The 72,089-nt window shown below is 36.9% G+C and overlaps 1 protein-coding gene across 2 annotated transcripts; it reads left to right on the top strand.

Moving 5' to 3' along the window:
* Nucleotides 1-25,193: 25,193 nt before the first annotated feature.
* Nucleotides 25,194-67,251, top strand: CYSLTR1 (cysteinyl leukotriene receptor 1). 2 transcript variants are annotated; one of them, XM_057495717.1, is made up of 4 exons: nucleotides 25,194-25,406; nucleotides 33,388-33,588; nucleotides 60,826-60,911; nucleotides 64,644-67,251. In XM_057495717.1, exon 4 carries the CDS (start codon nucleotides 64,671-64,673, stop codon nucleotides 65,688-65,690), a length of 1,020 nt encoding a protein of 339 aa, XP_057351700.1. In that variant the 5' UTR covers nucleotides 25,194-25,406; nucleotides 33,388-33,588; nucleotides 60,826-60,911; nucleotides 64,644-64,670; the 3' UTR covers nucleotides 65,691-67,251. The 2 variants fall into 2 exon arrangements, with proteins under 2 accessions (XP_057351700.1, XP_036785044.1); XM_036929149.2 differs by lacking the exon at nucleotides 33,388-33,588.
* Nucleotides 67,252-72,089: the final 4,838 nt, after the last annotated feature.

Genomic DNA, 72,089 nt, shown 5'->3' with positions numbered 1-72,089 from the left:
CAGCAATATTCACAATAGCCAAGATATGGAAACAACCTAAGTGTCCATCAGTAGATGAATAGATAAAGAAAATGTGGTACATATACATAATGGAATACTTTGCAACAAAATAGATGGAGCTAGACACTATTAGCCTCCGTGAAATAAGCCAGGAAGAGAAAGACAAATACCAAATGATTTCCCTCATTTGTGGAGAATAGCGATGAAGCAAAACTGAAGGAACAAAATAGCAGCAGACTCACAGACTCCAAGAAGTGACTAGCAGTTACCAAAGGGGAGGGGAGCGGTGAGGGAGAGTGGATGTGGAAGGAGGGAGAAGGGGATTGAGGGGTATTATGATTAGTGCACATGGTGTGGGAGGGATTATGGGGAAAACAGTTTAGCACAATAAAGACAAGTAGTGACTCTGTGGCATCTTATTACACTGATGGACGGTGACTTCAGTGGGGTATGAAGGTGACTTGATAATATGGGTGTATGCATTAACCACAGTGTTTTTCATCTGAAACCTTCATAAGAGTGTATGTCAATGATACCTTAATTTAAAAATTATTTAAAAAATAAACTATCTATAAAACAATGAAACCAGACCCATATCTTACACCACTCACAAAAATTAACTCAAAATGGATTAATGACTTAAATGTAAATTGGAAACATTAAAGTCCTGGAGGATAACATAGGAAAAAATCTTGACATGAGTCAGCAATGAATTTTTGGATATGACACTTAAAGCACAAGCAACAAAATAAAAAATAAACATGGTACATGAAAGCAAAAGGCTTTTGCAAGCAAAGGCAATGATCAACAAAATGAAGACAATCTATGGAATGGGAAAAATATTCGCAAATCACCTGATAAGGGTTTAATATCCAAGATATACTGGGAACTCATACAGCTTAACAAAAAACAAATAACCTAATTAAAAAATGGACAAAGGACCTGAATAGATATTTTTCCAAAGATATATGAATGGCCAACAGGTGCATAGAAAGGTGCTCAACATCATTAGTCATTAGGAAAATGCAAATCTAAACCACAATGAGATATTACCCCATGTCTGTTAGAATGGCCAGCATGAAGAAGACAAGAGACAATAAATGCTGTTGAGGATGTGGAGAAAAATCCCTGTGCACTGTTGGGATCATAAATTGGTACAGCCACTATGGAAAATTAAATGGAGGTTTCTCAAATGATTAAAAATAGAACTACTATATAATCCAGCAATTCCACGTGTGGTAATATATATCTGGGGGAACAAAAACATCATGTGAGAGAGATACCTCCACCCTCATGTTCATAGCAGCATTATTTACAATAGCCAAGACATAGAAACAACCTAAATGTTTGTTTAAACATCATCCATTGATGGATGAATGGTTAAAGAAGTTGTGAGACACACACACACAAGTGTGTGCACGTGCCTGCACACATACACGTGCAAACACACACACACACTGGAGTATTATTCAGCCATAAAAAGAAGGAAATACTGCTATTTGTGACAACATGGGTGGACTTTGGGGGCATTATGCTAAGTGAAATATGTCAGAGAAAGATAAATACTGTATGATTTCACTTATATATGGAATCTGAAATAAAACAAGCTCAAAGAAAAAGAGACCGGTTTTGTGGTTACCAGATGTGGGAGGTGGTGGGATAAAGAATTGGCTGAAGATGGTCAAAAGACACAGATTTCTAATTATAAGATAAATGAGTACTGGGATGTAATGTTCAATATGAGGACAATAGTTCACACTGCTGTGTGACATACTCAAAAAGTTTTAAGGGAATAAATCCTAAGCATTCTCATTACAAGGAAATATTTTCCTTTACCTTTTTCCTGGTATATGTATAAGAGATGGATTTTAAATACACTTAATGTGCTTATCATTTCACAATATATGAAACTGAAGTCATTATTTTGTACACCTTAAAGTTATATACTGCTGTGTGTCAATCATATCTCAATAAAACTGGAAAAAAGACAATAAAAAAGTTTTACTATTTTTCTATTATACTCTCAGTGAATTCTAAAGGCTTCTCTTCTGTTGCCTTGAGATGGCTGAGGGACTAATGCTGAAAGAGGTGAGTTTGGGCCATTTCATGTGCAAGCCTTTCTAGATGACCTAGCACTTCCTTACATATTGCATTGTTTTTGACATTGGGGCTTCTTAAACTGACACAACAGAAAAAGTCATATTTAGCATCTTGGTACACTAATACTTAGTAATTATTTTTCCAAGCAGTAATGCTAAGTGGCTTGCATGTATTAATTCAATCTCCAAAACAAACTAAATGGAAAGTATGTTCATTATCCTTATTTACAGTTGAAGAAACTGAAGCATGGAGAGGCTGAGTAACTTGCTTAAGTTTACACAGTGAGTTAATGATATAGTAGGATTTGAACCCAGACACCCTGCTTCTAGAGCTTGCAACAAATATGCCATACATACCTGTATAGAATTATATTTTTTCTGATAGGCCAAATAAAGTGGATTTATGTTGGTTACAAATTATTGGCATTAAAATGCAACCTGACTCCTGGGCTGCTGTGGTCATGAAAAGTAGTGAATCAATATATTAAGAAAATAAGTAAAACTGAAAGGGTGTTTGATGAAAAGCAAAAGTCTCTTCTCATTCCAGCCCTGATTTTAAAAGATTGTGAATCATTCCAGAAATAGTCTATGCATATGCAAGCATATGTAAACATGTGTGTGTGTAAGAAATGGGACTACACTTCAGACAGTCTGCACCTTGTTTTTTTTTTCACTTATATTTTGACCATCTTTTCATATCTGATGTAAAGAACTATAAAACTTCTTGAACTCATAATCATTTCAAATTTTGTCTTCTGGATTTTGACAATATATCTTAGTTAGAAACCAGTTATGTTAGTGCCTGCTAGATTCATCCTGTGTCTTACACTTTTGAGACTCTTGTGACAAACTAGAAGAGTCTTCCTGGAACTTTGCAAAACAGAAGAAAGTAAAATTTGCTTCTTTGGTCTGTGGCTTTCATTTCATGGAGGCTCCACTTCTCTGTGACACTTGCTCCATCTGAAATTTTTCCTTCATGTGCACATTTTTCTCCCTGTCCAGATCTGTTTTCTACCTTTCTTTTCTTTTGGTATCATTAATACACAATTGCATGAGCAACATTGTGGTTACTAGATTCACCCATTATCAAGTCACTACCACATACCCAATTCAGTCACTGTCCATCACCATAGTAAGATGCTATATAGTCACTACTTGTCTTCTCTGTGCTATACTGCCTTTTCCATGCCCCACCTCCACAGTATGTATGCGAATTGTAATGCCCCTTATCCCCATTTTATTTGCTTTTGCACTATTGAGGCATGTGACTCCTTTATATATTTTGGAGGTTAACCCCTTGTCAGATATGTCATTTACAAATATATTCTCCCATACTGTAGGATGCCTTTTTGTTCTATTGGTGGTGTCCTTTGCTGTACAGAAGCTTTTCAGCTTGATATAGTCCCACTTGTTCATTTTTGCTTTTGTTTCCCTTGCTCAAGGATATGCATTCAGGAAGAAGTTGCTCATGCATATATTCAGGAGATTTTTGCCAATGTTGTCTTCTAAGAGTTTTATGGTTTCATGACTTACATTCAGGTCTTTAAACCATTTCAAGTTTACTTTTGTGTATGGGGTTAAACAATAATCCAGTTTCATTCTCTTGCATGTAGCTGTCCAGTTTTGCCAACACCAGTTGTTGAAGAGGCTGTCATTTCCCCATTGTATGTTCATGGCTCCTTTATTATATATTAATTGACCATATATGGTTGGGTTTATATCAGGGCTCTCTAGTCTGTTCCATTGGTCTATAGTTCTGTTCTTGTACCAGTACCAAATTGTCTTGATTACTGTGGCTTTGTAGTAGAGCTTGAAGTTGGGGAGCATAATTCCCCCAGCTTTATTCTTTCTTCTCAGGATTGCTTTGGCTATTCATGCTCTGATCTTTATTATGTTCTTCCTTCAGCCTCATTTGTTCTTTTTCTAGTTTCATTAATTGTGAGTTTAGACTGTTAATTTGGGATTGTTCTTATTTCTTGAGGTAAGCCTGTATTGCAATATGCTTTCCTCTGAGAACTGCCTTTGCTGCATCCCACAGGTTTTGGGCTGTTGTTCTCTTTAATCTCCATATATTGCTTGGTTTCTGTTTTTATTTGGTCATTGATCAATTGGTTATTTAGGAGCATGTTTTTAAGCCTCCATGTGTTTGTGTGCTTTTTAGGTTTCTTTGCATAATTTATTTCTCATTTCATACCTTTGTGGTCTGAGAAGCTGGTTGGTAAAATTTTAATCCTTCAGAATTTACTGAGGACATATATGCCTATGTGTCCTTACTTATTTTCTGTCTGGTTGTTTTGTCCTTTGGAGTGAGTGGTATGTTGGTATCTCCCAAAATAAATGCATTGCATTTGATTTCCCACTTTAATTCTGTTAGTATTTTTTTCACATATGTATGTGCTCCTGTGTTGTGTGCATACATATTTATAATGGTTATATCCTCTTGTTGGACTCTCCCCTTTAACATTATGTAATGTCCTTCTTTGTCTCTTCTTACTCTCTGTTTTCAAGTCTATTTTGTTTGATACAAGTACTGCCACACCTGCTTTTTCATCCCTATTATTTGCATGAAATATCTTTTTCCATCCCTCCACTTTTAATCTGTGAATGTCTTTGATATGAAGTGAGTCTCTTGTAGACAGTACGTAGATGGGTCTTGTTTTCTTATCCATTCAGTGACTCTATGTCTTTCGATTGGTGTCTTCAGACCATTTACATTTAGGGTGATTATCGATAGGTATGTACTTATTACCCTTGCAGGCTCTAGATGTGTGGTTACCAGAGATTCAAGGGTAACTTCCTTACAATCTAACAGTCTAATTTAACTCACTTAGTATGCTATTACAAACACAATCTAAAGGTTCTATTTTTTCTTCCTCCTTTTTCTTCCTCCTGCATTCTTTATATATTAAGTATCATATTCTGTACTCTTTGTCTATCCCTTCACTATGCAGGTAGATTATTTGATTTTGCATCTGCTTAGTAATTAATTGTTCTACTTTCTTTACTGTGGTTTTTTTCCTCTGGTGGCAGCTATTTAGCCTTCAGAACACTTTCCATTTATAGCAGTCCCTCCAAAATACACTGTATATATGGCTGTGGGAGGAAATTCTCTCAGCTTTTGCTTATCTGGAAATTGTTTAATCCCTCCTGCAAATTTTAATGATAATCTTGCCAGGTAGAGTATTCTTGGTTTGAAGGCCTTCTGCTTCATTGCATTAATATATCATGCCACTCCCTTCTTTCCTGTAAGGCTTCCTTTGTGAAGTCTTATGACAGCCTGATGGATTTTCCTTTGTATGTGATCTTTTTTCTCTCTCTGGCTGCTTTTAATATTCTGTCCTTATCCTTAATTTTTGACATTTTAATTGTTATAGTCTTGGTGTTGTCTTCCTTGTGTCCATTGTGTTGGAAAATCTGTGCACCTCCATGGCCTGAGAGACTATTTCCTCCCCCAGCTTGGGGAAGCTTTCAGCAATTACCTCCTCAAAGACACTTTCTATCTCTTTTTCTTTCTCTTACTCTTCTGGTACCCCTATTATGTGAATATTCTTCCATTTGTATTGGTCACACATTTCTCTCAACATTCTTTCATTCCTAGAAATCTTTTTCTCTCTCTGTGCCTCAGTATCTTTGAATTCTTATTTTCTAATTTCTATTCCATTTACCCTCTCCTCTACTTCATCTAATCTGCTTTTAAATCCCTCCACTGTATGTTTCATTTCAGATACTGTATTCTTTAATGGTGGAAATCTCATTTCTGAATTCTTCACTGAGTTCTTCATTATTTTTCTGTACCTCCAGGAGCATGTTTATGATTTTTATTTTGAAATCTCCTTCAGGAAGATTGATGAGTTCAGTTTCACTTTGCCCTATTTCTTGTGTTTGTGGGATTTTGGTTTGAATCAGGTTCCTTTGACATTTCATATTTGTGTGTGGTGCCCTCTAGTGCCCAGAAGCTCTACTCTCCAGAGCTGCTCAGTCCCTAGAGTGATGGCAGGGTTTGCAGGGAAGTGGTGCTGCTACCTGTTAAGAGGAAAAAGCTGTTTCCTGCTTCCCAGCTGCAGTTCCTGTCTCCACTGCCAGGGTCAGTGGGCCAAGAGTGTAGGTAAAGGCCTTTAAGCTTTGTGGTAGTAGCTGCCACAGGCAAAGCCTCCCTCTGGCTGGCCTGGTGCAAGAGCAGTGGCAGCTGGTTTGCAAGCCAGTTCCAGCCAGGAGCAAGGCACAGCAGGTTATCATAGTGGGGGCCTCAGAGCTGTTTAGCCAGACTGGGGGATAGAGTGCCTGAAGCTCTTGAAAGTTCTGCTGGGCAGAGTGCTCCTAGACAATTTTGTCCACCTGTCCTTTCTCCTGAGCAGCAAGCTCTGTGCAATCCTTGCCCCTTTAGCAGACCTCTCGCTGTTAGGAAGTTTCTCAGACTTCCTGCCTTTATTGGGTCCTAGAGCAGCCAGACATGGATCCCTTTTTTCCACAAGTGGCTGGAATCTCAGTCTTTCCAAGTATTCTTCCTGTCTTAGCTTTCCAATCCCACTAATCTTCAGAGCACCATGTAATGTAGGTTCGTGCTCCCAGAGCAGATCTTCAGGGCTGAGTGTTCAGCAGTTCTAGGCCTCCACCCCATCCCTGTTCCATTTCTTTTCCTCTCACCAGTGGGCTGGGATGGGGGAAGGGCTTGGGTTCTGCCAGATCACAGCTTTGGTATGTTACCCTGTTCCATGACGTCTGTTCTTTTCTCCAGGTTTATGCAGTCTGGCACAGCCTTCTTTCCTGTTTCTCTTTCAGGATTAATTGTATTAACTATATTTTCATATTATATGTGGTTTTCGGAGTTTTCTGTCTCACCTCTCACACTGCCATCTTCTTTTTCTGTTCTATGTATAGTTTTAAATGTGAATATCCCATTTTTATAGCACCATTGATTGACAAGACTGCCTTTTTTCCATTAAGTGTCATTGGCACCCTTGTCAAATATTATTTGACACTGCATATACAAGGGTTTATTTCTGGGTTCTCAATTCTATTCCATTGGTCTATGTGTCTGTTTAAAACAAAACCATACTGTTGTGATTACTAAATATTTATAATATAGCTTAGTTAGAAGTGTGGTGCTTCTTGGTTTGCTCTTTCTCAGGATTTTTTTTGGCTATTCAGGGTCTTTTTTGTTCCATGTAAATTTAGGGCTGCTTTTTTCAACTTTGGAAATGCCATAAGAATGTTGATGGGGATTGTACTAAATCTCTAGATGGCTTGAGTGTGTGCATGTGTGTGCATATGCATGTGTGTGTGCATGTGTGTGTGTGTGTGTGTGTGTGTAATTCTTCCAATCCATGGGCAGGGGATACCTTTCCATTTACTTATATCCTCTTTTAATTCTTTAATTAACATCTTATAATTTTCAGTTTTGTGATTTTTCACTTTCTTGGTTAAATATATTCTCAAGTATTTCATTGGTTTTGATGCTATTATAAATGGAACCAATTTATTTCTTTTTCAGGTAATTTGTTGTTGGTGTATAGAAATGTTACTGGGTTTTGTCTGTCAATTTTGTATCCTTCAATGGTTTATTGATTATATCTAATAGGTTTGGGTTAGAATCTTTAGGATTTTCTCTATAGAAAATCATGTCACCTGAAGAGACAAGTTATTTCTTCCTTTCTGATTCTGATAACTTTATTACTTTTTCTTGCCTAATTTATCAGGCTAGAGATTCCAGGACTATGTTAATAAGGAACGGTGTGAGTGGGCATACTTGTCCCCAGCTCCTGATCTTAGAGAAAAAGCTTTCAATCCTTCACCCCTGAGTGTGATATTAGCTAGGGCTTGTCATGTATGGCCATTATTATATTGAGATACATTCCTTCTTACCTAATTTGTTGAGTATTTATCATGAATCATAGCTGAATTTTATGAAAAGCTTTTTATGCATCCTTTGAGATGATCATATGATTTTTTATTTCATTCTCTTAATGGGATATACCACCTTTTTATTTGTGTATGTTGAGAAATCCTGGTATTCAAGGAATAAATTCGACCTGATCATGGTGAATAATTATTTTAATGTTGTGCTGAACTTGGTTTCCTAGTATATTATTGAGAATTTTTACATCTATATTCATCAGGGATGCTGGCCTCTAGTTTTCTTTTCATGTAGTGTTCTTTCCTGGCTTTGGTATCAAAGTAATGCTGGCCTCATAAAATGAATTTGGGAATTTTTTGAAGAGCTTGACAAGGATTGGCATTAATTCTTCTCTAAGTGTTTGGTAAAATTCACTAGTGAGACCAACTTTTCTTTGATATAAGATTCTTGATTACTGGTTTAACCTTTTTGCTATTAATTAATCTGTTCAGCAGGCTGTATGTTTCCAATAATTTTTTCCATTTCTTCTAGATTACCCAGTGTGTTGGTGTATAGTTGTTCATAGTAGCTTCTTATGATCTTTTGTATTTTTGTGATACTCTTCAGTAATGTGTCCTCTTTCATTCATACTTTTGTTAATGTGAATCATCTCTCTTTTGTCCTTGGTTAGTCTAAAGTTTTGTCAATTTTGTTTACCTTTTCAAGGAATGAATTCTTAGTTTTTTAATCATTTCCATTGTTTCTCTGTTCTCTATTTCACTTATTTCTGCTCTAATCTATAATGTTTCCTTCCTTATGATAACTTTGGGCTCATTTCATTTTTTTCTAGTTCTTTGAGGTATTGAGTTAGGTTGAAATATTTCATGTTTCTTAACATAGATCTTTATTGCTATGAACTTCTCTTCTAGAATGGCTTTTGCTTCATCCCTAAGTTTTGGTATTTTGTGTCTCCATTTTCATTTGTCTCAAGATACTTGTCATTTCCCATTAATTTTTTCTTTGCTTCATTGGTTGTTTAACTTTCATGCATTCATGAGTTTTCCACTTATCTTCCTCTTACTGATTTCTAATTTCATAACAGTATAATCAGAAGATACTTGGTATTATTTCAATCTTCTTGAATATGCTGACTCATTTTGTAGTCTAACATGTGGTCTATCTTAGAAAATGTTCCATGTGTGCTTGGGAGGAACATGTATTCTGCTGGTTATATTTAAGATGTTTATTTTTTAAATTTTAAACCAGAGTCATAAGTGACATGTATCACCATTACCATATTCAAACTATAACTTTGATTTATATATATCCTATTACCCATGAGTATATATCCATTACCCATGAGTTTTACATTACCCTCTTGGTTTTTTTTATGTTTATCAGCATCCTTTTGTTTCCACTCAAAGAACTCCCTTTAGCATATCTTTTAAGGCAGGTCTAGCGGTCATGAACTTCCTCAGTTTTTGTTTGTTTGGGAAAGTCTTTATCTCTCCATTTCTGAAGGAAAGCTTTGCCAGATATAAAATTCTTGGTTGGTGGGATTTCTTTCTTTAAATATTTTGAATATATCATTCCATTATTTCCTGTTCTCAAAAGTTTCTGTATTAAATCTGCAAACATTCTTATGGAGATGCTTGTGTACATAACTTGTTTCTTTTCTCTTGATTTCAAATTCTTTCTTTGTCTTTGACATTTCATAATACAACTATAATGTGTCTCAGTGTAGCCCTATTTAATTCAACTATTTAGAATCCTTTGGGCCTCATGGATCTGATATCCATTTTTCTCTCCATGTTTGGGAAGTTTTCAGTAATTACTCCTTTAAATGTGCTCTGCCCCTTTCTCTTTTTTATTCTCCTTCTGGAACACTCATAATGTTGATATTGTTTCTTTTGATTGTGTCCCATAATGCCTATAGGTTTTCTTCACTCTTTAGCATTTTTTCTCTTTGCTCCTCTGACTAGATAATTTCAATTGTCCTGTGTTCTAAGTCATTGATTCTTTTGCATAGTCAAGTCTGTTGTTAAAGCTCTCTTTTTAATTCTTTAGTTCAGTCATTGTATTTTCAGGTCCAGGACTGATGGGGATTTTTAAGACTTGTATTTCTTTGTTGAACTTCTCATTTTGTTCCTGCATTGAGTTCTTAATTTCACATAATTGTCTGTGTGTTCTTGTACTTTACTAAACTACTTTAAGAGGATTATTCTGACTTCATTGTATGATAGTGCATGAGTTTCCATTTATTCAGAGCCACTTATTGGAGCTTTATTAGTTTCCTTTGGTGGTGTCATGTTTACCTGATTTGTTATGATCCTTGATTCCTTATGTTGGTATCTTTGCATTTGAGTAAGTGGTCTTCTCATCCAGACATTACAGGATTGCTTTGGGAGAGAGAGAGATCTTCACTTTTAAGCTCAGTTTGGGTTTCTGAACACCTGTTGTTGTCATCCATGAGCAGAAGGGGCTTGTTATTATGTTCTATTTTTGGGTGAGGCCACCACCTGAGCTCTGAAATCAAGGGATAGGGAGGATGATTTTGGCTGAGAACAGTTGGATAGAACTGCTGAATTACTTCTCTTCCCAAGCAGTACCGAAGGTTGGGATCCACAGCTGCCTCCTGGGTGTTCTGGTCAGGCTTCCTAGAAGGTCAGGACCAGGTAGTACTCATAAGTAGGAAGAACTATGAAGTAGCACCCCTGCCCAGGGGAGCCATCTCCTAGTAGCCTCCCAGTAGTTCCTGGTCAGGATTTCTGGTCAGGTGGGGCTAGAAGAAATGCTCAGCCATGTGTAGGGTTATGAATTATCTACCCTGCCTGGGTGGAACTGGATTCCCCCATAGCAAGCCATTTTGTGGTGTTGACTCAAGCCTACCTCTACCCCAAGGTCCTGAATGAATAGTGCCACTGGATTTTCCCTGTGGATGATCAGCTGTCTTCTGTACTCTCCTTTTGATCATCTCTGAGCTATGCAGCTTCCATGTGTTCCAGCCAGGCTTTCTGGCTTGGTGAGATGGGGACCTACACTGAAAAGTGGGTGAGGCTGACTCAGCTCCCCTCCCTGGTTGGGGAGGCAAGGCAGACCAGCCTTCAGGACTGGCAAGGATCTTCATTTGAGGACCTGAATCAAGTATACCTATGCCCCACCAAGTTTCCTGATCAGTCTGCACTACCATACTGACTCTGCAGATAAGCAAAACTGTTAGTTGAGACTACTATTTGGCTGATGCACATAGGATCTTGGTCTGCCAAGATCTGAATGCTGGTTGTTGCAAGATCCTCCCTATACTTTTTCACAATTATATTTCCAGTGTGCAAGCTCTATGGATCCCCCAAAATCTCTATGAGACAAGACTGGAGTGGGGATTCCCACAAAATGACCCACAATGCTAGGGGAGCTAGATGTCTACCATGGGCTCTCTTTTTCCACTAAAGGAATGGTAGGCTCACGGGAGAATGGTGTGGTGCTCTACCAGCCTGGGGGATGGCAACGCAGTAAATATACAGCTGCTCTTCTTACTTCTCTAATGCATTCTGCCTCTGTCTCTGTGGCACAAAGGTATGATTCACTCTCATCCCCATGTTCTAGGATTTTCCTAGTGATGTCTTATCCATAAATAATTATTAGTTGTTGTTTTTTCTGTGAAGAAGGGCAGAGTCAGGAATGACCTATACTGCCAGCTTGGTGACATCATTCTCCAATAAAAATGTATTTACATATTATCCAATAAATATTTATCTCCAATAAAAATTTATTACAATAAAAATGTTTTGCATATTCCTCCAATCCTAAAGAGAAGTAGGGGGGTTGCTTCGCCTTTATCTCAAGTTAAGTTATGGAGGCTTCAAGGGAAGAATTTGGAAAGCTTATAAATATCCCATTGAACTTGAGGGGGCATAAGGATGGGAACCTGTCTCCTAACTGGGGGAATATAAAGATGAAGGGCTGTGGGGGCTTGAGTTTCATTTTGAAGGTACTAGAAAAGAAGACAAAATTGCTTTAAGGAATGATCTGAACTTCTAAAACTCAATGGAAAAAATTTCATGTATCTCCCATTATCTCCCTGCCTAGATGTCCACGTGGAAATGCTCTTTGTTTGTGGTCTTGACTCAAGACTACCTAACCCCAAGTTCTCTGAATGAATGATGACACTGGCTTTGCTCTGTGGATGATGTTTCCTGTAGAGTGGAAGTGACTCTGAGAAATGGATTTGGACCTGAGTTTTCTTTAGAAAGACTACACAAAGGTCTAGTTAGAGTAAAAAGGTGAACTGAATATTGGGAAGACCAGCTACTAACCAAAGGACTAAGAGAAATATTATAAGTGTCTAGCCAGAAAAGGTATTGTCTGCATCAGTGGAACTATAGATAAGAGACAGTCAATGATGAATAACTTCCCAAGAATGCACATCTGAAATCTGTTGCACCAAAGGCATAGCAAACATAATACCTACAACTGTACCACTTAAGTACGGCATTGTGTAATCATTCTATTTTTATGATTTTTATGTCATAGTTTTTAGTCAGTGGTACATTTAAAATTTTTTAATGAATACATATTTCTTACATAACAGTAATACACAATGTTTTTGTTTAAAATAATTTTTAAATTTAAAGTAAAAAGGCATAGAATAACTTTATGTGTCTTATTGTATCCATTTTATTCCTTGAGGCCCTTTTTGTCTCCAACTTTCATTCAAGTTTGCTTAGATTCCTAATCTATCTCCAGACTGTACTCAATAAACTTTCTCAGTTTTAAAGATTGAAGAATTATTTATAAGTTTAAATTTTACACACTTACCTAAGTGCATGTATTTTATAACCACAAATGTTTATATAATTTTTAACCCCATTTCTCATGAACATCTCAGCTTGACTTACCACATTTTTGGGAAAATCCTCTCCTCCAATGTGAATGATAACAACAAAAACTTCTTTCTACACCTAAGCACGTTTGCAAAGCAAAACTAGGCCATGCTTTATCCTTCTTAAAAAGGCATTGACTTTTTATAGTCATATTATGTTAAACAAATGACCTTTGGTCACAAGTAAGACTGTATTGTCTAAAGTTTTGTATACCAACTAGGGTACTGAACATTTTGGTAGATTTGTTTATTTAAGTTACACATTGAGAACTTACTCTGTGCCAAACACTGAATGAGACAGTAAGAACACAAAGATGAAGCCACAGTCCTTCCCCTGAAGTTCACAGTCTAATGGGGAAGAAAAACAATAGTACTAGTAACTAAAACATGGTGTGTTGAATGTTATAATGGATAAAGCAAAGATTCCTTAACATATCATGATGTTAATATTTCCCTCGTTGCTTCTTTTTAAAAAATTTTTATTGAAGTACCATTGATATACAATCTTATATTGGTCTCAAATACACAACACAGTAGTTCAACAGACACCCATATTATTAAATCCTCACTCCGACTAATGCAGTTACTATCTGTCATCATAGAAAATGTTACAGATCATTAACTATATTTTCCATGCTGTACTACTATCCCCATAGCCAACTTATATTACGATTGAGAATTTTGTGCCCCTTTACCTACCCCCCCACCCAACCACCCCAACCCCTCACCCATGGTAATCACTAGTCACTTCTCAGTGTCTATGAGTCTACTTCCATTTTGGTCATTCTGACTTGCTTTGCTTTTATGTTCCACAAATAAGTGAAATCTTATGGTATTTGTCGTTCTCCATCTGGCTTATTTCACTGAGCATAATACCCTCTAAATCCATCCATGTTGTTTCAAGTGGCAAGAAGTTTCATGGATGAATAATACTCCATTGTGTATATGTACACATCCTCATTGCCTCTTAATACCTTTTGGATAGAGGATAAGATGTGTTGAGATAAAATATAGATGAACACAGAAATAGCCACCAAAATGAAAGAGGGTGATTAAGAATATTGAGGAGAAGAGTTCTTCCCAGATTGGTTAATTCATTAACCAATGATTGAATATGAGCCAGGAGAAAAAAACACTCCCCATCAGAACAAGTCCACTGACTGAAATAGGCAAGAAATCATTGGTGTAAGTAAGGAGAAGATACTACCTGGAAATCTGGCCACACAGGATTGAAATCACCTACAATCCAGCCAAACAGTGAGGCAATTACCAAAAACAGTTAATGGTAACTAAACATTGAGAACATTGTCAGAGAAGCAACAAAGATCAGTCCAGGGAGATGAATGTAACGGGCCTCTATTGATAAAATAAACCAAAATTGATTTCAGACAACCAAAAATAAACACAGTCCTGCACTTACCTCATAAGTCAGCAGAACTTATAAATGATTTGCCAAAACTTTCTAACTCTTCATTTTTCCAGGAAGTAGGAGGGTTGTGTCCCTTTTATGGGACTGCTAGCTTAGTAGATAAATAATTATGGAAGAAATGGTGCCCAGATTACCATCTTGAGCCTATACCATGACTATTAAAGAAATAAGAATTGATTTTCTTGAACGCCTAGCTGGTCTTATAATTTCATTCTTTTTATTGTGCACCTGCTATGCCCTAGACAGTGGTTTCTCTCACATAGAATATTTAACAATAGAGACATACAATCTTAACATTGGTATAATTTTAGATATTCCAACAATGGAAGAATCCTTTCTATTGCATTACTGACAGATGTAGCTCTCAAACCTGTACTGACACTTTCAACTCAAGTATTAGGGCAGCCAAATCCATTATTGAATATTTATTTGTTAGGAAAACTTTTCTACTGTGAACTGAAACTGGCTCCTGTTACTTTAATCCTAGTGGCTCTAGTTCACTCCACGCAGCTACAATCATTGCTTCCACTTTGCAATAGACTCAACCTTGCTTGCTCATTTTTTTTCCCTGACAAAGTGTAGTTTTAGGCCAGGTACTATCATCAAGCACACAAAGCTCAGTTTGTACAATAAGAAGAAACACAAGGATGGAGGAAAGATGAATGAAGTAGTATGTAATCATCCATGAAAGAAATTATGAATCCATTAGAAAAAAGGTGCTTCACCAAACCAATGTAATATTAAGAGATTATTCAATCTTTAGTTTGGATCCAGGCATTGGAGAATATTACTCACAAAAGAAGCTTCCAGCGAGATCAGGCAAACTTCCTATTACTTTTCCTAATATTACTTCTCAACTCATGACTCATCTGTTAAATCATGTTCTTTTATTCAGAATTCTCCTGGTTTTGCTTTCTAGTGCATAACTCGATTTGCTTAAAATCCATCTAGACTGTTATTATTTCAATGTATATGACATTAACATCAAATGAAAGTTAAGTTTTCTCAGAAACTGTTCACACAACACTAGGTCCTAATTTTTGTTGTAAATATTGGGGCATTATGAAGAGTTTTATAGATAATCACATAAATAATGCATTTTGAATCAAATTAAAACATCTGGTTGCTTCCATAAGTAAGGAAATTTGTATCAGTTAGATTGTCCTCAGCTTCAAGTCACAGAAACCCTGACTCAAATTCATTGAAATAATAAGCAAATTTATAAAACAAGTTCAGAGGTGAGGAAGTGTTTAGGATTAGTTGACTCAGAGACTCAGTAATGTCATAAAGAAATAAGGATCATTCCATCAGTTTGGTCATCCTCAAGGTAAAGATGGCCACAGTAGGTCTGGGTAACATCAATATGTGGCTAGATTCAAAGAAAAAAGAAAGACTATTTTTTCCTAGTAGTTCTCACTAAAAAACAAAGAAACTTTTCCTCCCCAGCAAGTTCCACATTATGTCTCATTAACCAGAGTAAATTATTTTCCCATGCCTAAACCAGTTCCTAGCAAAAGAAATGTAGACAGCCTCAGAACAATCACACCCTCTTCTAAAGAAAAATGTAAGGTTAGCATTTTTTTTTTTGGTATCACTAATCTACAGTTACATAGATGACATTATGGTTACTAGACTCCCCCCATTATCAAGTCCCCACCACATACCCCATTAGAGTCACTATCCATCAGCATAGTAAGATGCTGTAGAATCACTACTTGCCTTCTCTGTGTTGCACAGCCCTCCCCATACCTCCCCCCGCCCCACATTATACATGCTAATTGTAACACTCCCTTTCTTCTTCTCCATGCCTATCCCTCCCTTCCCTCCCATTCTGCCCAGTCTCTTTCACTTTGGTAACTGTTAGTCCATTCTTGGGTTCTGTGAGTCTGCTGCTCTTTTACTCCTTCAGTTCTTGCTTTGTTCTTATGCTCCACAGATGAATGACATCATTTGGTACTTGTCTTTCTCTGCCTGGCTTTTTTCACTGAGCATAATACCCTCTACTTCCATCCACTTGTTGCAAATGGTAGGATGTGTTTTCTTCTTATGGCTGAGTAAAATTCCATTGTGGATATATACCACATCTTCTTCATACATTCATCTACTGATGGACACTTAGGTTGTTTCCATTTCTTGGCTATTGTAAACAGTGCTGCGATAAACATAGAGGTGCATATGGATTTTTCAAACTGGGCTGCTGCATTCTTAGGGTAAATTCCTAGAAGTGGAATTCCTGGGTCAAATGGTATTTCTATTTTGAGCTTTTTGAGGAAACTCCATACTGCTTTCCACAATGGTTGAACTAATTTACATTCACACCAACAGTGTAGGAGGGTTCCCCTTTCTCCAAAACCTCGTGAACATATGTGGTTCCTTGTCTTTTGGATGGTGGCAGTCCTTGCTGGTGTTAGGTGATATTTCATTGTGGTTTTAATTTGCATTTCTCTGATGACTAGTGATGTGAAGCATCTTTTCATGTGTCTATTGGCCATCTGAATTTCTTCTTTGGAGAACTGTCTGTTCAGATCCTCTGCCCATTTTTTAATTGGTTTTTTGCTTTTCTTTTTTGAGGAGCGTGAGCGCTTTATATATTTTGGATGTCAACCCTTTATCAGATATGTCATTTATGAATATATTCTCCCATACTGTAGGATGCCTTTTTATTCTACTGATGGTGTCCTTTGCTGTACAGCAGCTTTTCAGCTTGATATAGTCCCACTTGTTCATTTTTGCTTTTGTTTCCCTTGCCCAGGGAGATATGTTCATGAAGAAGTCGCTCATGTTTATGTCCAAGAGATTTATGCCTATGTTTTTTTTTTAAGAGTTTTATGGTTTCGTAGCTTACATTCAGGTCTTTGATCCATTTCAAATTTACTTTTGTGTATGGGGTTAGACAATGATCCAGTTTGATTCTCTTACATGTAGCTGTTCAGTTTTGCCAACATCAGCTGTTGAAGAGGCTATGATTTCCCCATTGTTTGTCCATGGCTCCTTTATCATATATGTTTATGTTAATGTCTGGAGACTCTATTCTGTTCCACTGGTCTGTGACTCTGTTCTTGTGCCAATACCAAATTGTCTTGATTACTGTGGCTTTGTAGTAGAGCTTGAAGTTGGGGAGTGAGATCCTCCCACCAGTTTATGCTTCATTCTCAGGATTGCTTTGGCTATTCGGGGCCTTAGGTGCTTCCACATTAATTTTTGAACTATTTGTTCCAGTTCAGTGAAGTACGCTGTTGGTAATTTGATAGGGATTGCATTGAATCTGTATATTGTTTTGTGTAGGATGGCCATTTTGACTATATTAATTTTTCCTAGCCAAGAGCATGGGATGAATTTCCATTTGGTAGTGTACTCTTTAATTTCTCTTTAGAGTGTCTTATAGTTTTCAGGGTATAGGTCTTTCACTTCCTTGGTTAAGTTTGTTGCTAGGTATTTTATTCTTTTTGATGCAATTGTGAATGGAATTGTTTGCCTGTTTTCTCTTTCTATTGGTTCATTGTTAGTATATAGGAAAGCCACAGATTTCTGTGTGTTAATTTTGTGTTCTGCAACTTTGGTGTAGTCTGATATCATTTCTAGTAGTTTTGGAGTGGAGTCTTTAGGGTTTTTTATGTACAATATCATGTCATCTGCAAATAGTGACAGTTTAACTTCTTCTTTACCAATCTGGATTCCTTGTATTCCTTTGTTTTGTCTAATTGCCGTGGCTTGGACCTGCAGTACTATGTTGAATAACAGTGGAGAGAGTGGGCATCCCTGTCTTGTTCCCGATCTCAGAGGAAAAGCTTTCAGCTTCTCACTGTTCAGTATGATGTTGTCAGTGGGTTTATCATATACGGCCTTTATTATGTTGTGGTACTTGCCCTTTATACCCATTTTATTGAGAGTTTTTATCATGAATGGATGTTGAATTTTGTTGAATGCTTTTTCAGCCTCTATGGAGATGATAATGTCGTTTTTGTCTTTCTTTTTGTTGATGTGGTGGATGATGTTGGATTTTCGAATGTTGTATCATCCTTGCATCCCTGGGATGAATCCCACTTAGTCATGGTGTATGATCATTTTGATGTATTTTTGAATTCGGTTTGCTAATATTTTGTTGATTATTTTTGTATCTATGTTCATCAGAGATATTGGTCTGTAATTTTCTTTTTGGTGGGGTCTTTGCCTGGTTTTGGTATTAGGGTGATGTTAGCTTCATAGAATGAGTTTGGGAGTATTCCCTCCTCTTCTATTTTTGGGAAACTTTAAGGAGAAAGGCTATTATATCTTCTCTGTATGTCTGATAAAATTTCGAGGTAAATCCATCTAGCCTGGGGGTTTTGTTCTTGGGAAGTTTTATGATTAGATTTTGTGTTTCTTCTTTCGTCAGTCTTGGAAGGTTGTAATTTCTAGGAAGTTGTCCATTTCTTCTAGGTTTTCCAGCTTGTTAGCATATAGGTTTTCATAGTATTCTCTAATAATTCTTTGTATTTCTGTGGGGTCTGCCGTGATTTTTCCTTTTTCATTTCTGATTCTGTTGATATGTTTTTATTCTCTTTTTCCCTTAATAAGTCTGGCTAGAGGCTTATCTATTTTGTTTATTTTCTCAAAGAACCAGCTCTTGGTTTCCTTGATTTTTTTCTATTGTTTTATTCTTCTCAATTTTATTTATTTCTTCTCTGATCTTTATTATGTCCCTCCTGCTGACTTTAGACCTCATTTGTTCTTCTTTTTCCAATTTCGATAATTGTGACTTTACTATTCATTTGGGATTGTTTTTCCTTCTTTAAATATGACTGTATTGCTGTACACTTTCCTCTTAAGACTGCTTTCCCTGCATCCCGCAGAAGTTGGGGCTTTGTGTTGTTGTTGTCGTTTGTTTCCATATGTTGCTTGATCTCTATTTTAATTTGGTCATTGATCCATTGATTCTTTAATAGCATGTTGTTAAGCCTCCATGTGTTTGTGAGCCTTTTTGCTTTCTTTGTACAATATATTTCTAGTTTTATACCTTTGTGGTCTGAAAAGTTGGTTGGTAGAATTTTAATATTTTGGTATTTACTGAGGCTCTTTTTCTGGTCTAGTATGTGTTCTATTCTGGAGAATGTTCCATGTGCACATGAGAAGAATGTCTATCCTGTTGCTTTTGGGTGTACAGTTCTATAGATGTCTATTAGGTCCATCTGTTCTAGTGTGTTGTTCAGTGCCTCTGTGTCCTTACTTATTTTCTGTTTGGTGGATCTATCCTTTAGAGTGAGTAGTGTGTTGAAGTCTCCTAAAATGAATGCATTGCTTTCTATTTCCTACTTTAATTCTGTTAGTATTTGTTTCCCATATGCTGGTGCTCCTGTTTGGGGTGCATATATGTTTATAATGGTTATATCCTCTTGTTGGACTGAGCCCTTTATCATTATGTAATGTCCTTCTTTATCTCTTGTTACTTTCCTTGTTTTGAAGTCTATTTTGTCTGATACTAGTACTGCCACACCTGCTTTTTTTCTCCCTGTTGTTTGCATGAAATATCTTTTTCCATCCCTTGACTTTTAGTCTGTGCATGTCTTTGGGTTTGAGGTGAGTCTCTTGTAAGCAGCATATAGATGGGTCTTGCTTTTTTATCCATTCTATTACTCTGTGTCTTTTGATTGGTGCATTCAGTCCTTTTACATTTAGGGTGATTATTGAAAATATGTACTTATTGCCATTGCAGTCTTTAGATTTGTGGTTACCAAAGGTTCACGGTTAACTTCTTTACTATCTTACTGTCTAACTTAACTCGCTTATTGAGCTATTATGAACACAGTCTGATGATACTTTATTTCTCTCCCTTCTTATTCCTCCTCCTCCATTCTTTATTTGTTGGGTGTTTTATTCTGTGCTCTTTTGTGTTCCCTTTGCCAGCTTTTGTGGGTAGTTGATTTTATTTTGCCTTTAGTTGGCATTTGGTTGGTCTGCTTTCTTTGCTGTGATTTTATTTTCTCTGGTGACATTTATTTAGCCTTAGGAATGCCCCCATGTAGAGTAGTCCCTCCAAAATACCCTGCAGAGGTGGTTTGTGGGAGGCAAATCCCCTCAACTTTTGCTTGTCTGGGAATTGTTTAATCCTTCCTTCATATTTAAATGATAATCATGCTGGACACAGTATCCTTGGTTCAAGCCCCTTCTGTTTCATTGCATTAAATATATCATGCTATTCTCTTCTGGCCTGTAAGGTTTCATTTGAGAAGTCTGATGATAGCCTGATGGGTTTTCCTTTGTTAGGTGACCTTTTTCGTCTCTCTATCTGCCTTTAAAACTCTGTGCTTATCCTTGATCTTTACCATTTTAATTATTATGTGTCTTGGTGTTGTCCTCCTTGGGTCCCTTGTGTTGGGAGTTCTGTGTGCTTCCATGGTCTGAGCAACTATTTCCTCCCCCAGTTTGGGGACATTTTCAGCAATTATTTCTTCAAATACACTTTGTATCCTTTTTTCTTTCTCTTCTTCTTCTGGTACTCCTATAATGTGGATATTGTTCCATTTGGATTGGTCACACATTTCTCTTAATATTGTTTCATTTCTGGAGATCCTTCTGTCTCTCTCTGCATCAGCTTCTCTGCATTCCTGTTCTCTGGTTTCTATTCCATTAACAGACTCTTGCATATCATCCTTCCAGAGATTGTTTTATTTCTGTAGTCTCCCTCCCTACTTTGTCCACTAGCTCTTGCATTTTTGTCTGCAGTTCCATCAGCGTGGTTATGACCTTTATTTTGAATTCTTTTTCAGGAAGATTGGTTAGGTCTATCTCCCCAAGCTCCTTCTCAGGGGTTGTCTCTGTTAGTCTGGTCTGGATCAAATTCTTCTGTGTTTTCATGGTGATAGAGGTAGTTGTGGGGAGTTGGCATGTGTGTCAGCTGGGAGAACGTCCCTTCTTGCTAGTTTGAGGCCTTCCTCTCCTGTGAGAGCAGCGACCCCTAGCGGCTTGTGCTGGGCATCTATGCGCAGACGGGATCTCTGATTCTTGCCCAGCCTGCTGTGGAGGAAGCTCTGCATGGCTGCTGTGGGCATGGCCATTGTCCAGCTGCTGCTCTGCTATGGTGGGGCACGCCAGAAGGGGAATGGGTGGGAGACTTTATCGCTGTGAGGGGCCTCCAAGCTGCCCTGCCACCTAGGGGGTTATGACTCCCAGAGTTCCCGGGATTCCCAGCTGCTCAGCTGAGTGCACCAGGATGCTTCTGTCCAGGCATGAGGCTCCAGTCCCTTTAAGACTTTCAAAGAGCACTCACTTTTCTTTTGTCACAGGGGCACTGGCTGCGGGGACCTGCTCACAGATTTTACTGTCCCATTTCCCTAGTAGCCAGCACACCATACACTGTGTGTCTGTGCTCCCAGTGTGGATGGCTAGGGCTGGGTATATAGCAGTCCTGTACTCCCTCTCCCTTCCCACTCTGACTCCTCTCCTCCCGCCAAGGAGCTAGGTTGAGGGGCACACTCATGTCCCACTGGGCTGTGGCTTGTATCTTACCCACTTATTGAGGCACTGGGTTCTCGCAGGTGTAAGTGTAGCCTGGCTGTTGCACTGTATCTTCTGGTCTCTTTTTTAGGAATAGTTGTATTTGTTGTATTTTCAAAAATGCATATGGTTATGGGAGGAGATTTCCGCTGCTCTACTCATGACAAAAAGCCTTTAAGACTTTTAAAAGTGCCCAGTTTTATTTTGTCCCAGGGGAGCCAGCTGTGGGGACCTGCTCCCAGTCTCCATCTCTGACCCTACTCTTCCATTTCTCTAATATCCAGCACACCATGCAATGTGTGTCTGTGCTCCCAGTGCAGATTACTAGGGCTGGTTATTTAGCAGTCCTGTGCTTCCACTCCCTCCCCACTCCACCTCCTTTCCTCCCACTGGTGAGCTGGGGTGGGGGGAGTGCTTGATCTGGCCAGGTCATGGCTTTGTATCTTACCTGCTTCATGAGATGCTGAGTTCTCGCAGATGTAGATGTAGCCTGGCTGTTGTAACTGTATCCTCTGGTCTCTCTTTTAGGAATAGTTGTATTTGTTGTGTTTTCAAAAATATATGTGGTTTGGGTAGGAGATTTCCGCTGCCCTTCTCACTCCACCATCTTGAGCCCCTCCCATAATGTTAGGGGCTGGAAGAAAAAAAGAGGACATTTTATAAAGGGCAAACAACAGTGTCTACTGCAGAAGACTGATAATTTATAGGTATTGAATGTGAGGAGTAGAAGAGAAAGAGTTGAGAAGATTTATGGGAAATTTTACATCCTGAAAACCTGAAATATGGGAGTCATCAAAACTGCCATCCCTATGTGTGTGTGCTTGTGTGTGTGTGTGTGTGTGTGTGTGTGTGTGTGTGTGTGTGTGTGTATGTGTATTTCAACTTTGCAAAGCCCACAAATCCAACTCTTGTTCCACTGGACCTATCTATCACTGGGTCATGCAACAGTTATCTGGGTATTCATTATATTCATTCATTAAACAGGTCTCTATTGAATATCTACTCTACACTAAGCCTTTTGATAGGCATGAGAATTGCACAATGAAAATGAAAGAATGGTTCCATCCTTCATGAAGCCCATAGTCTGGCTCAAGAGTGAAAATTTCTATAGTCTAAGAGATACCATAAGGCAATTAATAGTATATATCAAGGAAAATAGTTCAGTTTCAGTGGAATAGAGTTGTCATTGTGGACTGAAGTGATCATCAGTCTTGTACAATTTTCAAAGCATTTTTTACATAATATGCCCAAGCTTTCTTAATGCAATACTACTCCAAATCATAGATATCTGGAGTTAAATAAATATTAAGTTATATCATATTCTGGTATAGATATCAAGCCCTCTTTTAGCTAAATCCATAGAGTTCACCTTTCAAATGCTAACAAATTCTAAACGAGTTCTAAAGGAGATGAAACAACTAAATGGAATCTCAAATCCTCCCAAGTCCTCTTCCACAGGCTACCTGATGATTAAAATTTGAGCTTCATCTACTTACATTAACTCAAGTTATTGGATTATTTACTGTGTTCTAGGTGTTGAGCTAGAAATACAAAGACAAATGAAACCTACTCTCTCACTCAAAGGTTCCTTTATGGGAGTCACCAACAAATGAAAAATTATAGGACAGGATATTAAATGTCATGACAGGGGTAAACATAGGGATATTCCCCTCTCATCAAGAATTTAAGACAGTCATGTACACAAATCACTGTGATAGTGAGATATAATAATTTCCAAAATGATAATTAAACAAAATGAATACGGAAATTCTAAAACTAATTAGTTTCAACTTTGGGAGACAGAGGGGAGCAAGGGAAAGGTACTTAGAATCAGGAGAGATGAAATTGACATATTTGCCTCCCTCAAAATTCTGCTTTCCTAGTACCAGGAGACTATAGGGCTGTGAGCTAGATATAATTCTTAACACTTCTATGGTTTCTCTTTCTTGAACAGAAAAAAAAATTATCTGCAGTATGAATAAACTTGTAAGTGACTATCATATGCTTTCAATTGCTAGCTATATGCTCTCTGTCATTACTATATCTCTGTTACTGAGTTTTCTCATTTGTAAGAAGAGAAAGTTGAATTAAAAATATGCAAATTCCTTTCTACCACCAACATCTTATGAGTCTGTTAGTCGACTCAAAACTCACAAACATCATTATGCAAATGTTTAACAATATTCTGAGACTAATTATGGAGAAAGAATGGCACCTCTACTACTGAATTGTGGTACTCTAATATTGATAATTCAGTCTAAATTTTAGTTTTGAATTTTAAAACCATAGTGGACCCAAAACAATCATCGAGGTGACCTTTGAAATAAATTATCTTGTATTATGTTATCTTATTAAGGAAACTTAAGTATCACCAAAACCCAATACAATGTGGACTCGTTCCAACCATTCTCTGTGTGACCAAACAAAATTCACTTTTAATCCAGTAGGGGCAATGTATTATCATAGGGATTTGGGGACATCAACATCGAACCAAGACAATTATTTTTCAGGATATAAGGAACTGTTAGGAAGGAAAGGACTTGGCTTGGAGCTGCAGGGAAGTCAGATATAGTGAGACAAGAGACCAAAGTCAAGAAAGCAAACTAAGTTTTAATGTACTCTGCATAGAGTAACAGAGTGGGCCTGCCTAAGATAAGACAGGCAGGCATGGATGCTCATTCTGAGGCTTCTTTTATGTGGTTTTGGCAGGGCAGAGAGGTCCTTGATTGAGAGCAGTCAGCTCTCTAGGCTTGTTCTGATTGGTGAAATGGGGACAGGGGCTGTGCTGTGCCTGTGCCTCTGATATTTCTTATCTGGGGGGACCCTGGACATTTCCTGAGTCACTCTTGGACCCTGTAGCTTCATCTGATTAACTCTTTGAGTCATTTCTGGCTTTCTGGCTCTATTTGAACAACTCCCTGAGTCATCTTCGGGGGCCCTTTCTCCTTTCCATCCTGCTCATTTCTGTGTTTCTGCCTAACAGAACTAGAAAGGAAAAGGCTTTTTAGTGTGTAGATAGAGCCATAAGTGTCCTAAAGGAGACAGAAAAAGAGAAAGACAGAGAGAGATGTTGTTTATCTTGTCTAAGATCAAGTTCACATAATGGCAGTTATATTAGCATATACTGACTGGTAGGATTATCTTTCTCCACCTACGAATAATCTAACCACCCCCAAGTCATAAAAATCAGAGGACATTAACCTAGACAGAGTACACTTCTTCTTGTTTCCCATATCAGAGCAGCTGTGTGATTTCCTAAGGATTCTGTTCCTAGAGCTAGGGATAAAAGCTCATTTATACAGACAGCAACTGGCAAGTCTCCAGTCTCCATTCTTTCTCCCTTTTTCTATCTTCCCCTCCCCCATGTTGTAGCAGAGAAGCCAAATTTAGGCATGCTTTAAACAGTTTGAGGACTAATCTGAAAGAGGAAGAAGAATCTGTATACATTGGCTAGCGTATGTGCCCTGCCCTTTCCTCTTGAAAATAGCAGCAACTTGTCTTTTCAAAGAAGCTTGCTTTAAGAGCAGGCACCCTGTGAGTGAAGTGTGTTTAAGGACCCTCCAGGGTAGTCAGATTCACTGCACAGCTCAACAATATCCAGAGGACAAGTAAAGTGGATTTATTGAAGACCTGGAGCTTGCTTCTGAGAGTCAATGCAAAAGGATCCTAAACTGTCAATCCTGACTTTGGCAGGTAAGCAGATTCAACGTTTCAATCCTGTGGCCAGACCATTATGTAATAAAATTTTGCTCTTAGCAGATTCTAGTGAATTCCGAGGAGTTTTGAGATAACTAATCTGCCTTGCCTGCTTTAAATTAGACTGCTAGTTTGAATTCTTTCTGCTTTGTATATTGGCTAGGGCTTTGATAGTCTAATCAGTTGTTAATAAGTGCTACTCAGTGCTTCTTCTAGGGACTTGTGTTGTAAAATACAGAGGAGACAGTCCCCAAGTTTCCAGCACCTTTTCAATCTAGTTATAAGTGTATGGCATATTTTATAATTCTATTTTAAGGGCTTAATGGAGTATCTCTAATCTGTAGTAGCAGTTTCCTTCAAAATGGAAAGAAAATATATGGTGACTTCTGAAGGTAAACCAAACAGTGAAGAATAATCTCACATTTTCACAAAGTATTCTCACATTCATTATCCCACTTGAACCCCTCAACACCCTACAATCAATAAGTGTTACTCTCACTGTTTTGTAAATAAGGAAGTAGAGAGATTAAAATATTTTCTGGAAATACACCACACAGATAAAATTTGGTGAATTCTGACTAGAGACTACAAATAGAAAGCTCTCACAACTATAAATGAGTATAAGGAAATTTCATGGTCTATTTAGTAACTTTGGTATATACACAAACCAGATTTACATAGAGCCATTACTTCATACATTTTAATCAAAATCTTGTCCAGGAGTTTTCTTCTACTTAGAAGCAAAGTAGATGGTTTCAAGGATAAAGAAATGGGTGGGTGGGTAGGTGGGTGGGTTTCATCTCTAACTAAATGAAAAACAAAAAGCAAAAGACTTTGAATTTAGTGGTCTTTCAGTGCTCTGATTATTTTGAAACCTAGAGAGAGGCCATAACACCATACATTTATCAAGTGATTATTCAAAAACAAAATGTAACTAAACCTGGACTTGGGACTGTTTTGCATTTCAAATATATTAATGAAATTTGCTTCTAGATAATTTTAAGTTTACAGTATCTATTGCAACAAGATTAAGTGTATGGTATCTATTGCAATCATTTGAAAATGTTTTCTGTTGTTTTACTATTAATTGACAATTAAAACTAAAAAGTCTATATTTACATAGCAAATTAACAACCTCAAGTACTGTATTTACATCCATCCCCTTAACAAAAACTGCTCCTCAAGTCCCCATAACATTTAAATTTCTGCACTAGACAATCAGTTCCTGAAAATCCAATAAATCAGCCTGGGAGTCAGTGAACTCAAATAGAATGGTAAATTAAAGTTTTCAGGTTGAGTCCAGTCTGAATCCAGCATGTCAGTGTCTTCCTAGCCCAGAATCATCAGTTTTCTACTATCTTTCCCTCTTACTCTTAATCAAAATTTTGATGTGTTTAGGAACTACTTACCTTGGAAAAAAGCAAGATTCTTCCATGGTACAAAAAATTATAAATTTGTCTTTGCCTTATAACTGGCTGATAGTAAGGGACTAAAGGGATATCATGGATCTTTAAGGTATATATCCAACATTGTGGATTTGATGCCACAAAGGGTAATTATCACAGTCTCCCAAGTAACATAGCTCTGCTTGGATGTCTACTTTGATTCATTTTGTTTTTTTCTTATGTTCTTATTAAAATATCTGAAATCTGTTGTAATCCTCTTAAAGTGTTGATTAAGCTCAATACAGTATGTGGCACAAAGTAAGGTAAGACATAGTTACTGCCCTTGAGGAACTCCCAGTGTCGATGGGGATAGAAGACCTACAGAACATAAAAATGTGAGACAGAAAACAAATTTTGTGTTTTTAGTGGCAAAGAAATTTAGAGAAGAAAGATAGCAGTGGGCTGGGTTGAATGGAGGAGGTTTCACAGAGGAGATAAAATGAGATAGGCCTTAAAGAATATTTAGGACATGGGACCATGCTGAAAAAATTTTCTGTGCACATAGTCATTGGTCAATATATGTTGTTTGGGTTCAATTCTAGTCACAGAAATGACAGAGTAATATATACATATATATATAGTGTCAAGAGTGAGTTTGGCCCTCCTGGGGTTCACTGAGAAGCCTGATCTGACTATGGTAAAGGGATTGAGTTGAATAGTAACAGAAAATAAATTTGATGAAAATTTAAGGCCAGATTATTAAACATTGAATTCCAGGTGCTTTCTGATGGTAAATCATATCACCAAACTTTGAATGAGTACATAAAGGAAAAACATTTTGCTTAGATGAATTGGCAGTTTCATAAGCCTGAACACATTTGGAGAAAACTGTAGATGGACAGACCACTTAAAGAGTAGAAGTTAGTGAGGCTATAGGCTAGGCTAGTGGCAGTGGAAATGGAACATAGAGGGACTAAAGAGACATTTAAAAGGAATAATATATGGAAGTTGGAGAGTTATTAGATACAGGCAGCACAGGAACAGAATAAGTCAGAGCTGTCTCTGAAATTTTGAACCTGTGAGATCTGGGCAGTCCTGCTACTACTATTCAAATAGGTTATTTGGGGATGGAAGTGGGGAGTGTGTAGGACATGATGAGTTCTGTTTTTGACCTATTAAGTTTAAGGAGATGGCAAAAATTCCAAGAAGCAATGCCTGATGGATGTTTGGAAATACTGGCCCTGAATGTGAGTGATGGGTAGAAGCTGAAGTTAAATATGGGGAGTGTGATAACCAAGGCCAAAAGAATGGCTCCACTTAGAGAAAGCAAATTTAAGAAATGAGCAAGGACTAAAACTTGTGCAATGCCTATACTTTCAAACAAGAGGAAGAAGATGGTCCTGAGATATAAGAGCCACAGAAATATAATTATTATTCTCCTCAAAAGATAACAAGAATCTTGAGAGAAGGTATCAGACTATTTATTTTTTAAACCTCCCCTGACCAACAACAACTAGCCCAGCATAGTTCCTCATATATACTATGAGCACTCAATAAATATTGTTACTCTAACATAAGCAAGCATGGAGTTTTTTTTTGCTTCAATCTATCTTCCCAATAGAACTCTGTGATAATCTCTACAACCTAACAGCGGCTGCTCTGACTACCTCACTGCATGGATTTCAATGGGAAGTAAGCTGGGCCTGGATAACTGGAGTTCATCCTAGCTTTGCCTTTTAATCAGCTGTATGTTCTCTAACAAGTTAACAAACATCATTATTTCTTGGTTTCCTCAAGTATCAAATATAGCAATGAGTTCCTAGGGATATTTTTCAGATCTGCTAAAATGATGAATTTGAAAGCAACTTGAAAATACAAACCACCATTCAAAAGTGTTTTGTTGAAAGTCCATTCCAGGAGAATAAAACATGTAACAAAACTGACTATATGTGGAAGAGGTAAGGCCCATTGCTTCCTGCTCCCAACACTACACTTCTAACCAGAGGCCTCACTATAGGCATCAGCAATTTCATCTTGCTCCTAGAATCTGTTGGTAGGATCCAGACCTCTGGTTACCACTAACTCTACAATACCTGCGCAAGCCCCAGTGTGAATTCTGAAAGGAATAAAATATTTAAGAGTAGTATTTAAGAAGTATTTCTGTTTAAAAATTCCACTTTTTTTCATTAACTACGACTTCCTTTAAGTCCACTGATTCTTAGGATTAAATGCTAAGATCAAAATAAGTATTTTTACACCAAGTTCTGAATGTAACACAATATTCCACTACTCTGTCATAAAGCCACTTGTCCAACCACAGATTTGGTTATAATACAAATGATGTTCCCAGAACATATAGGTAGGTATAGGTATAGTGTCTCTTCCTAAAATACAAAGACCTAAAGTCACTTTTATCCCTCACACCAATGTTTTTTGGACTTAGGCTACATGAATATCTATATGGTATGATTTAAGAGCCAATGAGAAACTGTTTTCCCAATTCAATCAGATGTGAGCAAACTCCCAGAAGATAGGTTTATACTAATCAACCCTACAAAAGAGACTCATGAATGAGAATGTCTATTTGTTGATTTGCACTGAGAAAATATGACTGATAAAAAGTCTAATAGCCTCATAGCAAGTGGTGGTGGTATACCCTCATCTTTATAGAAAAGGCAATCAAGGAAGCCAGTTAACCTGATCAGATAAATCCAGACATCGTAGGGTCACGAATTCATGTTACAATACTGGTGCTAAAACACTGTCAACTGACAATTATTTTTGCCAACTGAGAATTCTTCATAGGTTGGTAGAGAAGACCACTGCTTAAACATAACTTTTGTACCACATAACTCTTTTATCCTGCTTCCTCATTCCATCCCATCATGATCCCTCCCTTCTTTGTGCCCCATCAATTTTTCTTCTGGATTTGGTGGGGGTAGCTCATATAAAAGAGAAGGAAAAATCTTCAAGTATTTGGGAGACGTTAGTTAGGGAGGAGCCCTGGTAGAAATGGGGGAAAGAGATAAGACAGAAGAGTAAACATAGAGTCTTGAGCGTTTAAACATAGAGCTGGGTTTCCTTTTGATGAACAAAATGTCATTTTCTTATTTAGAGTGTTCCTGGAATCAATATATGCCAGACCTTCAGCCTTCTACTTAAATATAGCTGATGGAAAAGGAAAAGGAGCTGATATCTAGACTTAGTGTCAGACCATTCAGGCTTTAATTTTTCATGAACATTTTTCCCTAAAAAGGAAAGAAAAATCCAGTTTTGAATCACATTTTGAGATCTCTAATATTGCTAAGATTTTTCATCTATTTCAGATTAACAATCTTTGTTTTTATGTAGGATTGTCTTTGTGTTGCCATGGATTCAACATGATAAATATAATTAAGCCAACAGTAATAACATTTGAACATATCTGATATATCTTATATACTTATTTCAAAGTTCCTAGGATGTTCAGGCCACAGAAGATATTAAAAACTTCTTTCCATTCCAAATTGGTTACCTGTTATGTTCAATCTGAATTTTAATTCTTATTTAAGACAACGGTCTTCAATAAAAAGCAATCCCGTAGAGAACAATTATCTTACTTCAAAGATCCAAACATCTAAATACCATGAAGTAAGAGACAGGCCTCAGAATCAGTTGTGAGAAAGGATCTCAGAACTTAGGGAGAATCCAAGTTGCTGGTGATTAGGTAGAGTTATACAGATATCCCCAGAAGAAGGCCTTCTAGTTAGTGCTTTAGAAAAAGATCAAAAGTATGTAAGCTATCTGTACCATATTTCTACTACCCTAAGTGTGAAACTGTCCTCCCACTATACACTCCTACCAATACTCATGCAGTCCTTCAGATCTCTATTGCCATTTTATGACTTGCATTTCTCTTCAGGTCTGTTTTTATGCCTGAATTTATTTTGATTGCACAGGATAAAACATTTTTATCATAGTATTGCACAAGGAGGCACACTGTGTCATCAGCTCTGAATGCCACAGTCCAAGTTCCCTTTGGGCTTGATGGTGTCCTATGTTTGGAATACAACTGCCTGATAGCAGAGTGGCCCAATTTGATGGGTATGATATTAGCCCATTAAGAATGAATAAGCTACTAGAGAATAAACATTTTAGAGCTGTCAGCAATACAATATCAATGTCCCTGTAGTTCTTAACACCAATGAGAGTGCTGCTAAGCACATCCCTTAAAGTGTCAAATAAAAAAGCTACTTATTGTAATAATAAGGCTACAGTGATGACAAGCGGGTCTTCTACTCCCCTCCCCAAGGTCTTTTATTACCATTGGGATCACTAGTACAAGCCTAGTTGCTTATAGATTAAAACCCTATGAGGATGTTTAGATTTCCTCTAGACAGTCGACAACCAATCACTCAATAAAAATTTATTGCGCATTTTTCTATGTGCTAAATATTGTGATAGACTAGGCTTTGAGTTCACAGAGCTTAAGGAAAAAAAGGCTAGACTTTATTTCTCCTGCCCTAGAGGACTCCACAATCTACCTAGGGAGACAATATTCCTATACATGAAAAGATACAATAAAAGGTAGTAGAATACTGACTGCAATTTTGTTGGTTCATACAATAAACATAATACAAGTTAAAGAAGAGAGATAAGAGTATAAGATGGGGTGGTCAAAATAAGTGTCAGGAAGTGAAACCTGAGCTAAGCCTAGTATGAGTAGGAAAAAGAAACATAAGAATTTACATTTGTATACTGTTTTACAGTTTATAAAAGATGTTTATTTTTGGATTCTCCTATTCATTCATGTATCCATTTAACAAACACCTGCTGTATAAAAAGATCAATAAAGCATTGTCCCAGTTAATTAACTCAGTGGTAGGGAGGAATCCCTTCACAATGTCTATGTGTATCAAATCATCACATTGCACACTTTAAATTCCTTAACAATTTTGTCAATTATACTTCAATAAAGCTGAGGGAAAAAACATTGTCCCTCACCTCCCTGAGTTCAGTATTACAGCATGGACAGCACGACTAACATTTTTCATTTGACAATAATAGGATATATGGAGAATAGGAAAGAGAGCACTGGGGAGTTGGCCAAATGAAAGCAGGGCCCCACTGAGCTGCACCCTCATGAAAACTGTTTCCTGCATCTTGCCACCAGTCAGCAGAAGAGGAGGAAGTATCTCTTAGAAGGCTGAAACCTGAGTCCAACCTCCCCCACTTCCTCTTCTGTTTTAGCCCTGCCCTCATCACTCCACCCTGTTGGCAGTCCTCCAACACATGTAGACCTTCCGGTGCATGCTGGTATTTACTAGAAAGATAAAGGAAGTCTTGCAGAGGTATTCAACTTGGTAGAGTAATAAAACTACATCCAAATACTGATTTAATTTTCAGTCTCTCCTATTGGCTGAATTAAAAAGACACCCATCATCAATTTTACTCAGACCTTATAGTCAAACATTTCCCTGGGTGTTTGGATTCTGATGAATCTCTGACCTAGGCCACTTTTGAATTCTCCCTCAGTCCTACCAGACCAGTTTTGCCTTTTTTGTTTTAAGCGCTTTGTCTTCTGTTCCTTCCTATATGTGTTAGCTCATCTGTCCTACCTCCTTTCCTTTCTTCTTCAGTGATTTGTAATGTTCCATTCATAAGTCATGGTCCCCATACACTTTTTAATTTTTCATCTTTCTTCTTAATAGACTTTATACTCCTAGAGGTGTCCATATTTCACTCCCACTTTACACCATTACCTAAATCCTGCATAACAGTACCTGCATTTCCACACCAAAAGCATGCTCCTCCCTCCACCCTCTAGCCACCTACCCTGGGGAGTTAAATACTCTATTACTCAAAGCACATAATATCTCAGAGTTCCTTTTCCAAAATTGCTCAATTAGGAGAGGACAAAAGCAAAAATTAATAAAGCAGACTCGCTGCCATTAATGGATTCAGCATCTAAGATGGTATGACAGACATATAAGCAAAAAGAGTAATTACAGTACTGCAACAAGATAATAGAACTATAAACAAGAAAGCGTTTTTAGAGAAATCTTCAATTAGAATCTTGAAGTATAAGCAGAAATTTGCCAGGTTCACCTCTTTGAGCATGTAAGGGTAGAAGATGCATAGTTCAAGTATCTTCAAGTAGCCAAGGCATGATGAGATAAGGATCCTGAACTAAGTTGTGGAAGAGAGTGTCAGGAGATACTGCAAAATAAGAATCAATAGAGCTTGGAGTTTACACATGAAGGATGAGGTCAGGGCGAGGTGAGGTCAAATATCTAGGTTCTGTGCCTGAATGACTGGAAAACTGTTAGTGTCAATGAGAAAACATAAGAGTCAGTTGGAGAAGTTGATATGGGAGGGAAGATGATATATTTGTTTTTAATCATGCTGAAATTGAGAAAGAGACATGTGACCCAATAAGAACAATCTAATTGGCAGTTGAAAATGAGAGACTAAAGTTCCAGTGAGTAGTTTGTAGCTATGACGGACTTGAGTCATTCACATGAAAGTGATCTTTTTAATCCATGGCAGTTGATAAATTCTGCAAGGGAAAGAAAGAAGCAAAATACTAAACACCAAATATTTGCATTTTACAGGTCTTGGCTGCACAGACAACTTCAATTGGCTATCTGAAAAACCTGTCATTGATGAAGGGAGACCAAAAGAAGAATGGATACCGGTAGAACAGTGTGGTAGCAGAAGTAGATTAATGGTTGTAATGCCTGGGTTCTAGTTCCAGCCCTAACACTCATTATCTTCTCTTGAGTAAATCATCACCACTCCACTCCCATCCCCAGGTTTGTATTTTCACATGATCCATTGGAACAGGATCTCAAAAATCACTTCTGGCTCCAAATGGTACCTATTCTTTGAATAACAAATGTTATGTTCTACTAACATAGGTCAATAATATAATTTTTTTTAAAGAATGGCACAGAATATCGCCAATCATTCATCATGTTCCTGCTGTGTATGCAAAGTACTATGATAACCACTCCAGAAGAAAAATGGGGAAATACTATAGGAAAAAGAAAATATGAACACATAATCCTGGCTTTCAAGGAACTTGCAATCAAGTTGAGCCTATTGGCCTCACTTTCAGCTGATATACAATAAATCATAATTCAGCTGTAAGACGTGTATATCACTTTAGTTGGAGGAAAAACAAACAACTTAAATTTAGTTCTCATACAATGTAGTTTTTATTAATTTTTTGCTTTGGTAAAATATTCTGAAAAAAATCCCTATTCTTGTTTTACGAGTTATGCCAAAGGCAAAATAAGAAAGTAATATAATAAATGAGCTATAGATCTAATGTGCCTGAATAAGGCAATTGTGAAATGAGTCTGATTCAACACATTTATTGGACACCAAGTGTAATGTTCCCTGCTGGGTTCTACAGAAGCTATTCATACTAATTAGATCTCTTCTTTGTCCCCCCTCAAGAAAGTCTATAATTCAGTAGTGGAGATCAGGCAAATATACAAATTACTATGTGAAAAATACTAAAGAAAAGAGGTAGAAACACAAAGTAGACACACAAAATTGAATTCTGTGTTTGAATCATAGACCTCTCCAGGTCAACTGCTCTCCAGGATTCTAACATCTTGAGAATACTGTACTTTCACCCACCAGATTCTTCCTGCCAAATCTAACCTCTCTATTAACACTCTCCTCACTGTACTCTCTGGAACCCCTTTTCCATTACAAGTATGTTTTCCTACATCTTAAACCTCTTCAGATAATTTTCCCACCACTTCCTTTCCTTAGGTGGTCCTCCCCATCAAAAGTAAGCTGCTTGTTTTTCTACATCTCATGTGCTGTGAGACTGAGAGACCCTGTTAGGTATCTCCTGGCTCCCTGGTGCCTTTAAACCATTACTCTTCTACCATAATACAGAAAAACATTTATCTATGCGACCCTCTAATCTTCCTTATTTTTTATATATTTATGTTTTTTATTATGGTATCATTAATATACAATCACATGAGCAACACTGTGGTTACTACATTCCTCCCATTTTCAAGTCCCCACCACATACCCCATTACAGTCTCTGTCCATCAGCATAGTAAGATGTTATAGAGTCACTACTTCTCATCTCTGCACTATACTGCCTTCCCTGTGCCCCCCGCCACATTATGTGTGCTAATCATAATGCCCATTAATCCCCTTCTCCCTCCCTTCCCACCCACCCTCCTCAGTCCCTTTCCCTTTGGTAACTCTTACTCCATTCTTGGTTCAGTGAGTCTGCTGCTGTTTCGTTCCTTCAGTTTTTTTCTTTGTTCTTATACTCCACAGATGAGTGAAATCATTTGGTACATGTCTTTCTCCGCCTGGCTTATTTCACTAAGCATAATGCCCTCTAGCTCCATCCATGATGTTGCAAATGGTAGGATTTGTTTCCTTCTTATGGCTGAATAATATTCCATTGTGTATATGTACCACATCTTCTTTATCATTTCATCTACTGATGGACACAGGTTGCTTCCATTTCCTGGCTATTGTAAATAGTGCTGTGATAAACATACCAGCGCTTATGTCTTTTTGAATCTGGGATCCTGCATTCTTAAGCTAAATTCCTAGGACTGGAATTCCTGGTTCAAATGGTATTTCTATTTATAATTTTCTGAGGAACCTCCATACTGCTTTCCACAATGGTTGAACTAATTTACATTCCCACCAGCAGTGTAGGAGGGTTCCCCTTTCTCCACATCCTTGTCAACATTTGCTGTTGTTTCTCTTTTGGATGTTGGCCTTCCTAACTGGTGTGAGGTGATATCTCATTGTGGTTTCAATTTGTATTTCTCTGATGACTAGCGATGTGGAGCATCTCTTCATGTGTCTGTTGGCCATCTGAATTTCTTCTTTTGAGAAGTGTCTGTTCAGATACTCTTCCCATCTTTTAATTGGATTATTTGCTTTTTGTTTGTTGAGGTGTGTGAGCTCTTTATATATTTTAGATGTCAACCCTTTATCAGATATGTCATTTATGAATATATTCTCCCATACTGTAGGATGCCTTTTTGTTCTATTGATGGTGTCCTTTGCTGTACAGAAGCTTTTCAGCTTGATATAGTCCCACTTGTTCATTTTTGCTTTTGTTTCCCTTGCCTGGGGAGATATGTTCATGAAGAAGTTGCTCGTGTTTATGTCCAAGAGATTTTTGCCTATGTTTTTTTCTAAGAGTTTTATGGTTTCATGACTTACATTCAGGTCTTTGATCCAGTTCGAGTTTACTTTTGTGTATGGGGTTAGACAATGATCCAGTTTGTCTTACATGTAACTGTCCAGTTTTGCCAACATCAGCTGTTGAAGAGGCTGTCATTTCCCCATTATATATCCATGGCTCCTTTATCGTATATTAATTGACCATATATGTTTCAGTTAATATCTAGACTCTCTATTCTGTTCCACTGGTCTATGGGTCTGTTCTTGTGCCAGTACCAAATTGTTTTGATTACTGTGGCTTTGTAGTAGAGCTTGAAGTTGGGAAGCGAGATCCTCCCTGCTTTATTCTTCCTTCTCAGGATTGCTTTGGCTATTCGGGATCTTTTGTAGTTCCATATGAATTTTAGAACTATTTTCTCCAGTTAGTTGAAGAATGCTACCTGTATTTTGATAGGAATTGCATTGAATCTGTAGATTGCTTTAGACAGGATGGCCATTTTGACAATATTAATTCTTCCTACCCAAGAACATGGGATGAATTTCTAGTTGTTAGTGTCCTCTTTAATTTCTCTCAAAGGTGTCTTGTAGTTTTTAGGGTATAGGTCTTTCAGTTCCTTGGTTAGGTTTATTCCCAGGTGTTTTATTCTTTTTGATGCAATTGTGAATGGAATTGTTTTCCTTATTTCTCTACTGCTAGTTCATCATTAGCGTATAGGAATGCAACAAATTTCTTGGTATTAATTCTGTATCCTGCAACTTTGCTGAATTCAGATATTAGTTCTAGTAGTTTTGGAGTGGATTCTTTAGGGTTTTTATGTACAATATCATGTCATCCACAAACACTGAGAGTTTAACTTCTTCCTTACCAATCTGGATGCCTTTTATTTCTTTGTGTTGTCTGATTGCCATGGTGAGGACCTCTGGTATTATGTTGAATAAAAGCGGGAAGAGAGGGCATCCTCATCTTGTTCCCAATCTTAGAGGAAAAGCTTTCAGCTTTTCACTGTTAAGCATGATGTTGGCTGTAGGTTTGTCATATATAGCTTTTATTTTGTTGAGGTACTTGCCCTCTATACCCATTTTGTTGAGAGTTTTTATTATTAATGCATGCTTAATTTTGTCAAGTGTTTTTTCAGCATCTATGGAGATGATCATGTGGTTTTTGTCCTTTTTATTGATATAGTGGATGATGTTGATGGATTTCGAATATTGTACCATACTTGCATTCCTGGGATGAATCCCACTTGATCATAATGTATGATCCTCTTGATGTATTTTTTAATTCGGCTTGCTTATATTTTGTTGAGCATTTTTGCATCTATTTTCATCAGGGATATTGGTCCACAATTTTCTTTTTTGGTGGTGTCTTTGCCTGGTTTTGGTATTGGAGTGATGCTGGCCTCATAGAATGAGTTTGGAAGCATTCCCTCATCTTCTATTTTTTGGAAAACTTTAAGGAGAATGAGTATTATGTCTTCTCTAAATGTCTGATAAAATTCAGTGGTAAAGCCAACTGGTCCAGGGTTTTGTTCTTAAGTAGTTTTCTGATTACCAATTCAATTTCATTGCTGGTAATTCATCTGTTCAGATTTCTCTTTCTTCCTGGGTCAGTCTTGGAAGGTTGTATTTTTCTAGAAAGTTGTCCATTTCTTCTAGGTTATCCAGTTTGTTAGCATATAATTTTTCATAGTATTCTCTAATAATTCTTTGTATTTTTGTGGTGCCCATAGTGACTTTTTCCTTTCTTATTTCTGATTCTGTTTATGTATGTAGATTGTCTTTTTTTTCTTGATAAGTCTGGCTAAGGGTTTATATATTTTGTTTATTTTCTCAGAGAACCAGCTCTGGGTCTCATTAACTCTTTCTAGTGTTTTATTCATCTCAATTTTATGTATTTCTTCTCTGATCTTTATTATGTCCCTCTTACTGACATTGGTCCACATTTATTCTTCTTTTTCCAGTTTTAAAACTTGTAAATTTAGACTATTCATTTGGGATTGATCTTCCTTCTTTAAATAGGCCTGGATTTCTATATACTTTCCTCTTAGAACTGCCTGCACTGCATCCCACAGAATTTAGGGTGTTTTTCTATTGTTTTCATTTGTTTCTATATATTGCTCAATCTCTGTTTTAATTTGGTCATTGATCCATTGACTACTTAGGAGCATGTTGTTAAGCCTCCATGTGTTTGTGGGCTTTTTCATTTTCTTTGTGCAATTTATTTCTGGTTTCATACCTTTGTGATCTGAGAAGTTGGTTGGTACAATTTCAATCTTTTTGCATTTGCTGAGGCTGTTTTTGTGGCCTACTATGTGGTCTATTCTGGAAAATGTTCCATGTGCACTTGAGAAGTATGTGTATTCTGCTGCTTTTGGGTGGTATGTTCTACAGATGTCTGTTAGGTCCATCTGTTCTAATTTGTTGTTCAGTTCCTCTGTCTCCTTTGTCTGGCTGATCTGTCCTTTGTCATTAGTGGTGTTTTGAAATCTCCTAATATGTATGCATTGCATTCTATTTCCCACTTTAATTCTGTTAGTATTTGTTTCACATATGTAGGTGCTCCTCTGTTGGATGCATACATATTTATAATGGTTATATACTCTTGTTGGATTCACCCCTTTATCATTATGTAATGTCCTTCTTCATCTCTTGTTTCTTTGTTTTGAAGTCTATTTTGTCTGCTACAAGTACTGCAACATCCCTTCACCTTTAGTCTGTGTGTGTCTTTGGGTTTGAAGTGAGTCTTTTGTAGGCAGCATATAGATGGGTCTTGCTGTTTTATCCATTCTGTAACTCTGTGTCTTTTGATTGGTACATTCATTCGATTTACATTTAAGGTGATTATCGATAGATATGTACTTATTTCCATTGCAGGCTATAGATTCATGGTTACGAAAGGTTCAAGGGCAGCTTCTTTAGTATCTAACAGTCTAATTTAACTCACTTACTATGCTACTATAAACACAGTCTAATGATTCTTTTTTCTCTCCCTTCTTTTTCTTCCTCCTCCACTCTGTATATGATATGTGTCATATTCTGTACTCTTTGTGTATCCTTGACTGACTTTGTGAGTGGCTGATTTAAATTTGTTTTTGGTTAGTATTTAGTTGGTCTACTGCCTTTGCTGTGGTTTTATTTTCTCTGGTGACAGCTATTTAGCATTAGGCATTTCTGTCTAGAGCAGTCCCTTTAAAATACATGGCCACACTTGAAGTCTTATTTGTCACAACACAACTGACATCTTAAACTCCTATGTACCACACTCTGACCACAGGCTCTAGACGTCCAGGTCTATCTCTCCCTTATTGCCATTACACCAGTTTTTAAATCTCAGTAAATCTTCCAGTTCCTTGGTCACTCACTTTCTTCTCAATCTGGTAAACTTCTCCCTGGTTTCACTTTTAATGATTATTTTGGTAGCATTCTCAACTTTCTTACCCCCTGTCCTTTTATAATATTTTTACTCTGACCCCAACTGTATATCAATTTAGGCATTTGTATTTTTTTTCTCTCCTACACCCAGGCTGCTAAACACTACTGGAATAAAGCACACAATTGTGCAGACTGGGGCATTTAAAAATGCACTCTCCAACTTTAGTTGGGCCTTGCATCCCTTCTTGGTCATATTTCTCTTCCCATTCCACAGAGTCACCATTCAAACCTTCACCAATTTTCAGACGATCTGAACCCAAGTACAGTCCTCTTTTTCTCAACAGACAACACTGTCTCTTACTTCCTCAAGAAAACTAAGCCTCTCAGGGATGATCAACCTCTGTCTTTGCTTCTCCAGTTCCTTTTTCCCTTGCATGTCAGTATTTTTTCTCACTCTTCACCCTCTAGTTGCTTCCCAATACCTGGAAGATAAACTCGAATTCTCTAGAATGGTATACAAGTCCCTTTATGATATAGTTTGTGCATTTCTTTCTAATCTACTTTCTTACTTTTAAAGCCCATACTCCAATCATATGCACCCAAACATGCACAACACACACACATACAACCTACATCTTGTATTTCATCCCTACACTGATACTGTTCCCTAAACATGTCAGACTACTTCACACTTCCAAGCCTTTGTTTATTCTACTTTCTACCCTGCCTTGAATGCTTTTCTCCACCTGATATACAGATGACCAACATACACATGAACAGATGCTCAATTCTCTAATCATCAGGGAAATGCAAATCAAAACTACAATGAGATACCACCTGACACTGGTCAGAATGGTCACTATTCAAAAGGCAAGAAATAACAAGTGTTGGTGAGGATGTGGATAAAAGGGAACACCCAAACATTGGTGGGAATATAGCTTAGTGCAGTCACTATGGAAAAGAGTATGGAGGTTCCTCAAAAAACTAAAATAGAAATACCATATGACCAGTAATTCCACTTCTGGGAATTTACCCAGAGAAAAAAACACTATTTCAAAAAGCTACATGCACTCCTCTTTATTGCAACATTATTTACAATAGCCAAGATATGGAGGCAACCTAAATGTCCATTTATAGATGAATGGATAAGGAATATGTTTTACATTTGTACAATGGAATATTGCTCAGCCATAAACAATAATGAAATATTGCCATTTGTGACAACATGGATGGAACTGTAGGGTATATTATGCTAAGGGGTTGTCAAAGAAAGACAAATGCTATATGATTTCACTTACATGTGGAATCTAAAAAAAATAAATGGACAAACAAAACAAAGATAGACTCATGTACATTGAGAATATACCAGTGGTTGCCTTCTTGGAGAGGGGTGGGGAGGATGGGCAAAATAGGTAAAGGGGATGAAGAGGTACAAATTTCTAATTATAAAATAAATTAGTCACAGGGATGAAAGTACAGCATAGGGAATATAGTAAATAATATTGTATTATCTTTGTATGTTGACAGTAAGCACACTTAATCATGTTATTTGTAATGTATATAATTGGTGAAACACTGTTGTACACTTGAAACCAATATAATATTGTATACCAACTATATTTCAATCAAAAAAGGAAAAGAAAGAAAACAGTAGGAGGTCAGGCCAGCCCTGTGAAACTTAGTTATATCAGTTCCAGACAAAAATAGATCTGTTATGATTCTCAAGCATAATACTGCCACCAATTCAATACCAGTCAGTAACACCTTGTAGGGCTTACCATTTCTCAATCCCTGGGCTAAGTTTGCTGAGAACACCAAGATGAGTGTGACATGCTACCTGCCCTAAGGAGGTTCAGAGAACATCTTAGCCAAGTACATAAACAGAAATAGTAAAAGCTTAGGAGATATTTTTGAATGAATCAGTATATTAGATATAAAGTAGTAAATTCTATAGTGATACTATATTTTTCTGCTTTATTATAGTGTTTTATGAAGTATAGAATTTAAAGTTTTAAATCAGGCCAATAGACTCTTCTCTTTACAAAGCTAGCTTAAATTTCTTCTTAATGCTTCTTAGTACTTAATACAAATTGGTCTTACTCAGGGAAATAAGGAACAGTCTGCTCCTCCACACTAAAGGGTACCTAATATCAGGTATCTGGATGGTATTCTGCTTCCTTATTGCTTCCTCCTTTAATGCTTCATGTGCCTGTTTTAAGAACTTCTTTCAACACTGAAAAATCCTGCCTTTATCTGGAAACCTTTGGCTACATTCCCAGATTTTGCTATAATTTAGCCAGGAGACCTCACCTGTACTCAAGGCAAAGGTTTCTGATAATCCCTTTCTGTTGGAGTATTTATATTCAAACTAAATTTTCATACTCATCTTGCCAGAAAAGATTTCTGGGATGAAATGTACATCTACCTGAAGCACCTTAACCAATCATCCATACATTCCTATTTGTAAATCCATAGTTCCATGGTTGCCACTCTTTGGAAGATTATTCTGGTTGGATTTAGACCACATTTTCCTCCCTAAAACATCCCTCCTACATATTTCCTCTTTGGTGGGCAGAATCAGAAGATGGCTGTCAGGATCCTTACTCCCTGGTATACAAGCCTTGTATAATCTCCTGTTGAATGTGGGTTGGACCTGATTATAAGGGAATTTTGTTCCTGTGTTAGGGTACAAATTTGTTTGTTTTTCAGTTAACCAAACAGGATATTCTCTTGGGTGTGACTGCTTAATAAGGTGACCTCTTTTTAGAGGTCATAGAAGAAAAGTCAGAAAGATTTGAACAGAAAGATCTCTCTCCTGATGGCCTGAAAGAAAGCAAACAGCCATGTTGTGAGAGAAGAAGGCCATGTGTCATGAGAATGATAGTGGCCTCTAGGAACTGAGAGTGGTTCCTGGCCAATAGCAAGAAAATGGGATCCCAATCATACAATAACAAGGAATGAATTCCGCCAACAACCAGTGGCCTTGGAAGAAGATCCCTAGCCTCAGATGAGATCAAAGTTCTGGATGACAGCTTGATTGCATCCCTATGAGACCCTAAGCTGAGGACTCAGCTAACTTGTATTGTACCTGAACTCCCAAACCATTAGAACTACGAAAAAATAAGTGGGTGTTGTTTTAAGTTTGTGATAATTTGTTACACAATAGGAAACTAATATGCCTTCTTCATCCTTTTTTCTCTTTTTATTGTTGATGACAACATAAATGAAAACCAGAAGTCCTTTTAAAAGTTTTAACCATTGTATTTTGGTTCTAAATGCAATACCCTATTGAAAATGTTTTCTCCAAGGTCACCACTGGCTTCCTAATTACGTAATCCAATTACCATTTCATGAACTTCATTCTCTTTGGTTTTATGGAAACATTTGAAATCAATGACCACATTCTTTCTTAAAATGCTCTTTTGACTTGTACAATACTACAATTTTTTTTCTTCTGGTCTTTCTTTGATACTGTATTGCTGTCTCCTATCCTTGTTATCTTCATTTTACAGATGACAAAATTAAGTATCATCTAGCTTAAGTAACTTGCCCGAGATCACACAACTAGTATGTAGATAAACCAGGACTTACACTCAGACCTATACTGGCTCACAGACTATTGTGTTCTTGCCACTATATTCACACTGACTTCTCTCAGTAGAAAATTACAATGAGTTTTTCTCCTTTCTTGAAGGAGTCGTGGTTTAGTACAACTAAAAACTCTTCATTTATAAAACAGAGGACTTGTTATAAATAAGAAATGGTATAGAATTAAAATAAAATCAACCTCAAAGTGAAATACAGGTATGATAGGTCAATCATGAAAGACAGAGTTATTTGGCTTCATCCGTCATCAAGTCCTCCTATTCTCAAACAAGGTCATTCTTAAGCTCTTTAGGGCCACACAGTGAGTGATTTCTGCTTGGCAATATCTCAGTCTACATTGATGTATCAAGTTGAAAATGCTAATACCTTGTAAAAATTATGAGTAAGAAAAAAGCACAGGCAATTATAAATAATGAGGTGGGTGGTCAACATACAGGACAAGAAACAAGTTGTCTTTCTCTTTGCAATCCATTATAGAAACAAACTGACGTAACATAAAATATGCCTTCTGCAACTTATGTGGTTATTCCTATTTTTAAACTGAGGATTTTCTATTTGAACTTCTTTTTCAAATTCCAAGCATAAAAGTAATTAAAGTTTGTAACATTACTCTGGAATTTTGGCTGCTTTATTTTTCATAGTTTCTTTCTTTTTTTTAAATCAAATGTACATCACAGTAATTCAACAGTCCGCATCCACCTCCCCCACCTGCCCCCGACCCATCCCCTCCCCCTTGGTAACAACTAATCACTTCTCAGTGTCTATGAGTCTACTGCTGTTTTGTTCCTTCTGTTTTACTTTGTTTATATTCCACAAATAAGTGGAATCATGATATTTGTCTTTCTCTCCCTGGCTTATTTCACTGAGCATAATACCCTCTAGATCCATCCATGTTGTTGCAAATGGCAGGATTTCTTTTCTTTTTATAAATGAATAATATTTCATTGTGTATATGTACCACATCTTTTTTATCCAGTCATCTATAGATGGACACTTAGGTTGCTTCCATATCTTGGCTATTGCAAACACTGTGGCGATAAACATAAGGGTACATATATCTTTTTGAATCAGGGATTTTGTTTTCTTCAGGTCAATTCCTAGTGGTAAATTTACAGGTCAAATGGTATTTCTATTTTTAGTGTTTTGAGGAACCTCCACACTTCTTTCCACAGTTGTTCTACGAATTTGCACTCCAACCAACAGTGCAGGAGGGTTCTTTTTTCTCCACATCCTTGACAACATTTGTTATTTCTTCTCTCTTGGATGATGGCCATTCTAACTGGTGTGAGGTGATATCTCATTGTGGCTTTAATTTGCATTTCCCTGATGATTAGCGATGTGGATCACCTTTTCATGTGCATGTTGGCCATCTGTATTTCTTCTCTGGAGAGGTGTCTGTTCAGGTCCTCCACCCATTTTTTAATTGAGTTATTAATTTTGGGGTGTTGAGGCATATGAATTTTTTATACCTTTTGGATGTTAACCCCTTATTGGATAAATCATTTCCAAATAGTTTCTCCCATATTGTACAATGCCTTTTTGTTCTGCTGATGGTGTCTTTTGCTGTACAGGAGCTTTTCAGTTGATGTAGTCCCACTTATTCATTTTTGCTTTTGTTTCCCTTACCCAAGATGTGTTCAGAAAAATTTTGCTCATGTTTATATTCAAGAGATTTTTGCCTATGTTTCCTTCTAAGAGTTTTATGGTTTCATGATTTATATTCAGGTCTTTGATCTATATCTATTTTACTTTTGTGTATGGAGTTAGACAATGATCCAGTTTCATTCTCTCACATGTAGCTGTCCGATTTTACCAACACCTGTTGAAGAGCCTGTCCTTTCCCCATTGTATATTCATGGCTCCCTTGTAATATATTAATTGATCATATATACATGGGTTTGTATCTGGGCTCTCTATTCTGTTCCATTGATCTATGGGTCTGTACTTGTGTCAGTACCAAATTGTTTTGATTACTATAGCTTTGTAGTAGAACTTGAAGTCAGGGGGTGTAATCCTCCCAGCTGTGTTCTTCTTTCTCATGATCACAATGGCTGTTCAGCATCTTTGTGGTGCCATAGGAGTTTTAGAACTATTTGTTCTAGTTCATTGAAGAATGCTGTCAGTATTTTGACAGAGATTGCATTTAATCTGTAAATTGCTTTGGGTAGGATAGCCATTTTGACAATATTAATTCTTTCTGTACATGAGCAGTGGATCATTTCCATTTATTGCTGTCTTCTTTAATTTTTCTCATGAGTGTCTTGTAGTTTTCAAAGAATAGATCTTTCACTTCCTTGGTTAGATTTGTTCCTAGGTATTTTGTTATTTTCAGTGGAATTGTTTTCCTAATTTCTCTTTCTGCTAGTTCATTGTTAGTATACAGGAATGCAACAGATTTCTGTGTATTAATTTTGTACCCTGCAACTTTGGTGAATTCAGTTATTATTTCTAATAGTTTTTTGGTGAATTCTTTAGACTTTTCTATGTATAATATCATGTCATCTACAAACAGAGTTTAACTTCTTCCTTACCAATTTTGACACCTTTCATTTTTTTGTGTTGCCTGAATGCTATGTCTAGGACCTCCAGTACCATGTTGAAAAAAAGTGGGGAGAGTGTGCATCCTTGTCTTGTACGGAATCATAGAGGAAAAGCTTTCAGCTTTTCACTATTAGGTATGATGTTGGCTGTGGGTTTGTGATCCATGGCCTTTATTACGTTGAGGTACATACCCTCTATACTCATTTTGTCAAAAGTTTTTATCATGAATGTATGTGAAATTTTTTGAAATGCTTCTTCAGCATCTATTGAGGTGATCATGTGGTTCTAATCCTGCTTTTTGTTAATGTGGGGTATGATATTGATTCATTTTTTAATATTGTACCATCCTTGCATGCCTGGAATAAATCCTACATGGTCATAATGGGATGACCTTTCTCATAATTTTTTGGCTGTTCTTTAACAGCTTTTGTTTATTAAGGTATCGTTGATATACAATCTTATAAAGGTGTCATATGAGCAACCTTGTAGTACTACATTCACCCATATTATATCAAGTCCCACCACACACCCCATTGCAGTAACTGTCCATCAGAATATTTAGATGCTATAGAGTCACTACTTGTCTTCTCTGTGCTATACTTACTTCCCTGTGACCCCCTATGTTATGTGTGCTAATCATAATGCCCCTTAATCCCCCTCTCCATCCATCCCCACCCACCCTCCCCACTCTCTTCCCTTTGGAAACCACTAGTCCCTTCTTGGAGTCTGTGAGTCTGTTGCTGTTTTGTTCCTTCACTTTTGCTTCATTGTTATACTCCACAAATAATGAAATCATTTGATACTTGTCTTTCTCTGCCTGGCTTATTACACTGAGCATAATATTACCCTCTAGCTCCATCCATGTTGTTGCAAATGGTAGGATTTGTTTTCTTCTTATGGCTGAATAATATTCCATTGTGTATATGTACCACATAATCCTTATCCATTCATCTACTGATGGACACTTAGGCTGCTTCCTTTTGTTGGCTATTGTATATAATGCTGCGATAAACATAGGGGTGCATATGTCTTTTTGAATCTGGGATCTTGTTTTCTTTGGGTAAATTCCTAGGAGTGGATTCCTACTTTTAATATTTTTAGGAACCTTCTTATTGCTTTCCACAATGGTTGAACTAATTTACATTCCCACCAACAGTGTAGGAGGGTTCCCACTTCTCTTCATCCTCACCAGTATTTGTTGTTCCTTGTCTTTTGGATGATGGCCATCCTAACTGGTGTGAGGTGATATCTCATTGTGGTTTTAATTTGCATTTCCCTGCTGAATAGTGATGTAGAACATCTTTTCATGTGCTTCTTGGTCATCTGAATATCACCTTTGGAGAAATGTTCACATCCTCCATCAAATTTATTCAGGTTATTTGCTTTTCGGGTGGTGAGGCATGTGAGTTCTTTATATCTTTTTTAGATGTTAACCCTTTGTTGGATATGTCATTTATGAATACATTCTCCCATACTGTAGGATACCTTCTTGTTCTACTGATGTTGTCCTTTGCTGTACAGAGTTTTTAGTTTGATGTAGTACCATTTGTTCACTTTTGCTGCTTTTGTATCCCTTGCCTGAGGAGATGCATTCAGAAAAAATTACTCATGTTTATATTCAAGAAATTTTTGTCTATGTTTTCTTCTGACTATTATGGTTTCATGACACATTTAGGTATTTGATCCATTTCAAGGTTACTTCTGTGTATGGAGTTAGACAGTAATCCAGTTTAGTTTCATTCTCTTACTTGTAGCTATCCAGTTTTGCCAACACCAGTTGTTGAAGAGGCTGTCATTTACCAATTGCATACCCATGGCTCCTTTATCATAAACTAATTGACCATGTATGCTTGGGTTTATATATGGGCTCTCTGGTCTGTACCATTGGTCTATGGATCTGTTCTTGTGCAAGTACCAAATTGTCTTGTTTACTGTGGCTTTGTAGTAGAGCTCAAAGTTGGGAAGCATAATACCCCCCCACTTTTTTCTTTCTTCTCAGGATTGCTTTGGCTATTCGGGGTCTTTTGTGGTTCCATATGAATTTTAGAACTATTTGCTCTAGTTTGAAGAATGCTGTTGGGATTTTGATAGGGATTGCACTGAATCTGTAGATTGCTTTAGGCAGGATAGCCATTTTGACAATATTAATTCTTCATATCCAAGAGCATGAGGTGTATTTCCATTTATTAGTGTCTTCTTTAATTTCTCTCATGAGTATCTTGGTGTCTTCAGGGTGTAGGTCTTTCACTTCCTTGGTTAGGTTTATTCCTAAGTATTTCATTCTTTTTGATGCAATTGTAAATGCAATTATTTTCCTGATTTCTCTTTCTGCTGGTTCATCATTAGCATATAGGATTGCAACAGACTTCTGTATGTTAATTTTGTATCCTGCAACATTGCTGAATTTAGTTATTAGTTCTAGAAGTTTTGGGGGGGTGGATTCTTTTGGGATTTTTATGTGCAGTATCATGTCATCTGCAAACAGTGACAGTTAACTTCTTCCTTACCAATCTGGATGCCTTTTATTCCTTTGTGTTGTCTGATTGCCATGGCTAGGACCCCCAGTGCTATGTTGAATAAAGTGGTGAGAGTGGGCATCCCTGTCTTGTTCCTAATCATAGAGGAAAAGCTTTCAGCTTTTCACTTTTAAGTATGATGTTGGCTGTGGGTTTGTCATATATGGCCTTTACAATGTTGAGGTAACTTGCCCTCTCCACCCATTTTCTTGAGGGTTTTTATCATGAATGAATGTCAAATTTTGTCAAATGCTTTTTCAGCATCTATGTAGATGATCATGTCGTTTTTGTCCTTCTTTTTATTGATGTGGTGTATGCTTTGGATGGATTTTTTAATATTGTACCATCCATGCATGCCTGGAATAAATCCCACTTGATGATGATATTTTTAATGTATTTTTGAATTTGCTTTGCTAATATTTTGTTGAGGATTTTTGCATCTATGTTAATCAGGAAAAATGGTCTGTAATTTTCTTTTTTGGTGGTGTCTTTGCCTGGTTTTGATATTAGAGTGATGCTGGCCTCATAGAATGAGTTTGGAATTATCCACTTCTCTTCTACTTTTTGGAGAACTTTAAGGATGATGGTTATTAGGCCTTCTCTAAATGTTTGATAAAATTCAGTGGAGAAGCCATGTGGTCCAGGGTTTTGATCTTAGGTAGTTTCTTGATGACCAATTCAATTTTATTGCTAGTAATTGGTCTGTTCAGATTTTCTGTTTCTTCTTTGGTCAGTCTTGGAAGGTTGTATTTTTCTAGAAAGATGTCTTTTTCTTTTAGGCTATCCAACTTGTTAGCATATAATTTTTCAAAGTACTCTCTAATAATTCTTTGCATTTCTGTGATGTACATAGTGACTTTTCCTTTCTCATTTCTGAAATTGTGTATGTGTTTAGACTTTTTTCTTGATAAGCCTGGCTAAGGGTTTATCTATTTTGTTGATTTTCTCAAAGAACAAGCTCTGGTTTCATTGATTGTTTCTATTGTTTTATTCTTCTCAATTTTACTTATTTCTGCTCTGATCTTTATTATGTCCCTCCTTTTACCGACTTTTGGCCTCATTTGTTAATTCTTTTTCTAGTTTCATTAATTGTGAGTTGAGAACGTTCATTTGGGATTGTTCTTCCTGGAGGCAAGCCTGTATTACTCTATTAGGCACTTCTTAGAACTGCCTTTGCTGCATCCCACAGATTTTTGGGGATATTGAGTTTTTGTTTTCATTTGTCTCCATACATTGCTTGATTCGTTTTTATTTGGTCATTGACCCATTGATTATTTCAGAGCATGTTGTTAAGCCTCCATGTGTTTGTGGGATTTTTAGTTTTCTTTGCACAATTTATTTCTAGTTTCATACTTTTGTGGTCTGAGAAACTGGTTGGTACAATTTCAATCCTTCTGAATTTCCTGAGGCTCTTTTTGTGGCCTAGTATGTGATCTATTCTGCAAAATATTCCACGTGCACTTGACAGAATGGGCATCCCTTTGATTTTAGATGAAGTGTTCTGTACAAGTCTGTTAGGCCCATCTCTTCTAATGTGGTGTTCAGTGCCTCTGTCTCCTTATTTTTTGTCTGTTTGATCTGTCCTTTGGAATGAGTGGTGTGTTGTAGTCTCCTAAAATAAATGCATTGCATTCTATTTCCCCCTTTAATTCTGTTAGTATTTGTTGCACATATATGGGTGCTCCTATGTTGGGTGCATAGATTTTTTTTTGAGAGGGCATCTCTCATATTTATTGATCAGATGGTTGTTAACAACAATAAAATTCTGTATAGGGGACTCAATGTACAATCATTAATCAACCCTAAGCCTAATTCTCAAAAGTCTCCAATCTTCTGAAGCATAACAGTCAAGTTCTTACATGGTGAACAAGTTCTTATATAGTGAATAAGTTCTTACAGGTGAACAGTGCAAGGGCAATCATCACAGAAACTTTTGGTTTTGATCACGCATCATGAACTATAAACAATCAGGTCAAATATGATTACTCGTTTGATTTTTATACTTGATTTATATGTGAATCCCACATTTCTCCCTTATTATTATTATTTTTTTTAATAAAATGCTGAAGTGGTAAGTAGATGCAAGATAAAGGTAGAAAACATAGTTTAGTGCTGTAAGAGGGCAAATGTAGATGATCAGGTGTGTGCCTATAGGTGCATAGATATTTATAATGGTTTTATCCTCTTGTTGGACTATCCCCTTTATCATTATGTTATGTCCTTCTTTGTCTCTTGTTACTTCTTTGTTTTGAAGTCTATTTTATGTGATACAAGGACTGCAAGTCCCGCTTTTTTCTCCCTGTTTTTTGCATGAAATATATTTTCCATCCCTTCACTTTTAGTCTGTGTATGTCTTTGGGTTTGAAGTGAGTCTCTTGGAGGCAGCATATAGATGGATCTTGTTTTTTTATCCATTCTGTAACTCTATGTCTTTTGATTGTTGCATTGGTTCCATTTACATTTAGGGTGATTATTGATAGATATGTACTTATTGCCATTGCAGGCTTTAGATTCATGATTACCAAAGGTTCAAGGGCAGCTTCTTTACTATGTAAAAGTCTAACTTAACTCATTAGTATCCTATTTCAAACATAATCTAAAGGTTCTTTTTTTCTGTCCTTTTTCTTCCTCCTCCACTCTTTATATATTAGGTGTCGTATTCTGTACTCTTTGTGTACCCCTGAACTGACTTTGTGGGTAGCTGATTTAATTTTGCATTTGCTTAGTAATTAATGGGTATTCTTCCTTTGCTATGGTTTTATTTTCTCTGGTGACAGCTATTTAGCCTTAGGAACACTTCTATCTCTAGCAGTCCCCCCAATATACACTGTAGAGGTGGTTTAGGGGAGGTAAATTCCCTCAACTTTTGCTTATCTGAAAATTGTTTAATCCCTGCTCCAAATTTAAATGATAATCTTGCCAGATAGAGTATTCTTGGTTCCAGGCCCTTCTGCTTAATTGCATTAAATATATCATACCACTCCCTTCTGGCCTGTAAGGTTTCTGCTGAGAAGTCTGATGATAGCCTGATGGTGGTTTAGTGGAGGTAAATTCCCTCAACCTTTGCTTACCTGAAAATTCTTTAACCCCTGCTCCTAATTTAAATGATAATCTTGCCAGATAGAGTATTCTTTTTTTGAGGCCCTTCTGCTTCATTGCATTAAATATATCATACCACTCCCTTCTGGCCTGTAAGGTTTCTGCTTAGAAGTCTGATGATGATAGCCTGGTGGTTTTTCCTTTGTAGGTGATTGTTTTTCTCTCTATGGCTGCCTTTAATACTCTGTTCCTGTCCTTGATCTTTCCCATTTTAATTATATGTCTTGGTGTTGTCTTCATTGGGTCCCTTGTGTTGGGAGATCTCTGTGCTTCCATGCCCTGAGTGATTATGTCCTTCCAGAGACTGGGGATGTTTTCAGCAATTATTTCTTCAAAGAAACTTTCTAACCCTTTTTCTCTCTCCTCTTCATCTGGTACCCCTATAATGCAAGTATTCTTACATTTGGATTGGTCACACAGTTCTCTTAACATTCTTTCATTCCTAGAAATCCTTTTTTCTCTCTGTGCCTCAGCTTCTTTGTATTCCTGTTCTCTAATTTCTATTTAATTTACCTCATCTAATCTCCTTTGAAATCCCTCCATTGTATGTTTCAGTTCAGATACTGTAGTTTTCAAAGTTTCTATCTTTTTCTTGAAATCCTCACTGAGGTCTTGAATATTTTTCATTACATGAGTATGTTTATGATTTTTATTTTGAAATCTTTATCAGGAATATTGGTGATATCCATTTCACTTAGCCCTCTTTCTGGTGTTTGAGGGATTTTGGGTTGTACCAGTTTCTTTTTCCGTTTCATGTTCCTAATTATTACTATGGAATAATATCTTTGTGTCAGCCACATCTGCTAGTGCCCAGATGCTGTACTGTCCGAAACTGACTGCCCAACCCCTGGAGTGATTGTGGGATCACAAGCATGCAATGCCAGTGCCTGCCAGGAGGGAAGAGCTCTTTTCTGTTTCCTGGTAGGGTCCCTGTGTCCAATGCAAGAGCCAATAGGCTGAGCATGCAGCAAAGAACCTCTATGTTACGTCCTTGGGGCTGTAATATGTGGGCCCACACTCCGGCTGGTCTGGTACAATGGCAAGGGCAGGAGTTTGTGAACTAGTGCCAGCAAAAGGAAGGAGCAGCAGGCTGCATATCACAATGTGGGGCCTCAGCACTGTGCTGCCAGCCAGGGGGATGAAGTGCATGAAGCTTCTGAAAATTCCCAACCTACTGGGCTGAGTGTGCCAGGATGATTTTGCCCACCTGTGCTTTCTACTGAGCAGCAAACTCTGTGCAGTCCTTACTCCCTTAGCACCCCCTATTGCTGTTGGAAATTCTTTAAAAGTACCTGCCTTTTCTTTGTCCCAGAGTGGCTGGTTGTGTGTACCTGTTATCCACAAACAGCTGGAGTCTGAGTCTCTCCAAGTATTTTGTCTGTCTTTGCTTTCCCCTGTCTGGTGCTAATCTCCAAAGCACTATGCAATGTGGGTTTGTGCTTTTGGAGCAGGGGTGGGTATTTAGGAGTCTTGGGCTTCTATTCTGTCTCCACTCTGTTTCTCTTCTTCCTGCTGGTGAGCTGGGGTGGAGGAATGGCTTGGATCCCACCTGTGGTGGCTTTACTACTTTACCCTTTTCCATGAGGTCTTCTCTTTTGACCAGATATAGGCCATCTGTTGCAGTCTTCTTCCTGGTCTCTCTTTCAGGATTAGTTGTATTTGCTGTATTGTCATGTTATATGTGGTTTTGGGAGAGGTTTCAGCCTTACTTCTCATGCTGCCATCTTGTTTTCTTCCCATGTATTTCTGAATTCAGTTTGCTAATATTTTGTTAAGGATTTTTGCATCTATGTTCATCAGGGATATTGGTCTATAATTTTCTTTTTTTGAGGTGTCTTTTTATGTTTTGGTATTAGAGTGATGCTGGCCTCATTGAATGAGTTTTGCAGTATTACCTCCTCTTCTACTTTTTGGAATACTTTAAGAATGAGGTATGTTAGCTCTACTTTAAATGTTGGTACAATTCAGCTGTGAAGCTGTCTGAATGTAGAGTTTTGTTTTTGGGCAATTTTTTGATTACCAGTTTGATTTCATGCTGGTATTGGTCTATTCATATTTTCTGTTTCTTCCTGGATCAGTCTGGGGAGGTTGTATTTTTCTAAGAAGTTATCCATTCTTTGAGTTGTCCAATTTATTGGCATGTAATTTTTCATAGTATTTTGTAATAATTATTTGTATTTCTGTGATATCCATTACCACTATTCCTTCTTCATTTCTGATTTTGTTTATGTGTGTGCACTCTCTTTTTTTCTTGATAAGTCTGCCTAGGAGTTTTTCTATTTAGTTTACTTTCACAAAGAACCAGCTCCTGGTTTCACTGATTTTTTTCTATTGTTTTATTCTTCTCTATTTCATTCATTTCTGCTCAATCTTTATTATATTCCCTCTTTCTAATGACTTTGGATTTCATTTTTTCATCATTTTCTAGTTTCTTTCACTGTGATTTTACACTGTTTATTTGGGATTGTCATTATTTCTTGAGGTGAGCTTGTATTGCTATGTACTTTCCTCTTAGAACTGCCTTTGCCATGTCCCACATATTTTGTGCCATTGTGTTTTTGTTTTCATTTGCCAACATGTACATCTTGATTTCTGTTTTAATTTTTTCATTGATCCATTGATTATTTAGAAGTATGTTGTTTAGCCTCCATGTGCTTGTACATTTTTGTTTTCTTTGTGTAATTTATTTCTAGTTTCATACATTTGTAGTCTGAGAAGTTGCTTGATACAATTTCAATCTTTTTTAATTTACTGAGGCTCTTTCTGTGGCCTAGTATGTGATCTATTCTGGAGAACATTCCATGTACACTTGAGAAAAGTGTGTATCCTGCTGCATTTGGCTGGAGTGTTCTGTAGATATCTATTAAGTCCATTTGATCTCATGTATTGTTCAGTGCCTCTGTTTCCTTATTTATTTTCTGTCTGGTAGATCTATTGATGTTAGTGTTGTTTTAAAGTCCCCTAAAATGAATGTGTTGCAATCTATTTCTCCCTTTAGTTCTGTTAGTATTTGTCTTACATATTTAGGTGCTCCTATGTTGGGTGCACAGATATTTTTAATGATTAGATCCTCTTACTGGACTGATCTCTTTATCATTATGTAATGTCATCTTTGTCACTTGTTACTTTCTTTGTTTTGAAATCAATTTTGATAAAAGTACTGCTAGTCCTGGTTTTTCTCCATATTATTTGCATATGATATTTTTTTCCATCCCTACTTTTCTAGTCTGTGCACGTCTTTGGGTCTGAAATGGGTCTCTATAGGCCACACATAGATGGGTCTTCTTTCCTTATCCATTCAGCCACTCCATGTCTTTTGATTAGTGTATCACTCCATTATACATTTAAGGTAATTATTGATAGATATGTACTTATTGCCATTTTATTAACTGTTTTCTGGCTGTTTTTTATATTTCTTCTCTTCCTTTCTTCCTGTCTTATACTTTTCTCTTGTTATTGATGGTTTTCTTTAGTGTTGTAATTTGATCTCTCTCTCTTTTTTTAATTAACTTATTTGTGTACATGTGTGTGTGTTGTAGGCTTTAGTTTGTGGTTATTAAAGGTTCAAGGATAGCTTCTGTACTATATAACAGGCCTTCTTATGCTGATTATTTTGAACACAATCTAAAGGTATTTCTTCTTCTTCTTCTTCTTCTTTCTTCTTCTTCCTCCTCCTCCTCTTCCTCCTCCTCCTCCTCCACATTCTTCATATCAGACATCATAATCTGCACCTTTCATGTATCCCTTGACTGATTTTGTGTATAGTGATTTTGCCTCTTTTGTTTTGTTTTAATTTTGTACTTGCTTGGTAATTAGTTGGTCTACTACCTTTACTGTGAGTTTATTTTCACTGGTGAAAGCTATTTAGCCTTAGGGTCATTTCCATCTACAGTAACTCCTTTAACATATCATGGAAGACTGGCTTAGTGGTAGCAGATTCCTTCAACTTTTGTTAATCTGGAAATTGTTTAATACCTGCTTCAAATTTAAATGATAATCTTGCTGGGTACAACATTCTTGGATGGAGATCCTTCTCTTTCAGTACATTAAATATATCATGCCACTACCTTCTGACCTGTAAGGTAACTTTTTGTTGAAAAGTCTGCTGATAGCCTGATAGACTTTCCTTTATAAGTGATATTTTTTCTCTGTCTGGCTGCTTTCAACACACTCTCCTTATCCTTGATCTTTGCCATTTTAATTATTATATGTCTTGGTATTTTCTTTCTGGGGTTCCTTTAGTTAGGGAATCTCTGTGCTTCCATGACCTGAGTGCCCATTTCCTTCCCCAGATTAGGGAAGTTTTCAGCAATTATTTCCTTAAAGAGACTTTCTATCCCTTTGTCTTTCTCTTCTCCTTCTGGTACCCCTATTATGTGAATATTGTTTCATTTGGATTGATCACATAGCTCTCTTATCACTCTTTCATTCCTAGAGATCCATTTTTCTCTCTGTTCCTCAGCTTCTTTGTTTTCCTGTTCTCTAATTTCTTTTTCATTTGCCATCTCCTCTACATGTTCTAGTCTATTTTGAAATCCCTTCATTACATTTTCATTTCCAATACTGTATTCTTCAGCTCTAAGTGGCTCTTTTTCAGATCTTCTATTTGTGTTTTGAAGTCCTCCCTGAGGTCTTGAATACTTTTTTGTAAATCTGTGAGCATTTTTATGACTTCTATTTTGAAATCTTTATCAAAAATATCAGTGATCTGTGTTCCATTTAGCATTCCTTCTTGTAATCTGTCTTGTAGTTTTGTTTGGATCACATTCCTCTGCCTGCTCATTTTGTCAGGGATTCTGTGTTTCTTCCTTTGTATTAGATGTCTCTGATATGCTTTCTGGTCTAAAGAGTAACAGCTTTATGAAGAAAGTGTGTTATGGTGCCCAGAAACTCAAGATTCTAATTGTTTCTGTCTTGTTGGGGGCTCAGCTGCTGTGCTGTGGGCAGGGCCACATTTCTGTCTGGCTTCTATAGTGGTTTAAATCTGGGTGGGGAGTTTGCTTGAGCTGCTGCCTTTGTGATTAGCTCAGGAATATCTTTTGAAGTGGCTGTGCATGGGGCCACCCTCTGCCTGACCTGCAACAATGGTGGGGTTGCAGGGTAAATGGAGTGGGCAGTCGTAAGTGCCCCAGATGGGTGTGCAGCACTGGGTTTGGACACCCACAGAGAGGCAGGAACTCTTGGGGTTGGCTCCTCTAGGCACCACTCCAGTTGTGTTTAAATGGAGCCAAGCAATCTGGGAGAGTCTCCCCCCACCTGCCAGGCAGCAAAGTCTGATGCTGCCACAGGGCCAAGTGGGTTGTTGGTCAGAGGAGCTTTGAGGCTGCACTGCCAGCAAGAGTGATGCAGCATCTGGGGCTCCTGAGAGTTCCCAATCTGTTGGGATTAGGAGTGGCTGGACAGGTATCCTCCACCTGCCATTTAACCTGAGGTGAGAGCTCTGTCCAACCCTCATCTCCTCTGGTACCCCTCCCACTTCTGTTAAGTCTTTCAAACTGATAATTTAGCTTTGGGTCTCAGGACTGGCAGAGCATGGCTGCCCTCCACACTGGCTGGAATCTCAGCCTCCCAGAGTGTTTCGCCTGCCCCGTATGTCCATCCCCAATAATCACTGGAACCCATTGTAAAGTGGCCTCATGCTCTCAGAGCAGATCTCCAGAACCAGATGTGGAATGTTCCTGGCCTCCTACCCACTCCCCACTCTGTTCCTCTTTCTCCTGCCTGTAGGCAGAGGTGGGGAGAGGGCTTGGGTTCCACTTGATTTTGGCTTTGCTGCATCACCCTTTTCTGTGTGGTCTTCTCTTCTTCTTCGGGTGTAGGTGGTCTGTTCTGCAGTCTTCAGGTCATTTTCCGATCTAGCTGCATTTGTTGCATTTTCCTCTTTTATGTGTTTTTGGGAGTTTTCCGTCTTCCCTTCCTATTGTTCCATCTTTAATCCTTAATTTTGGGTGTTTTAAACAACTATAGCCTACTTTCTCCCACATAATGTGAACTAAAGAGATTTTATACCACCCCTTCAACACCACAACCCCTATCTATCTTTCAAAAAGGGGTTTTTAAACCAACAAACTGTCCTTAAAATAAGCTGTATTTCTTTTCCTCCAATTTTGAATTTTTCCATTATCTTCCTATATTTTGGAAAACAAAATAGGCTCAATGTAACTTTTCATTTATCTCCTTACTCCTTACAGAAAGTATATCTATTCCTGAATCCAAACTATTTTGGTTCCATGGGCCCTTAATAACCCAAATAATGACTCCATTTTCCCAAGTAAAGATTTGTAATATGTTTTACTCCAACAATGTACAATCAGTAATATACAAGTCTCAACATTTAGGGTACCACAGCTATTCTTCTCTGTGTATTTTTGGAAATTTTCTCACAGTCTTCTGGGAAGGAAATTCCCAAATTAAGGTCATCTCCCAAGATAATTTTAGAATCCAAATTCCAAAAAGCAAACAAACTCCCACCTCTCACCTTGCTGATCAAAGTTGGCCTTGGCATATTCCCTGGTTTGGGTTGTTGGAAACATCAGGGATAGTTGATTTCCCAAGATATTAATTATAGGGGGAAAAAGTGTTTATGATTTGTTTAGATTGGATAAATAACAAGGTCAAAATAGATGTTTCATTGCTCAGAAGATGATCCAATTAGGGCAGGGCTAGAAGTGAGCTCAGGGGGCAGGGGTTGGGTGAAAACTATGACACTTGTAAATAATGATAGGATAATATAAAAAGAAGTTAAACTTTGGTACTACAACGCATGGTCTCAGGAAAAACATCACTGATCTGAATAGTAAGGATATTGGCCTACTTTGGCAAGTCATTATACATACTCAAGGAATATGCCTGTCATGATAATCAGAATCTTAAACCAGCATGTCAGGGCAAGTTTTTCCAAAGTCATTATTCTAATTATTAAGCTGTCACTTTCATTCTACAGCATTACCTTAGTTTGAGATAACTGCATATCCAAAAAGCTGTCACAGGTTGTTTCAAGGCTTTCTTTCTGAGAGCCCTAAGCTCTCCTTAGTACTTGCTAGTATATTTCTTCTTTCTCCAATACTTCTTTGGCCTCTGCAATTATCACCTTTCTCTGTGAAACAGAAAATTGTATAGGAGGCTAGGGCTAGATTGTGGAGGGTGTTGCCTGAAATATAGGGTTGGGACTTTATTATAGTAATCTGTAGGCCCTTGAGAAGCAAAAGTATCGCTAATCTGGCAGTGGTACATAAGGTGATTTTTGAGAAGAAAGAGCCTGAAACTAAGAGGATATGAAAGACATCTCAGGTATTAGAAACATTTCAGAATGACTAAAATATAAGGTGCATGTGAAAAGTAGGACATTATTATGTCATCTTTTTCTGAGATAATGAGAGCCAGAACTGAAGAAGAAGCAGCCAGAATAAAAAGGAATGGAGAGGAAAAACATCAAGACTTGGTATCAGATTGTATAACATTATCTGAAACTGGAACAAAATTGGGAAGGAATCAGATCCTTCCTCTTTTCACCCCCAGTTTCCCAGATCCATGCTGTTTTCCCCATGTGTAATTTGAACTTCATTTAAAATTGAAAACCTGCTTCTTCTCAGGTGTCCAGTGCCTTACTGCTCTTTTCCTCTTTTCCTCCTTCAGTTTGAGCAAAACCCTCCAAGATTCCTTTCATCTAACTCAAAGGACAGGGACCAATAAATTTGGAGTCGGTCGGTCTTTCCTAAATACAATATCATTATAAAAGGAATTAAAGTCTGTTAGAAACTGTACAGAGTAGATTTCAGGCATCAGCTAAGATATAGATGGAAATATTGTTAGTCCTGGAACTCTAAAGCCATATGATTAAGCAGAATAGGAATCTCATATAAGGGATGATACAAAGGAACAAACAAAGATGATTTTAGGAGTTTCTCTCTTAGAAGATCTGAAGAATGGTGATCACACAACAGAACCAAAGATGTTGTAACTTGAAAATCAAAAGGGGTAAGGCCTGGATGAAAGACTTATGTACCCTAAAAGTGGGATTTTATATCATAAAATCAGCACTTAATATAGAAGCCACTGTCATAGCCAGAACTGCTGTGTTGCCTTTAGAGAACCTGACCAAGCCTGTATACTGAGCACAGCTAATACATTCAAAGATGAATGGAGTCTTTCTTTCATATGTTCACCTGAGAGAAACTCAGGGAATACCTAGTAACCTTAAATCAAGCTCACAAACAACTCCTGTTCACTGGAGCTTGACCAAATTATAGGTTCAATGGAGGCTAAAGACTGATAGGAATATATATAGAGAAAGAGAGACTTAAGGTGAACCAGCTCAAAATTCTGGTAATATTTCACTTATTATATATAAGATGGGTCTTTCAATTTACAAACTTTCTTTTTCCACACTAGGGAGAAAAATATAAGTTTTGTCTAAACATAAAACTCTGACAGAGCCAAAGTTTAACTTTCTCCATAGAAAAGATGAGTGGAATCATAATTTCAGGATTAGAAAGGATTTTTTTCATTCAATATTCAGTCAGCCTATTTTTATTGATTGCAGAGACCTAGGACAAGCCAAACCAAAAACAAAAATTGTATTGACTAAGTAACAAAACATAAAATCCAACTCTGAGTAGTGAACCACCTGTAACCCATACTTCACCCAGACTGCTAATGGTAAATTAGCAGTCGACTCCTCAACTACAGAAAGAGGAAAAGTTCAGAGACAGAGAAAAAATTGGAGATTTGAAAAATGATTATCTGACTACACAGATATACAGCAAAACTCAAACGGCAAATTACAGCTATAGGTTGAGGGTCCTGCTTTTACAATTTGTCTACATTTTATATTTTTGCATTTACTTTATTTTCCTCTTGATTTCATTTTTTTTTCAGTAGAGTTCTTTGGGTAGGTCCAACGTGTTTATGCTTGCTGAGAATAAACTGGAGGAAAGTGTTTATTTTGTTGGCACTTAGAACCACCAAGGAAACGTGGCCAGCCTATGGTGTCCTTGCAGACACAGATTAAAGTTGCTATAGGACAATATGAATTTAGAAGAAAAATTTTTAGGTTGCTACTGTTTCAAGACAGCCTTTCTTTGCCCATTTGTTGGAGATTTGTTATACTTTGTTAAATTTTATGATATAGTTTAATTAAGAAGAAGAGACATATACTCCTGAAAAGTTAACTACATAAACTATAAAACAGTTGATCTATGAATTTATTTGATAGAAGCAATAACTGCTATAATGAATTTTTAGGGAAAAGAGTGCAATGTCCTCTAAGCAAGACTTCCTTCAAGGAAAAGTGTCCCTAAGCCATCCCAGACAATGTTTTAACTCCTTTTTCTAGTAAACTAGATCCTTGGATATGAAATTCCAAATTATTCCCTCTTCCCCTTTATAACAAACTATTTAGAAGAGAAAATAGGGGAAATATCACAGTTTCATAGAAAGAGGAGTATTTTTATAATACTGTGTTAATCTGTAGATACATAAACTATGTGTAAACAGCAGCAAATATCTATGATGAGCCCTGGTCTGTATTCCAACCTTCCCCTCTGGTTATGTAAAAATGAATAGAGGGAAAAGAAGGAGGCATGAAATCCAATAACTAGCCCTAAAACTGTCAGTACAGCTTTGATCCTCCATTACACACCCTGGAACTGTGCTTAGGGATACTAAACTCCCATGATCTTTCTGGACTGCTTCTACAGTTATTAACTTCCTTTCCAATCTTACAATCTCAGGTTAGGCATCATCTGATATTACATCATAAGAAGCACTGGCCACTAATCAGGAACATTCGTGAAGACTACTACAGTGCCAGAAAGAGGTATGGCTCCATTTTCTAAATGAATCTTGTTTTTTCAACTTGCAAATTATCTTAACAAAGTAACTTCCTTCATCATCTGCACCAAAATTAATATATTTATTGCTTGGCTATATTAATCAATTAATAACCCATTTGTTTTGTTCTAAGATAGCATTTACCATACTATATTATAGCCTCTCCATACTTCTGAGCCATTAGTCCTCCCCCCTACCAAACTATGAGCTGCTTGAAGGCAGGGATAGGGTCTTAGGCATCTCTGTATCCATACAGTGTGGATCTCATTATTAGAGGATCACAATAAATTCTATAAAAGTGAATTAAATTCTATTTAAAACAAGCAAAGTCATCATTTGTTAAATGAATGGCTTGGACTAAAGGATCTCTACAACCCTAGGATTCATTACTTGTTTGAAAGTTTTACAATTCTCTTCATGGCCTCATATAAGTCATTGGTTTGACTTAGTCATAAATAAACAAATAGACCTCACTATCAAAATTACTAGGAAAGTTTATTTTGGTCTCTAAAGACTGGGAAGTTATTAATGGAACTAAAGATCATCTGTTTGTTTTTTAATGTATTTATCAGTTTTATATAAAATCTTCCATTCAAAAATATGGGTATTTCAAACATATTTATAATATTTAACCGACAAAACAAATGATTAATCTTTGTCAATATATGGATGTTTTAAACCTCACAGTCAGCCTTATGATTCAGTGTATTCTTTAACACTTTAGGACACAACTTTACTTAACAGAGCCCCCTTTAGGCTCTGGAGCTGGAAATGTTTTAAATTATATTGGAATGAAAACAACTCTAAGTAGTTTTGAATGATAAATAATGCTTTCAAATGATAAAATTGGTGCATGATTCATTTACTGATTCATTCAATTAACATTTTTTGAGCACTTATGGGCAAGGTACATATGTGTTAGCCCTGTGTGAGATGCCTCCTTATATATCAACCAGATAGTCTGTGAGGGAAGATAACATATACATACAAATCACTGATCTGCAAGATAGATTTAAAGTTCCATAAAAGGGAAAAAGATATAAATTACTTTAGAAGGAATCTGAGGGAAGGCTTAGTCAAGAAGGTATAATTTTATGTACACAAAAAGCCTCTACAATGTTCATTGCCTTATTCCCTTCACCCTACAAACACGTCTTCTAGGAATCTACCCTAAAGAAATACATAACATATGGATAAACATGTATATATAAAGATGTTCATCAAAGTGTCATATTAAAATTATAAATGATGTAAATGTTTCACAGTAAGATTAAACAAATTAAGATTTATTTATTTAGAAAAAAGATGGTAAAATTTGAGCTGAAGGATGGGTAGTTTTTGCATACACATAGATGGAGGAAGGGCATTCCAGGAAGAAAAAATACCATGAAAAAAGATAAGCAGGTACGGAACATGTAGCACATGTCACTGGTATAGTAAAATAGTTGTTTCACTGAACTATAGGGTATGCAAAGGGGAAAAGTGAGAGAGAAGCTAGGAAAGTTCAGTTGCAACCAGAATGTAGAGAGCCTTAAATATCAGGCCAAGAAGTCTGCATTTTATTCTGAAGGTACTCAGGGACCCCTGAAGGTTTTAAAGCAAGGACATCACATAATTGGAAGTTATAAAGTATAGAAAACTATACTGGAAAGAGTTTGTAGCAAGGGATCGTGAGTGTTGGTGGTGGTAGGGAGAACACATGGTAATTATCTAATACCTTTCAAGTGGAGTTCTTCAAAGGCTGTATTAAAAATCTCAACAGCACCATCTAGTGCTTCACAGCTTAACTCTGCCTGATTTGGGGAGTATCCAACACAGGGCTAACAGAAAAGAGACCAGATTAAGTTTAGCCAGTTTCCTTTTCTTCTACAGTTGCACCTGAGTTCAGAGAACCAATGATGAAAGAGGCAGGTAACTGGAAAGCAAACTGAGAAATAATGCAGAGGTTGGGAACAGTGAACTCACTTTTCTCTATGATCTTAGATATCCATCCTCAGATGATTCATCTTTAATATTTTATCATATATCAACAGTTTTTGGTGAAAGGCAATGACATTTTTTGATGAAAGGAAGAAAATGAAACAATTAGCCAGGATGGACATATTGGATGGATGGCATTTCCTCATAGCAAATATAATTGTTAGTAGTAGTAAACCTGGGAAGTTATATCCCACCTCCAACCATTACCATAGCTGTCTGTTTCTGTATCCCTGGTGCACAGATGAGATCAGCTCCCACCATTGCTGGGAGTTCTTACATGAATCAAGCAGTCTTTCCATCTTACAAACCCCAATCCTCTCTCACCAGACAGCAAGAGTTGTGAAAAAGGCCAACAAACCAGACTTCCAAGATTATGCACAATATTATATGGTAATGTTGCTCCCACCCTCTTAAAGAATAAAAGGAAAGAATCAGGAGAAACCAAAAAAAAAATCACTACTTCCACAATATCTCATCCCTAGATCTCTCTGATGAAAGCTTGACTGTCTTGATTGATAGCCTTAATATAGCTGAACTAGGCGAGACCAGCTAACCTCTTACTATAAGAGAAATGACCATCTATTGTTGAATAGTAAGGCTTTAAGTGTCAGTCTAGAAAGAGAACAAGGATGAACAGCTAGAATATCCTCATCCAGAAAGTATATTCTAACTAATTATGCCATATATTTCTTCAGAGCCTCAATTTAGGTGCAAATTTTAGAAATGTATTTCACCTCTTTGGAACTTTTTTTCTCATTAAAATAACTGGATGGCTTCTAAAGTTTCTCCAGCCTTAGTGTTCTGTGATTCTAAATAGAGTCAACCATATCCTAGACTAGATTCTCCCCCAGAGAAGTGAGTTACATTAATAATAAATTTGATCATGTTCCCTGAGTATGGGCATTACCCAGCAGATGTTACGTAAGAGGTCCTCTTCTTGGGGGAACCAAGGATTTTCACCATTTTATTCTCAAGAGAATTCAATGCTCTTCTCATAGATGTTAGATAGATGGTAGACAGATAGTATACATAGATGATAGATAGATAGATAGATAGATAGATAGATAGATAGATGATGATAGATGATAGATAGATAGATAGATAGATAGATAGATAGATAGATAGATAGATAGATAGATGATAGATAGATAATAGATAGATGATAGATGATATATGATATATGATAGATAGATAGATGATAGATGAAAGAGGTAGAGATAGATACATAGATAGGTAATAGATATATAAATAGATAATAGATATAAATAGTATAGATAATAGAGATATATTCATATTTGTGAAACTATCTCTAAAACTTTTCTCTAATTGAAAATCAAACTCATTTAAAAGGAATATTTACAGAGTAGTGCTTCAGTAATATGACTTAAAATAAGGCAGAGCTATTAGATAGGTCTTAAAGACTAAGAGGAAGTCCATGAGGCAAACACAAGTGTAAAAAGGGGAAAAAAGAGTTTTCTGGGTGCCTGTAGGACCCAAACCCTTCTCCTTGAGGCAAGGTGCAGCTGAATCCCTCATTGCGCCACCACCCTTGCTTCATGCCATGGTCAAAAAGTATCCATAGTGACACTATAAAGTGAAATCGTAGTACATCTTGTAATTTGTGTTCTGGTAAAAATGACGTTTTATATACATACATATATATATATGTATGTATATAAAACTTGTCATTTATATATATATATATATATATATATATATACATATATATATATTGTAGGCACCAAGCAGACATTCCAAGAGAAAGATGGATGGAGTTGGAAATCTGACAGTATCTTCTGCCAGTAATAATACATGCAATGACACTATTGATGACTTCCGCAATCAAGTATATTCCACCTTGTACTCTATGATCTCTGTTGCGGGCTTCTTTGGCAATGGTTTTGTGCTTTATGTTCTCATAAAAACATATCATGAGAAGTCAGCCTTCCAAGAATACATGATTAATTTAGCAGTAGCAGATCTACTGTGCGTGTGTACACTGCCTCTCCGTGTGGTCTATTATGTTCACAAAGGCATTTGGCTCTTTGGTGACTTTTTGTGCCGCCTCAGCACTTACGCCTTGTATGTCAACCTCTATTGTAGCATCTTCTTTATGACAGCCATGAGCTTTTTCCGCTGTATTGCAATTGTTTTCCCAGTCCAGAACATTAATTTGGTTACACAGAAAAAAGCTAGGTTTGTGTGTGTTAGCATTTGGATTTTTGTGATTTTGACCAGTTCTCCATTTTTAATGTCCACATCATACAAAGATGAGAAAAACAATACCAAGTGCTTTGAGCCTCCACAGGACAATCAAGCTAAAAATTATGTTTTGGTCTTGCATTATGTGTCATTGTCTGTTGGATTTATTATTCCTTTTGTTATTATAATTGTCTGTTACACAATGATCATTTTGACCTTACTAAAAAATTCAATGAAGAAAAGCCTATCAAGCCGTAAAAAGGCTATAGGAATGATCATAGTTGTGACAGCTGCCTTTCTGATCAGCTTCATGCCATATCATATTCAACGCACCATCCACCTTCATTTTTTACACAATGAAACTAAACCCTGTGATTCTGTCCTTAGAATGCAAAAGTCAGTGGTCATAACCTTGTCTCTGGCTGCATCAAATTGTTGCTTTGACCCTCTCCTATATTTCTTTTCAGGGGGAAACTTTAGGAAAAGGCTGTCTACATTTAGAAAGCATTCTTTGTCCAGTGTAACTTATGTACCCAAGAAGAAGGCCTCCTTGCCAGAAAAAGGAGAGGAAATATGTAAATAGTGCAAACCCATCTCCAGTGCAATTCAATGAAAGGAGTTGTCCAGACAAGAATTTTCTCAAAACATTTACAATAAAAATAAGAATTTCCATTTATAATTCACAAATATTTGACTGAATATGCACCTATAAATCCATCTCATTTAAGCATCCACATTATTAGAGGTCCCAAAGATGTTTTAAGTGTTAAAAATTCAGTCCAGCACTATGAACAAAATTATAAATGGTTTTTTCATCACCACAAGGTGGGGAATATTTGTGTCTTGGAACTATAAAAATGAGTCTGAGACCACCATTTTCCCCCTGAAATAAAAGCTCTACAAAGGATAAAAACTAGCCTTTTAAAATATAAAGTTAGCAACTAGTTCTCAATCATCCTAACATATCCCTTGGCATGCATGACATCAGATGAGAAATGGAATGACCCAGGAACTACATAAAATGTATTGTCACCCTCTTCTTTCATAGTATTGCCTAGCCAGCCAAAAGTCAGGCCATTTCTGCCAAAAGAGAATGTGCAAGTGTTAGAACAGCCTAGTATTCAGCCAAAAGGCCCTAAAAGCTCCATGCAATGTAAAATCTGTAAAATGAGGAAGATAAATCTGGTCAAAGGCCAGTTTGTCTCCAATTTTCTTCTGCTCCTGCCTGAGGCCCCCAAAAGAGAATGATGGAGTTTTTGTTGCACACTGAGGTTCTTATAGGGAATTCTCTCCCTACATGACATACAATCCTTCGTTAAGAAACCAGACAAGGCACTCCCATATATAAACAGAAGTAATTTAAAATGTATCTAAGCAAGGGAAAATGGCTTACTTTTTTATATGTTTATTACTGGGATCAAAATGAACTATAATCAGTTTCTGAGTAAAAATTTTAATGTTGATATTACAAATGGTTTTAGGAAGTACTTATATTTATACACATGTATATAACTATGTATGTAAGGGATTTTGCTGTATGATATGCATTTATGAGTGGAAATTATAAGCTGTATTACTGTTTTATGTTTTTTACTTTTTTATGGCATGTTGACAGATGTTTTTATATTGCAGTGAAAGCGTTCATAAAACAGCAACAACTTGATTATGGTTGATATATAATATTCCTGGGCAAGCTTTTGCACAATTCCTTAGAAAAAAACTCAAAACATAAAAAGTGAGGACTTCTAAGGCATAGTAATAACTGATGAGAATTTATTCTTGTTTAATATACATGAGATTTGGCAGTATCTATGCTTTTACCCTATGCTATTGTTACCTTGCTTGAGACAAAGTTCAAATGCAATATTTATCATTAAAGTCAGTCCCCAGATTTACTAAGCTTTCTGCTATTTGGTAAATATAGTATGGTAAAAGAGCAATACATTGGAAGCCAGAAGACCAGGATGCTAATTTGGTGAAACTATGAGCAAGTGACATAAACTCTCATCCTCAGCTTCCTCATCTGTAAAATGGGAATAAAACTTGCCCTGCCTTTCTTACAGGGTGTTTTTGAGACTCAAATGTGATCATAACATACATAAATACAAAAATATACATTTTAAAATAGACATTAAAGTTTTACTTTAAAAATATACAGTGTGATGTATTTTTTATTTTAAAGACTTTAGAGGTGGCTGCGTTATTTAAATATACTGATTCATATTTTCAAATGCATTATCAATTTTGAAAGAATTAGAACAAAATATGGCCATGGTTAAACTCTATTGCATATAAAAGAATCATGTTGTTTACTTATTCCTACCTCCAGGCTTTTCCCTATGTTCTCACTTCCACTCAACAGTCCTACTTCATCCCACACAGAAACATACCATATTTCAATCACCTACAAGCTAACCATGAATTAGAACTTCTTAACATAGTATGCATTTATAAACTATGCCATACTGTTGAGTACTTAATTTTTTCCCAATTTTTCCATATACTTTAGTATTTTTTTTCCAGAATGCAACCATCACATTCCATAAAGTGGAATTATTGATTCCTTGAGTCTTAAAATCATGCCATTAAATTATGGTCTTAACATGTAAAGAGCTTTTACTCTAAGTGTCTTATCTGTATCAATTCATTTAATGCTTACAACTGCCCTGTGAGGTAGGTATCAGTATTATCCCTGTTTTGCTGATTTAAAAATTGAGGCACGAAGAGGTTAAGTAACTTGCCCAATGTCAGACAACTGGAAGCATCAGAACCAGAGTTAAAATCTAGCAGTCTGACTCCAGAACTCAATTTATTAATTTGCTATGCTATTCTGCTGAGCCAATTTCCTCCTTCAAAATATAAGGAGAAGCAGGGTTTTTTTAATGACTTCTTTATTCATTTTAAAACCAGGTTTAATTAAAATACATGCTTAAATTTTTTAATTACATGAACACATAAATTATGACCTAAAGCCTACCATTCCATTTGGAAGAACATCTTAACAATACTGTATAATATCCTAGAACATTGACATTAGGAGGAAGTTCATGCATATAATTCCTAATGTCTATATAATACATTGTGGTATTAACATGCCATGGTCCTCACACACATTTCCCTGGTTACTAACTCTTTTTGAACTTCATCAGCTATCCAAGTTCTCCTTCATTTTACACTTAGCTTTTCATTTTGTTCAGCCAATATGGTTTCTGTATCTCAAAAACTAATTTCAGATCTTAAACCAATGCTTTGCATTTTATTCTTCAGAATAAGTATAAAAGGTTTTGTGTACTCACAACTCATCTCAGCCTGTAAACTTTGGTTTTCGTGGTTGTCAAAATCCCCTGGATTTTCACTCCAGAGACATGATTGTGCATTTTTTATTGACTTTTAAATGGCCTTTTGAGATAACTAAATATATCAATATCTACCTCCTACTACCCCTTCAGTGATTTCAACAGTGGAAAGTTCAGAAGCTTGAAAAGTGAGATTAGATCTCAGAGCAATGTAAATTTGTGGGCCCTTTTTAGTAAGCACCACTGCACAGGAGGTAGGAAAAGAAGCTCACTTATTCTATTCTACTTCATGTGAATAACCTGGGTTATACTACCTTTGCCTGATACTAAAAGAGCAAAATGTTTCTGAGAGGATAAATCCAAAATACTTTCTTTGCTCCATCATAGAACTGTTACCCCAAATAAATAAAAAGACAAACTCTAACTCTCCATTTATCCTCCAAGGATAGAGGTTCCTAGAACTAAAGCTTTGAAAGAGAAGCTATTCCTCAATAGTACAAGTGGTACTTTGAAAGTAGAAATCTAATATAATAACCTTAACAGTGTCTAAAAATAACTTTTGAACATTTAACTAATTAAGAATCTTACAAACTGGAAATTGGAAGGAGCTTTAAAGCTCATATAGCCCAGATTCCCATACTTTGAGTCACTTCTAGACCTTTCTGATATGAATGTAATAGAAACGAAAAATGCTTCCCATAGGATCTTCAGTAGAATGGAAATTATTGAGGAGAGAATTGGTGATCTTGCACAGGCATAATAACAGAAAGAGAAGAAAAAGAGAACTAAACAGAAGGAATATTTGAAGTGATTATAGCTGAAACTTTTCTAAAATTAATGGCAGACACCAAACCACAGATCCAGGAATCCCAGAGAACACCAGTTCAAGATGCTTATGCAACATATGGAGCAATTTCCTGCAGGAAAAAAAAACTAGCTGAGCAATAACTACACATCAAAAAAACAAGAAAGCAGGTAGGAAAGGCTGAGATGCAAAATCACTGTAAATTCCAGCAACTCACAATCAGAAGGGAATTCAAAACCTAGAGCTTCTCCCTGGGGAGTGAAGGATTTGAAACCAACATCAGGCACCTCAACTTTTAAAACCTATACCTGAGAGATGAAATTCCAAAATATGTAGCTTTGAAAGCCAATGGGGCTTGCATCTATAAGACCAGATAGCAAACTAAGACACAGTTCTTAAAGAGCTTGAGCATGGACTCACCCACCTCAGGGCCTAGTGTACAGTCAGCTATTGGAAAAGCAGCCAAACTTTAAGTCAAAGAGGCTAATTTGCATACCTTAAACTGCTGGCCGGAGGGACAGACATCTACTTTAACACACATTTACGTGCCTATGAGGAGACTCTCTGGGAATGGAAGCTGGCAGATGCTTTATTTGTGCTCTCCCTAAGCCTCTCTCAAGCTAGCAAGTGCCATATTTTTTCAACTAATTTTAAGTTTTTTAAAAAAACCTCTGGACTCCTTTTTTTAGAAGGGCACCATCTTTGTGCCCTACCACTGCCATAAGACAGTACCAGTATTTCCCAGACGGAAGATTTTACCTGCATCTAGTACTCCTACTTTTACTTCTGATGCACCAACTATTGCAGTTGCCATCCATGAACACAGTTTGATCACCTAGATCTGGTGGCCAGTGGGGTTGTATTCCTAATTCCCATGGGACTGTAGCTATTGGAAAGTTCTTGTCTGTCTACCAGACCCAGGGCACTGTGCAGACAGCACACAGAAGCACACTCCAAGTCTCCCTGTGAAAAAGGCCTATTTGCTTGTCCTGGAGCTGTAGCCTAAAGGCCACACTTCTGGTTTGGTACACATCTAGTGGCCTAATAAGTTCCTTTCGTGGAACACAGGCCAGTGGACATTATCTATGTGTTCTCCTTCTGCCTTACTCCAACTCATGGTATCGCCAAGAAAGGAGCATATATGCTTTCATGGGCACTCTGATTTTTGTGGCTGCTGCTAGGGGAAATTTCTGGGTCATCCAGCCCTGGTTACTAGTGAGGATTAAGATTGCAGTGCCAGAAAAGTGTATATTTGCATATTTTTAAAGCTACTTCCTGAGTGTCTGGCTCACAAATGATGAATCCAAGTTATAACTGACATCCTGGCAGGTCTTAGTACACACTCAAACACTGGGAACACCTAAAAATAAAATGGCCTGCTTGGACAATCAAGAAGATTTAGTTGAATATTAAGGGTCTTCTATAACCCAAAGCCACTACCCTAAGACTGAGAGAGGTAGCTGCTTTATTATATACATAGAAACCAACATAGACAGTCAAGAAACTGAAGAAACCGAGAAATATGTTCTAAATAAAAGAACAACCTAAAACCCCAGAAAAAGTCCTTAAAGAAATGGAGAAAACTGACTTACCTGGTAAGGATTCAAAATAAGACTATAAGCAGATTTTCCAGCGAAATTGAAGTCATAAAGAGCTTGGGAGAAGAAAGGGTGAACACAGTGAAAACTTCAACAAAAAGAAAGAAAATATAAGAAAGAACCAAAAGGAAGTTACAGACATGAAGAATAGAAAAAAAATGAACTAAAAACACAGTATTGAAGTCAACAGTAGACTAGATGAAGCAGACAAAGGATGAGGAACTAATGGCAGTGAAACTCACCCAGTCAGACCAGCAAAAAGAAAACAGTATAAAAAATAAGTGAAGATAGCTTAGGAACATACAGGACAACATCAAGCAGAACACCACTTGCATTTTACGAGTCCCAGAAGAAGAGAAAGAGAGAAAGGGACAGAAATATTATAGGAAAAAATAATTGCTGAAAAATTCCCTAACTTGGGGAAGAAAAGAGACATCAAGATCAAGGAGGAAAGAGAGTTCCAAATAAGATAAATGCAAACAGACCCACACCAAGTCACATTACAAATGAAGCATCAAAATTTAAAGAGAAAATCTGAAAAGCAGCAAGGGAAACATACAAGAAAACCTCCATAAGACTATAAGCAAATTTTCCAGCATAAATTGCAGTCTAGAAGGAGTGGTACTATATATTTAAAGTGCTAAAAGAAAAAGATTTCCACCAGGAACACTCTACCTGGCAAAGTTGTAATTCAGAATTGAAGAAGAAATAAAGTGTTTTCCAAATGAGCAAAAGCAAAATTAGCTCTTCACCACTACCAATTTTCCAAGAAATGTTAAGGGGACTTATTTAAACTGAAATGAAAGGGCACTTATTAGTAACATGAAAACATGTGAAAATATAAACCTCACTGGTAAAGGAAATATATAGTAAAACTCAAAATAAGTTGATGTTGTAAAAGTGGTGGATTAATCACTTATTAAGCTACTATGAAAATTAAAGACAAAATAAATAAAAATGACTATAACTACAATAACTCCTATTTTTATTCAGGTATAGTTAACATACAATATTATACTAGTTTCAGGTATAGAATATAGTGATTCAATTATATACAAAATGTTCACAATAAGTGTAGTTACCATCTGTAACCTCAAAAAGTTGTTAAATATTATTAACTATATCCTCTATGCTTTACCTTCCATCCCCATGACATGTATTTTACAACTATAAGTTTGTGCCTTATAATCCCCTTCACTTATTTTACCATCCCCCAATGCACATCCAATATGGCAACCACACGTTTGTTCTCTGTATTTATGAGCCTATTGCTGTTTAGTTTT

The sequence above is a fragment of the Manis pentadactyla genome, chromosome X (genome assembly GCF_030020395.1).
Source record: "Manis pentadactyla isolate mManPen7 chromosome X, mManPen7.hap1, whole genome shotgun sequence".
Taxonomy (NCBI): Eukaryota; Metazoa; Chordata; class Mammalia; order Pholidota; family Manidae; genus Manis; species Manis pentadactyla.
Note: the sequence above shows the minus strand (reverse complement) of the source record. Positions and strands in the feature narration are given on the sequence as shown.

Bases quoted from the DNA above. Each gene is read 5' to 3' on its own strand.
- CYSLTR1 (XM_036929149.2), top strand. From the start codon at position 64,671: ATGGATGGAGTTGGAAATCTGACAGTATCTTCTGCCAGTAATAATACA.